This window comes from Scardinius erythrophthalmus (assembly GCF_964197995.2).
Source record: "Scardinius erythrophthalmus genome assembly, chromosome: 6".
Lineage (NCBI taxonomy): Eukaryota > Metazoa > Chordata > Actinopteri > Cypriniformes > Leuciscidae > Scardinius > Scardinius erythrophthalmus.
Window position 1 is genome coordinate 26904096 of NC_138226.1, and position 60948 is coordinate 26965043.

General features: G+C 39.1%; 3 protein-coding genes across 7 annotated transcripts; all 3 read left to right on the forward strand.

Moving 5' to 3' along the window:
* Positions 1-30294: 30294 nt before the first annotated feature.
* mitd1 (MIT, microtubule interacting and transport, domain containing 1) lies at positions 30295-34931 on the forward strand. Of its 5 annotated transcripts, none has more exons than XM_081368050.1 (8): positions 30295-30338; positions 30764-30886; positions 30961-31062; positions 32947-33083; positions 33188-33274; positions 33348-33460; positions 33559-33619; positions 33734-34251. In XM_081368050.1, exons 2-8 carry the CDS (start codon positions 30766-30768, stop codon positions 33752-33754), a joined length of 642 nt encoding a protein of 213 aa, XP_081224176.1. In that variant the 5' UTR covers positions 30295-30338; positions 30764-30765; the 3' UTR covers positions 33755-34251. The 5 variants fall into 5 exon arrangements, with proteins under 5 accessions (XP_081224176.1, XP_081224173.1, XP_081224172.1 ...); XM_081368047.1 differs by having other exon boundaries at positions 30308-30338; positions 33718-34257; XM_081368048.1 differs by lacking the exon at positions 30295-30338 and adding an exon at positions 30369-30662 and having other exon boundaries at positions 33718-34257.
* Positions 34932-40546: 5615 nt separating this feature from the next.
* cracdla (cracd like a) lies at positions 40547-51450 on the forward strand (the record flags this gene model as incomplete). Its single annotated transcript, XM_081367392.1, has 9 exons — positions 40547-40604; positions 40719-40848; positions 41636-41771; positions 41921-42082; positions 42477-42671; positions 43437-44895; positions 47270-48249; positions 51053-51158; positions 51251-51450. 9 exons carry the CDS (start codon positions 40547-40549, stop codon positions 51448-51450), a joined length of 3426 nt encoding a protein of 1141 aa, XP_081223518.1.
* A 2405-nt stretch (positions 51451-53855) lies between these two features.
* On the forward strand, positions 53856-60674 carry creg2 (cellular repressor of E1A-stimulated genes 2). The gene is made up of 4 exons (XM_081369020.1): positions 53856-54381; positions 56805-56974; positions 57132-57245; positions 59283-60674. The coding sequence occupies exons 1-4, from the start codon at positions 53974-53976 to the stop codon at positions 59422-59424; spliced, it is 834 nt and encodes a 277-aa protein (XP_081225146.1). The 5' UTR covers positions 53856-53973; the 3' UTR covers positions 59425-60674.
* Positions 60675-60948: the final 274 nt, after the last annotated feature.

A 60948-nucleotide genomic window follows, 5' to 3' on the forward strand; every position in this document is an offset into this window, starting at 1 on the left:
ATAATAATGCATTTAAAAGTTAGTTGGTGCGCTTCACCAACGGACGTCACTCAAATGCCTCTGGGCGCAATTGGATAGACCTAAAACCAATCAGAGCGATCGTCATCGTGTAGAGCCCGCCTCAACATTTCTGATTGATGCCGCGATTTCGACGGATTAGAAATGGGCTTGAATGAGCTCTTTGCCAGACTACTTGCAGAGCAAATCTAAATTTGCTGGAAGTTGTCTGGGTTTTTGTAAATTTCTGTAATTTCTTTCTCTGCAGTGTCATCATATTGAGAGCCACAAACACATACTGTAGGGTAGATTGAAGGACTGTTCATTTCAAATCACTCACCTTGAGACCTGAAAGATTTACACTTTTAGTGAATTATTGGGATGCCAGGACACACTTTATTAAAGGGTTAGTTCACCCAAAAATGAAAATTCTGTCATTAATTACTCACTCCAAAACCTGTAAGACTTTTGTTCACCTTCAGAACACAAATGAAGATCTTTTTAAAGGTGAACTAAGTAACTTTTTTTTACCTTAACTGAACAGCTTAGGAGTCATTGGAATGGTTAAATAACTTATTTCGGGTTGAATGGTGGTCGTTTCGCACCCCCCTGGTGCCCGTGAGCGGAAAATACGCACTTGCAACTTTGAGCCGGCGGGCCGCCGGCCGCCGCGTCAGGAAGTCTCGCGTGATGTAAACAATTGCTTTACGGCCAAAAGAAATCTGCTAAAATGCTGTCATTATTGCGCTCCCTCACGCTGTCCGAACCCGAATGAAGAAGACGTTTTAAAGAATGTCCCATCTGCTTTGATGTCGTTGATCTACTAGCCTCTGGTGTCTGAGAATCACCAACGAGTTTTTACAACAGTGTTGTCAAATATCTATTCCGAAGCTGTGGGGGGAGCTCTAGAGAGAAACCTGCGAGCAAAAAGCGAGAATACAGCGAAGAAATCCTGAAGCTACTGAGTGCTGCTTTATAATGAAATCTGAGAGGTAATAAAGACATCATTAAAGTAATCCATGTGACTCCTCAATGTGGTTGATCCATGTGGTTTAACCTCAATTTTATGAACCAACGGCGAGTGCTTTGTTTGTGTTTGTGTAAATGCAATTTACATCTTTATTAACAAAATATGAATCTCCAACGCCCGTTCATGAAAGCACCACGTGGCATATGCGTGTTGTGTTGACACGAGAGCAGACGCTGTTGCGTGAATTTTAATTTTTTGGTTAACTATCCCTTTAATCAATGTAACACATCGGGAATGCAAAAAGCTCAAATCAGTGTTTGTAATTTTATAAGTGTAATACTGTATGTGATTTTATGTAAATTAAGCAAAATATATAAACATCTAAAAGTCATACTTTGTCCTAATATTCAATATAAGATATTGGTCAGAAGGGACAGTGTGAGCAAGTAGGAAATAAAAAGTTGAGTAATTTGTTATCCTAAAGGATCCTGCTGGAAATATTGTGGCATACTTGGATCTGTGGGCCCCTAGAATCATTCCCACCTTTCACCCCATTAGCAATGGCCCTCAGCCTACTGCTACAGGATATAGTCAGTTTGTGGTTAAATCTACCTCAGTTTAATGATTTAGTGGACACCAGAGGATTACTGCAACATCCTTTCATCATTCTTTAAAAGACTGTCATTCCACAACTCTGTCTCAGTGGCCCTCTTTAGTAAGCCATTAGCACATGCTGTGACGATGAATCAGTTCATTATCACAGCCGCATCTCCGCCTGGACTGTTAAAAGCTGTTTATGATCAGCACAGCAACATAGTGGTCCTTTTTTTGCTAATTTTATCCTCTTCCCTGTCTGTCTTCAGGTCCCCTCACATTCCCTGTCTCAGCTATATACAGAGGGAGACCCACAGGCCTGCAGTATAGCTAATCTGACCACAGGTAAACACTGTCTTACCACAGACATGCTCACTTAGCGCTATAATGGACAAAAATACCACACTGCAATGAATGCACACTCACACATCAGTGTACACACATACACCTTAAAGCAGACTGACTGTTTGTTGCTCTCAGAGAGAGCTTATATCATTCAGGGTTTTCCAAGAAACACCACAACTTGATTCATGACACATTTTCTGTCCTCATGGTTTGTGTATATATCCTGTGCCTTACAGTAAATTTTCCCATAGGAATTTGTCTGAGGCAAAATTTGAAAGGTGAGAAAGTGACAAAGAGAGGATTTACACAAACACAAAATTAGATGAGTGATAGAGATGGGGACGGTCAGGATATTTACAGCCAGCTAATATTTGCGCACATTTTTATTGTTATTTCTTTATTATGTTGTTTAGCAATAATCAGTTAGCATGCCCTGCAATTATATTTGAAATGACTTACTTTCTTCTGTGGAACAAAAAAGAAGGATCACTACTATTCAAATACTTTTATATAAAAATAAAAATAAAAGATTACTGTCTAACTTTCTATTCAGCAAAGAATAAAAAAAAAAAAACAGTTTCCACAAAAATATTAAGCAGCACAACATTGATAATAATAAGAAATGTTTCTTGAGCATCAAATCAGCATATTAGAATGATTTCTGAAGGATCATGTGACACTGAAGAGAGTAATAATGCTGAAAATTCAACTTTGCCATCACAGGAATAAATTACATTTTAAAATATCAGAATAAAACAAGGTTATTTTGAATTGTAATATTTCATAATATTAACTTTTTTACTGTATTTGTTTTATTAAATAATTTCAGCCTTAGTAAGCATTAGAGAACACAAATTGTTTAACAGTATGAATTTTTAAGAATGTTTCTGTTTTTGTCAATAATGATGAATATCAATGGTGTCCAAAACAACATTGGGTCACATTGACTTTCGTTGTACGGACAACATTTTTAAAAGTTCTCTTATTTGTAGTCCGCAGAAGAAAGTTTTTGTAAGGACATGAGGGTGAGTAAATTATGATAACATTTTCTTTTTGGGGTGAATTATCCCTTTAAATTAATACAAGGAAAGACAAAAATCATTGTGCAAATAAAGAAGACCATGCTGTAATTAAAAGAAATAGATTGAATTAAAAACAGCCAATCTAATGAACAAGCCAAGATGTAATATTAATTGTTCTATCGGACTAAAAGGAGTGGAAAAATCCACTTATATTTTTGGATATCTATAAATGATCAAACTTTTATTTCCGCATATAGATCTGGGTGGGGGTGTTCTTTGCAGACTCACAATTGAAAGTCGAATGCACAATAGGAAGGAAAGTGGAGGGGACTCATTGAACAAACTTCATGTTCACAAAAAGATTAAAATCTGAAGGAAGTAATAATGGCAACTCCCATGCAGCCGCTGGAACTCATTGGTACTCTTGTGCTAGCGTGTGCTAACAGTCCCACCTCAGACACAATTTGTCATCGCTAGCGATTTAAAACAGGCGAGCGCAATCAGTGACCAGTGTGCAGATGCACTGAAACCAAAACATCGCTCTGTGATCTTCGTAGATTTCAAACGTCAACAGCGGGGGTTCAATCACGCTAAGGTTTAATACGTCTGTAGAATCAACAGAATTCACCGGAATAGCAATTTAATCTGAATCTATAATAATGACTAATAGTATTGTCTCCTATGTTTCAGTCAACATATCTTTTATCTTCACAGAAACACCCTTCCTGGACAAATTATACTTTAGAGAGGAGTAAAGAAGGGGAAGAAAAAAAAAAATCAAAAGCATTATAAAATAACATAAAGGGAAGATTGAACAAGCGATTGAAGGAGACGGGAAAAGGCTGAGAGAAGAGATTAACAGAAATAACCTGAAACTTAAAAGGATAAGTTCATTTTGTGGATGAACTCAGTAATATTGCAGTCTATGAATGCATGTGGAAAGTTCTGGAAATTAAAGGTATAGCCTGAGTGGGACTGATCAGTGATGTTATACGAGCGAGAGCCAGAATCACTTGCATCGCTCAGCACTCCGGCCCAAAAGCGCACATTCCCACATCCCAGCGCACCACTTTAAAGAGTGTCCCGGCTGCTCTGGTTCGCCACTCCCTGAGGAAACTGCAACTCTGAAACGGCAAATATCAATACATTCATTATGCACTTTATATTTATACATTTATACTCATGCTTTTATATAATCCTTGTATTTTGTTGCTAATAGTATTTTTAGAGAGGAGTTGCAAGGCCGCACTAGACTGGCAGAAAAACTGTATGTTTGTCAAGTGGGTATGCAAGACACAGAGAGAGAGAGAGATTTGGTCCACTGTGGTTTTTAAAGGGCAAATGTGATGGGCGCCCTGGTCAGTTCAGTGCACAGCTGTGTAGGAAAGAAACAGCCTCGATCCAACCCAGCTGTGGCTGCTGGTGTGCTGCTGGCACGGGGCATATTATTAACCCATCTGTAACAATCCAAAATGGTTTCTCACACCATTTAAAAATAACAAAACTAATGACTGGAATGGCATAGAGGAGTAGCAAGCTAAAAGCCAAGTGTGAGTAAAAAAATGGCTTTAGTGAGAAAATTATCTTGCTTATGTGCCAATTGGCTGGTAACTTTATTAAATAAACTGCACTGTAATATATGATTTGAATCAACTATAAGAAGGATTATAAATTATAATCTGAATCTTGCTCATATAAGTTACCTGACTGATTTAAATCAAAGAGCAACAATCCATTTACTAAAGTTTACCTCGCTTTAACCTCAACCTACTTATTTTAGATTTACATGAGCTACCTAAAGTTTTTCCCCACCTAAAAATCATCAAAACAAGATGTAAGCAACAAAAAAAGTTGTCTTTTTGTGATAGGTTTTAACCAAAACAATATGTCACAAAAAAAGCACTTCCATTATCATAAACTGAAAAAAGGAATTTGTGTAGGAACAATTTTCACTAAGAAATTGCTAGCAAATTTCAAAATGAATTACAAAGATTTGTTTGGACCAAACCATTACCCAGCTGTAATGCTCTGGTCGTAGTTGAAGGCACAAGACGAAGATGGCAAGAACAGTTCAGGGGGTAGTGATGAGATGGAGGCTTAGGTGGAGGGCGTGGAGCTGGCGACGGATGGTGAAGAGGATGAGTCGGTGGAGTTACCAACCATGGTGGAGCTGAAGGTGGGAGGAACCAGGGAGGAGTCCAGACAGAGGGGGCGGACGGACCCCTGGGACCGATCAGCGGAGGCGGAACCATGGTGAGTGGCGGGGGAACCGGCGTAACACAGAGGCTGACGGATCGGGGCGACATTGCAGGCCTGGAAGCTTGGGGCTGAGCTGTGGGCTTGCGGGACTGAGGCGGTGACGGGGGCTTTGGATGACCGGGGGGAAGCTGGAGCGAGTGAGGGTGAAGGGGAGGTGCGATGGAGACGGGACTAGGAGGTCAGGCAGGGATACAGGTTTTCCGGACGGGACCGGCGAGGAAGATGAAGACTCGAGGGTGGGGACTTGGAAGGGAATTGGATCCGCGGACCACAGGTCTATAAGGTCCAGGTCCGCTCATGCCTCTGAGGTGGACTGACCTGCCTGCGTCGACTCTGGGGCCTTGATGTTCTTCGGCTCTGGTTCCTCTATGATCTCCGTGGGCGCCTCGGGCTCGCTGGCTGTGAGGGTGATGCTTCCGTTCCAGAGCCCCCAGGCCAGGTACCCAAGCCACTTACGGTTTTCAGGGAGAAGAAGGAATTTTTGAAAGGTCGGTTCTTCCTCTAACGTTCTGGTCATAGTTGAAGGCACAAGACGAAGATGAGGGTAAATCTTAGTGATGGCAATTTCAAAACACTGCTTCATGAAGCTTCGAAACCTTTACTTCGAATCTTTTTTTCTGAATCAATGTTTCGGAGTGTGTATCAAACTGCCAGAGTCACGTGATTTCAGTAAACGAGGCTTTATTATTTCATAACTGTTTCAAAACACTTCGAAATTTCAATCTTTCATCGCTGGGGGCGATGATCTCTGTCAACAAAGGATTCATGAGGAGTCACTGAGAACCAGTGAACAAGTGTCTGTGGGTTTTACCTGATCTCTGATCAGTTTTATACATTTGTAGACGTTTTAATTAGACATTAGTATAATTAAAATGAATAATGGTAGTAGTCTCTTGTTGGCCTGTTTAGCTGAGCCATTCATAGAACAAACAAAACAAAGATTTTACTTTAAAAAAAATTTCAAACTGTGTTTTTATGCATGTTTGGCCCAGGTTTTTGTTGCATTTACACTGTTCTGACTACTAAGGGTCACCGTGGAGACGGGTGTCGGATTGTTTCTAAGCCTCGACACGATACGGCACATTTGCTTCAAACTGTTTCAGTGTTCCACGAAGCCTCGATCTGTCCAACACTAGTAAATATAGTCTTTACGGAAACAAACTCAGGCAAGATAGACACAACCACAACTAACATTAACGAGAACCGACAAAGGACTGAACAGACCAGGGAGTATAAATACACAGGGAACTAACTAGACACAGGTGGAGGAATATTAACTAATCAGGAACTAACGAGAACATGGTGCAGAGTAGACGGAACATAATTGTGACATTACCTAACAGGGAACGTTCTCAGAACTTTGGCTAACATTCCAGCAAGGTTCTTTTAGGCCCCGTTTACACGAAGGGAAGACGCAGATATTTCCCTGCGGTTTGGCCTCTCATTTACACGAAAACCCCACTTTTATCACAGAAAATGATTATTTTTAAAAACTCCAGCCACAGTGGAGATTTCTGATAACATTATGTGTTGCCGTGTCAACTGGGAGAAACGGGGTTTTAGGTTCTAAAACGTCACATTATGCGATTCTGATTGGCTTGCATGGCTTTATCCTTCTCCCTACACTGCCGCCCATAGGTTTGGCATAGTTATGATGGAGCTCGACGGCTTATTTATGTGGGTTGATGTTAATGACAAATTCTTTGAAAACGATGTTGTGTGCACAATGTTATTATTGAAAATGGAGGGGGGGGAATATTCGTTTCTCTAAATACCTGGCTATGTTTAAATGTGGCCTTAAAGTAATGAACAAACATTCTTCCAGTAAAGTTATTTAACAATGTTCTCAAACCGTTAGCACAAAAACATCATTTATATTAAAAAAATTCTGGAACATTTTAGTTGGATGTTCGTCTAACATTTTTTTTAAATGTTACTTGTTTCAGAACGTTCAGAGAACGTAAAAGTTACATTCCCATAATGTTTGCAAAAATGATCAAGTGAAATGTTCCCTTAAAGGGGCTAGGCCTATATGTAAGACTTTTCATGTATTAATCACTTTTTTATTGACAATGTGTAAACAGCTAGTAATTAAAATTGAGACCTTCCCTGACTTCCTAGGTTTTCTATTAAAGTCTGCACTGATTTTTATATTTAATATAAAATATAATTTCATTGTAATATAACAATATAATGTAACAATAAAGTTTACAGGGGCTTCATAAATTAATTAAAAACAAAAGAGCAAAACTGATGCACATTCTTTGTTTTTCATTTTCGAGAAGTAGAGTTTAAAAACCTTGCTGTATTTTTGTGTAGTTAAATAAGAGAAGGTACACCACCATCTTGCTCCGTCGAAAGTGACTTGAACGCACTTGATATACGCACCTGGGAATATAGCCTACGACTTCAACTCGTAAATACAAACTTCCCAAAAGGACTTGAATGCACCATCTCTTCTGATCAGCAGCGGGGACGGCGTTGGGATGTTTGTTAACAGAAGGCCCATATTGCTGCAAAGGTATTTCCAACTTCTTTTTACGAAAAATAACTTTGGGACATTGAATCACGTCTCTTGTACGTCACATGCACAAATGTGAGCACGAGAAGTAAGTTGCTGGCTGCAGTTCACTTAACGGCCACCAGAGTCGCTAACAAGGGCTTCTTAGCCATAGAAAAAAAAAAACTTTTTTAAAACGGTACATTTGGAACATTCAGAAATAACGTTTTCATAGCTTAATGGGAACGTTAGCAAGGTTGTTAGAACATATTTTTGTTAGCTGGGTAAATGTAAAATTAAGAAGAAAAGCAGTTAGTAGTATTTTCTTGAACAACTCTAATATCTTCGAAAAGCCACTCTTAATTTTTTTTTTATTGCACAAAATATAATTTCATGGCCAATAAGGGATTTTCAGGTACTGTACATTTTCTCAATTCACTCATCATTGGCAGGTGTGACGACATTTTGGAAACTGGATAAGAAACTGCTGTTGAATCTCGACACATGCAGTTTCAGTCTCATTGCAGTAGTTCTCTCAATAGACAGGTCTGCATCACCTCTACAAGTTCACATTATCAAACAGCTTGAACATTTATTGACAGGCTGTCTGTAAATGTTTAACCAGTAGAATAAAGGGAAGAGGGCAGAGAGAAATAATGAGTGAGCGAGAGCACGAGCAAGCAAGCAGTGTAATCAGCTCTGTGGCTGGACTGGCCTCTCGTAGCCCTTCCTTTCTGATAGCCGCACAGCCTCTGGTCCACTGAACTCTGAATTGCAACACTTCTTTGAAAAAAACAAAAGAAGAAGAAAAAAACATACACAAACACAATGGAAACCAGTTTTACCCTCATTTCCTAACAACTCTGAATCAGAAATAGTTATGAGGCAATGTTAGCATAGTACGGATATAATTTTAAAGGTATTTTAGTGTGTGTGACAGACAGTCTAGTGTACACGTGAGGGTAATTTGTCATGGAGAGGTACAGTGTTTGTGAACCTGGAATCAATTATTTCTAGCCAGTACCAAGACAGGTTGATCACTGCATAATTGTATTAAATTATGACTAGTTTCTATATGTGTGTAAAGCTTTATGAATATTCACTTTGATTATGGAAGAGCTGATTGTCTGATGGGGGGATAATCATCACAAACAGCATAAAAGACAATATTTAAAAGCTTCAGCAAGCGCTCACTCTAAACTATAACGAATGATATTAATATGGGAAACTCCATGTACACCTCAAAAATACAGACGGCTCCAGTATCCCATCAGGGGGTCTGTCCAGCAGAGCAACGGGCGCGAGGGGAGTGATATTTACACTCCGAGACTCCAAACATACTCATTCATTGTTCATGTGTTTATTGTGTTGAGCACATAATTACTTTAGCTGGCTCCCAGAGATTTTGCTGATTGTTCATATTGTTTCATTGAATTTAATTTAAAATGGACCTAAACAAACAGTCAGTGAGTGAATTTGCCTTCTAATGGAGAGTAATCTGCAGTGCCATTCGTCAAAAAGGCCACAGAGTTCGCCTGAAGCGACACTTCACGAGTCTGCAGAGTCAGTTATTTTCTTTTTCTGATGCTTTGATAATATAACATTATTTAAATGTGATTTTACAGGAATATTATGACTTCAATGTAATGTTAGCTCTGTTGACAGCATCTGTGGCTAGAATGCATCCCTCAGTTTTTGAAACAAAGGAAAAATACAATGACATTTTTACAGTGGGAATCTATGGGGCATATAGCCTACAGAACAATGAGAAGATGTTTAAAATATAAAACTGTCACACTGCACTGAAAGTATAACCATAAACATTACACATATTAGCATGGGACTGGTGTAATAGAATCACTTACCAAGCTTTTCTGTTCAAAGTTATAACTCATAAAATGACTCTGAAAAGCTGGCAAACTTGAATACTTTTGCAAGACATCTATGCAAGAATACAAAGCGTACACTTTTTTTGTAAGGGGTCAAGTATACAAAATATATCTCTCTCCATTGATGACCATTCAAAATCATTTGTGTATAAGGAGGATTTTTTTGCAACAATATATACAATTTAAACATATATAAATATACAGGATATACAGTAAACCAACATATATAGTAAATGTTATAGATGATGTTTTGCCAGTCACTGTTTGTTTGCTTATTTTTTTTTTTTTGGGGGGGGGGACTCTTAAAGGGATACTCCACTTTTTTGGAAATAGGCTCATTTTACAACTCCCCCAGAGTTAAACAGTTGAGTTTTACCGTTTTCGAATCCATTCAGCCGATCTCCGGGTCTGGCGGTACCACTTTTAGCATAGCTTAGCATAGATCATTGAATCGGACAGGACCATTAGCATCTCTCTCAAAAAAATTACCAAAGAGTTTCGATATTTTTCCTATTTAAAAACTTGACTCTTCTGTAGTTACATCGTGTACTAAGACCGACGGAAAATGTAAAGTTGCGATTTTCTAGGCTGATATGGCTAGGAACTATACTCTCATTCCTGCGTAATAATCAAGAAACTTTGCTGCCGTATATGGGTGCAGCAGGCGTAATGATATGACGCAGCGCCTGAAAATAGGTCTAATAGGTTAGACAAACTTAGTCCCGGTCACGTTGGAAGTTACCGAGCTGGGACTATTTTCAGGCGCTGCGTCATATCATTACGCCTGCTGGACTCATGGTACGGCAGCAAAGTTTCTTGATTATTACGCAGGAATGAGAGTATAGGTCTTAGCCATATCAGCCTAGAAAATCGCAACTTTACATTTTCTGTCAGTCTTAGTACACAATGTAACTACAGAAGAGTCAAGTTTTAAATAGGAAAAATATCGAAACTCTTTGGTCATTTTTTTGAGAGAGATGCTAATGGTCCTGTCCGATTCAATGATCTATGCTAAGCTATGCTAAAAGTGGTACAGCCAGACCCGGAGTTCGGCTGAATGGATTCGGAAAGGGTAAAACTCAACTGTTTAACTTTGGGGGAGTTGTGAAATGAGCCTATTTCCAAAAAAAAGTGGAGAATCCCTTTAAGGGGTAATTCACCTGCTGGCAAGATGGGCTTTTATGAAAACTTGGCTGTTTATGCAGTCGAAATGTGAAAAGAAAAACTAAATATTGGTGTTCCCTTTTGCCAAAAACTTTAACACCCATAATACACTTTTGATTTTTGGTGCCGCCCCGACTGTGCCATTTTTCCATTCATTCCGTTCATTTCTTCTCCTTTTAGCCTAATTAATCAGCAAGTCCCAGCAGGCTTTGTCATAGAAAGTAAGTCACTGTAGACTAGACACCTCAAGGATTCTGTGATTTTCTGACTTGGCTCACTCAGAGTTGGATGGACAGCAGCAGCTCTGTGTACGCGAAGGCAGAATAACTTCCTCGCACCCCAAATGAGGCGACAAGTCCAGAAGGAGAAGGTGATGAAAGAGGCTGATTGATTGCTCTCATACACCTGTCACAGAACCTACAAGGCCTGCCCAACACCATCTCACAGGAAAACATACGGTTTTATGATGTGGCGATTTTGTATTAATTCATATACGTATGATTTTTAGAAAAAAACATGGTCTACCCCTAACCTTATATAAACATAACTGGGGTGTTAGCAGATTGTACAAACTAGTCACAAATTTGCCAAACGTAAAATTGCCAAGAGATTGTGTTGGCCTTCCCCAGTCCTGCATCCCACCATTTGATTGTGTGCATTTTAAGCTTTGGTTATGTTAATCGTCACTGCTTTATCAAGGTATGTGCTTGTCCCAGGGCCTGAGTAAATCAATGACTGTCGAACCTGAAAATAAACGACAATGCCCTGAAATGCCCGTTGAGTCATATGTAGCGATGTATTGACTGTGGCCTTTGTGGAGAAGTAGGTTTGGAGGTGCAGAGCAGAATCAGAAGGAGAGGTGCTGAGAGGCCGGCCACAGCGAGCACACAGCCCTGTAGTACAGCTCCGAGCAGGGAACAGGAGGGGGTGTGTGTGGTTTCGGGGGGTGTTGGGGTTTAAAACTCCCAGCCTCTAATCCTGACACACTGTCTCCACCAATTAGAACTCCTTCAAAAGGCGAAAGGGGAGGAAAAAACAAAACCAGAAAGCCAGCGAGGGCATATTTAGTAACATTTTGGCAAGCTATAATTACATGTATGGCTAACAGAGAGATTTAACTGCTTTTTACCCATTGATTGACAAGGCAGAGAACTACACAGTTTCAATACAAGTCTGCGACAGCCAGACACGCAGAGGGAAGACTGGGACAAGTCAGTTCTTTGCAGTTAAATGAATCAAAAGAACTGTGCTTTATAAACACTCAGAGAAGAACACAACAAATCATTGCTTTAAAAATGGTCAGCCTTTTGCTATAAGTAGAGATAAATATTTATGGCAAAATGAACTCTCTTTTGATCATGTAATCTAAATGAAAACACCGAACACTAGCTGTTGACAGTAAGGCTGTTGGGTCGGCAGTGTTCAGAGGGTTATAATTACCGTACAGGTCAATATTGACTGTTGGAAATGTGTCACTGTAGGAGATCAGAGAAAATATATTTCTTTGAGAATCTATTCCTAACTTATAATAAACATACAGAGATACATGTTTGTGTGATGTGTATACAGAATCGATTCATGGTATTACAAACTTTACAGAGATAAACAAAGGAGGACTTTTTGTTAAAAAAAATGTAATGCTCGAGTTGATCAGGCCTTTCCATCGTAACAGCTTGTGTGACTATAAATCAAATTTTTGCTCATCTTTTATCGCTCTATATTCTGTTTTCTCAGGATAGGCTGAAAAGTGGTTGGCGGGGAGGGTAGGACGATCAGTTTCTCCTGAGGACAGGTTAACCATGTTAAACAACCTAAGGAAAAAAAGACCCCTTTTCCAACTTTTCAGATGAGGGAAAGTTATTCTCCAGAAATATCTCTCTCTCTGGACTTTGATGATGAATGTCCTTTTTCATTCATTATATACATGTAAAAACATTGACAGTGAGCTGTCCTAAATGTCTGTTTGTGTTCGGGTCTGTAGAATAAGTTTATCATTATTACACCAAACGTGATTCAGGATTCCCTGGGAGAGGCAGAGAAAATAAACTTTGCTGAAGACACCATATTATAGGAAAGTAAAAGAAAAAATGAAAACTGATTTCATGGAAAGAACGACCATTGCTTCTAAACTGGTAGAAATAGCATTGTGAATGAATTCAGAGTGATTTGTGCACTGTCAGGAAACCATATGGAGACGCATGAAACCAAATATTCAAGACTGGGGCAAAAGATGTGAAGGTTTAAGGAATAGTTCACCCAAAATTGAAAATTCCAATGAAAACAATTTGCTTACCCTGATTTCATTTCAAACCAGTATTACTTTCTTTCTTCTGTAGAACAGAAAATAAGATATTTTGAGAAATGTTACAGGATTTGTTTTTTGTCAATGGTAACCAAAACGGTTTAGTTACCAGCATTCTTCAAAAGGTTCTAAAAAGAACTTTTAGGTTGCACTTTATTTTACTGTACCTGCACTTACGTGTACTTACAGTGTACTTACCTAAGAAAGTACTGGGTAATATAAGGTGACTACATGGGTCAAGGTTAGATTTAGGGTTAGTACCAATTTATTACCCAGTTATTGTAATTACTGTTATAAGTACAGAGTATGTAGTATGTACATGAACTATATCTATAAAGAAGTGGTCTTTGTAAAGCTGAATATTGTGAATTTATAATGGTTCAATGGTTACAGCTTTGTCATAAATGTTATCTTTTTGGGAAATAGTTGACACACATACTTTGATCAACAGCATACATCACATCAAATGCTGTGTTGTAGAAAACTGTCGGACTACACAAGCACACACTCTCGGCACATTGTCCTGTCAGAAGTGAAGAATTTCCAAATCCTGATAAGGGTCAATAAGGAAGTTCGTGTATATCAAAGGGTGCTGTATACAGGGTGAGTTGTTTACTTCCTTGGCAAAAGCCTGACACCAGCCAGCCGTCAGACGACAACGTCAAAACAACAGCACACGCCTCATGCGTACATCCCGTAAACGAGCACCAACACCCATATAACAGAGAATTCCACAGCTCCCCAACCCCTCATTTCCTCTGCGAGCTGACGACCTGTAATCACACTTGGAGAAACCGCCATACTTCATTACTGCAGTGATTACACCAATTAGCAGCATGTAGGGAGTGGCCCACAATGCCCAGCGTCACCGCCAGACTGCTCGTTTTCCCCACACGCCGATATTAGTGGGAAGTTTCTACTTTGCAGTCGATCAGAACATAGTTCTGCAGTCCTTTGTACTGGTTTATGGCCACAAACATGGTGGAGTAATGAATAAAGTATGTGTGGTGTCCCATGACGCTGTCTGTGGAGCAAATGTGAAATTTCATGGTAACACTTTTGAATAATGGTCCGTCATTAATAGGTAACTATGTGTCACAGTTATGTTCATTTTGCCTTAGTTATCATGGACTTTTAGTTTGTTTTCATTCATTCTCATGTGTTCCTTTGTTTGATTTTCCAGCCACTGCTTTGTTACCATGGTCCCTGTCATTATGAGTTTGTTTGGTTCAGCTGTGTTCTATTAATCATTTTGTTTGAGTCACTATTTAAGTTGTACCGATTATGTGTGTTGCCACCTTCTGTTTACCTTTTGGATATTTGTTATTAAAACTTGTGTTGGAACTTTATTCTTCTGTCTTTATCTGTCTGCCTGCAACCACTTGTGACAGAAGACCAGACCTAAAAATGAATTACGCAGTGCGATTTGCTGTTGCGACTCAGGAGAGCCACAATTTTTTGAAGCTTTTCTGAATGTTTTTTTCGTCTTGCCATTACCAGCCCCTACGACGACGAGACCCTGAAGTCACTGTTCTGGATCTGGAAAATTACCATCATCCTGTTGACCTCCCAGACACCACTGGACTGAACTGGAGAGGAGCCATCATCCGGTGTCTGGAGAGGATAGCTGGTCCAGGACATAGCCAGACCCAGAGCAGGAATCACCACAACGACCGCAGAGAATTCGTGTGAGCCCCCCCGTAGACGGAGAGTTACCGCCCGTCGTGTCAGCCAGAGGTCGAGGAGAAGTGGACAGAGCTGAGTCAGCTGACCCTTGTCCCGGAAGTGGAGCTCCATCGTAAGTCTGACTAGAGGTGTGAGCCCGCAACATTAGTGGATGAGGGAACAGTGAGTACGGAAAGTGAGTACGGACTGGCTGATAGACTTCAATGAGGACGTAATGACTCCCACTCTCATGCTTCATCTGTCTGCCTGCAACCACTTGTGACATTATGCTTCCGTACAAATACCATTGTTTTAAAGTGAGTGAAATTTTTTTTTTTACTTTAAAATAATATATTATTTATATATATATATGAGGAAATTAAACAGTTTTTTGACCTTTGATGCATGTAAACCTGTTGTAGGAGTCTCCAAAACAACATTAGGAAACTTTAAAATAGCATAATAGGGGCACTTGAATTAACTAATTTAGCCTGTGTATATATACTCCCTGTTTTGTTCAGTTATTTGTCCGGTCGAGTCTTAGGGTAGGGACCCACCAAACCGACCCCAAAGAACTAGCGCTGATGAAAGCCGACTGTGTTGTCACCTCGCGTCGCCTGTGTAAAATAGCTGCACTTTAACACACCGAAAGAACTACATCTGACTGTCAACTAGCATGCACATTCTGCGCTTTCTAACGTCCCGAAGCCTGCCACGATGCATGAGCCCACACCTATGAATAGTGTGGGGAAAGCCATCGCCCCAGAGCCTCAGCCTTGCAAGGTGTCTGACCAGGTGTGTGAGCCGGCAGCATCGTCCATCATCATGAGAGTTCTCGAGGAGCTCGAGTAATCCAGACTCCTCCGCCTTGGTCCCTCCCTTTTTTGGCTCCACCTGGGACCATAGGCCTTACGGCTCCACCGGGCTCCCTCGACCCTCTGGCATCACCTCGGTCGGACGGTCAGACGACTTGCGAATCATCCACTGTGCTCCATATCTCCACCACTACGGGTCCATCTGGCTCCATCCCTCCCTTAGTTGCTCCAGCTCCACCTCAACTCAACAACCTCGTTTCGTCGGTGCGGTTCCGTCGTGCCCACCAGGACCAGCGGTGTCGCCCAGTTTCATCTGCTTGCTGTCTCCGCCCAGGGCTCCACCATCTTCGGCTCCGTCTCCATTGTCCATCCCCATGGTGTTGTTGAGAGCTTCTCCACCATGGCTCCTCCCTCCCTCCCATTCGTTTTGGATTGATCTATTTTTAGAGTTTACACCAAAAAGCGGTTTTATAAGAGATGTCATGGACAATTGCGCAACAGGTATGATTCCGTTTACAGCACTTCTCATTCATTTCTATTGTATCCGTAAACCGTCAAGGCTGTAATATGATTGGTTATCAAGGCACATGTGATCCAAGTTAGCCATTAGGCTTTCTCCGATGGTGGAGCCACGGACCCTCCAATCTCCTAATAATAAGACCATCTCTGCTTTGGCGTATCAGAACACTGCTTCAAATAGCAATCGGAGCTTCTAAAGGCAGCTGCAGTGACACGATGACTTTACCAATTGGCAATTGGCTCTTTTATTTAGAAGGCAGGCCATATTGCGTGCTGCACTCTCTCCTATTCGTAGTAACACGAGTGCACTGTTTTTGTATATATAAAGTCTTTGCTATTACTTACTGATTAGTTCATCTTGTTTCCATATAATTTAATATCAGAAGCGTTAAGTGTTAATGTTGTACTACTAATTGCTACTGCATTACTTCCTGCATCGTTACCTGTAATGATGGAAGTGTTGCCCATTTAATTTCTTGGAATGTTTTTTTGGATATGTAAACTAGGAAGATGGTCAGGTAACTATAAAACTTGGTATCATAATGTTTTCGTTTTTTGTTTCATAGGCCTTCTTCCATCTGTTGTCCATTATTCGTTGTGACAGATGTGCGTTTAAGGATGTGACTAAATGTGCAATCAGAAATCTGGTGCGAATCACTGTTTATGGACACATTTTCTAGCCACTCATCTTTGATGTGCACTTGTCTGTCACAAAAACATCAAATGAATCATGAAGGAATCTAAAGATCTAAAGGCCCAGTGATCTGTATTCACCAAAGCCAGAAAGGCTATTTTTGTCTTTCAACTCAACACATGACATGAATCTGAAAATTTGAGCACAAGATTAGCAGGTTTTTTTATGCCTTACCCCTCTCTCTTTCAACATCTTCCTCTAAGCAGATGTTAGGCTCAGGAGTGGCATCCCAATAAGCCACAAGTGAGCGTATTTTCTTTCCACAGGCTTGAGAGAGAAGCCACAAAAACAGTCTGCTGCAACTCAACATAAAACAAAGCACATGAAAAAGAGGGCAGAAATGAAGTGATCTCTCAAAATTTGGGGAGAGTGGAAACTAAAGATTTTCTAATGCAACCTTTATTGAGGTTCCTGGTTTCAGCGCAGCAACCTTTTTTATGTGTTAGAGGAACTCCCTGTAATTTTTCTTCACCACTAGCACTGGACAGGTTATAATAAAAAGATGTCTATTCTGGGATTCTCTGTAATAATGGTCTCTTCTGGTCTTCATGCACTTCTGTCTTGTCTGAAGAAAGACAGACATCAGGTGATGAATGTCTGGCCAGATGGATGGATGGATGGATAGCTAAATGAAGCTATCAGTGGATAAACAATAGTTGTCAATAGGAAAAATGGCTAATGTGTCATTTAACTTATGTTTTAATCCAAAGCAACTTTAAAAAAAGTCTTTTTCAGATCAAATGAAATTGCTATTAAAACAATAACAAGCGTGGCATTGTCATTAAAGTTATTTACCCAAAGATGAAAATTATATCAATTACTCACCCTCATACTTTCTTTGAAAGCTGGTTGAGACCAAATAAGACATCACAAAAGTAGACCTTAGAATTTGGTCATTATATTCCAAATCTTCTGAAGCCATATAGTATATAGCTTTGTGTGAGAAAACAGGCCAAGGTAAATCATTATTCACCAAACATCTTGCCTTCACTTCACCAAAGGACCCAAAATGGGGTTTTCACAGCGTTTTAATAACCTAAAGAACCTTTTTTCCCACTATAAAGAACAATGTTGTGCAATGGAAAGGTTAAAGGTTCTTCATGGAATCATACAGTAGATGTCAACAAAGACACCCGTGGTCACATTTACTTTAATTAAATGGAAAAGAGCAACTTGGACATCATGCTATAAATACCTCCTCTAGTGCCATACGGTTTTCAAAAGGCACAATGAAATTGACATTTTTGGGCAAATTATTCCTTTACATGACATTCATCATTCATTTGGCTTAAATAACTGATTACAAGCCTGTGAACATACACACATGTAAACAGATGTTTCTCCTATAATCAAAAAGATGTGTCATGTCTAATTAAGCCTTAATGAAAGTGTCGGACAATCTAAAGCACCATACTCTTCCCTTTAGCAATCTGGTGGCGAGGGCCATTTAAGCAGAACTCATGTGCGGTTACCCTGTCTAATGGGGAGGATGAATTTCTCCAAAACGGAGGGAAAAAAGTGAAAAACACACTCTTGTTGCATGACAGAATCCCTCCCAACCAAGACTTGTCCTTTAATACCAAGGCCTTTTCATGTGGCTTCTCCACGATTGCACATGGGGAAATGCAAACCACACTTTTACAGTGCTTATTATACACTGAGAGTATGCGTATGCGTATTCCTATGTGTGCAAGGAAAGATCGCTACAGTAATGCAGCATGCCTTAAATTGAAATGACACGTCTTAATTTGTCAACAAGTTTACCCTTGGAAAGAGCGAGAAGTGAATGAAATATAGGAAGCACTCACACCAGTGCTAGATGCAGTGTAGTACCACTGACAAAAAACTATCTTCAGCTATCAAAAATAAGACTGGAGAGACTCTACATTTACATATAAAGCAAAACACTTTCTCATACCAAAAAAAGTATGTTTTTGAGGCAATCACTCAAGTCATAAATGCTTTGTGACTCACTCTGGAGCAGCAGGAAAATTATGTCATGACAATAGCAAATGGCTAATTACAAACCCTTCACTAGTGACTATCCTGAGCTCTGACGTCAAAGGCAGCAAACGGAAAAATATAAGTTTCATACTTTCATATAATTTCATACTTTCAAGAGGATCAGACAGTGGTGAAACATCTAAAACAGTGGTTGCTGTTAACAGATGGTAGCAAGCTACACTGATTCATGTCCAGTTGTTTAGAAAAGTTCTTTGGCGTAGGCCCTGTCCCGTAGGCCCGGCCCTGTCCTGTAGTCCAAATCCTGGGGGATGCAGATTCGGCTGGTCCTGCCTGAAGGTGAAGGCGGGGGCGGAGCCTACTCTCTCATGAAAAAAGGTACAAATGCTGTCACTGGGGTGGTACCTTTTCAAAAGGTACACTTTTGTACACTTTTGAAAAGGTACCACTCCAATGACAGCATTTGTACCTTTTCTTCGGGGAGTGTCCCCCCGACGGATGGACAGGGACCAACCTGGTGGTGGTGGGGAGGATGGAGAGAAACGTCAGCGTCATCAAGTGTGAATCTAAAACAGAGAGGTCAGTACTTATATACTCCAAGTGTCAAACAGTGATTGGTCAGACCTAATAGTCATGAATGAAGGATGTGGCATTGGAGTAGAACTTGTGCTAAAGCTATGGGTCATCAGAAAACTTCCGCTAAGGGGCCACAAGATAAGCTAAAACAACTAAAAATCAAGATATTTCTTATTTTAATTTACCAATTCAACTTTTTTTAAAACTTTTTTTCAATTTTTTTTTTTTTTTTTTTTTTTTTACGATTCCCATGATCTTGGAAAACCTGTATTATATTAATATAAATTATTTCTAGACCTGGAAAAGTAATGGAAATTAATACAATTTTAAAACTTAACATGGGCAATTTGATATGGAGTATACTTTTTTTTCCATTGCCAAGATCTAAAATATGTTTATCAGGTAGAAACTGAGTAATAAAAAAAATAATAAAAACAAATCCAATGAATTGCCATGGAGTCAAAAAGGTTGAGAACCTCTTATTTAATGTACTGTAATAGAATAATGTTATAGAATAACATTTGTAATACTTTATATATATATATATATATATATATATATATATATATATATATATATATATATATATACATATATATATATATATATATATATATATATATATATATATATATACATATATATATATATATAAGAAATCATTTTATACACAGAATTCTGAATGGCTGTCAATGGAGAAAGATGCTTTTAAGGACCAGAATATGTAATTATGACCATCGGGGGCAAATGAGTGCATGATGACAGAATTTTGATATTTGGGTGAACTATACTTTATAAAACAGTATGCTGAGTCTTGGATAAAACTTACTCTATATTGCGAAAAATATCATTCACATCACTGATTCATATTGTTCCATTTTTATATTGCGATATATCTATATAACTATCAATAAATATCAATATCTAAATCTAAAGACACTACTGGCAAAGGCATTACAATTTAAAGGCATTCAATTTTGAGATTTGAGATAATGCCTCCCTCAACTCAATTTAAACATACCATTTCGGAAAACTTGTAATACAAAACAATTGTCCTGAAGTACTGTGAATCAAATGGGGAAAGTGTGGTCATATCTATTAGTTCAGATGTTTACCCTAGCTATACCTGGTTAAACTGGATTGCAAATGCTTAGGGAATAAGATTTAATGTTTGGTGAATCAACAGCCCACAAATGTTCAATAAAGTTGAATGGAGCAAGCCTTTGTGAAGCAGGGAAATGTTCATGTGATGCATTACGTAAAAAAAAATCACTAGCAAGTTCAGTTCAGTTCAGTTCAGTTCACACTCTTTATCTGTCCCTTTTGGAAACATTAGTTCAGTCATGTAAGCAAATGCAGCAACACTATGTTTTCTGTTTCAACAGATACTTGTCCGCAAGCATAACTACCATCTCCACTTCTCTCCTCTCCTGTCCTCACCTCTTCTGTGGCAGTAAATTGAAGATGGCAGCTTCGTGGGCACACTAATAGGCTCCAGAGTTGAGTGCTGGGTAAGGTGCCGCCCCCTGGCCGAACTGTTCCCATTGCCTTCTCTCCCAAAATCCGGTCTACTTGCTGCCATGCATGAATTGCGAGCCACAGGAAAGTTAAAAAAGAGGAGTCTAAATTAAGTGCCCTTTCATTCCAACATTTTCATGGTTTGGCTAAAAACAGGGTGCAAGATGATTCACATTTTATAAGCCCTCTCTTGCGGCCGCCTGCGTCACCCTGGCGCTCGGACTCTACCGCTCATTCACACATCTCTCTCCTTTTCTCTCTCTGTCCAGTTCTTATTCATTATCTTCTCTAGTGCTTATATACTCTTTAATGAATGGTTAGCAAAATACATGAACAACATGATGCATTTTTGAATTTTAAATAGTATTAATTGAAAAAAAAATTAATTTTAACTTTCTCAATACGTATATTAGACTTTTCACGGTTTGCTGGTGTCTCGATGAATAAAGCCTCAATGAAAAAACATCTCTCTGGTTTCACTGGTGTTGGTTTATCTTTCCCTGGAGAACATTCTGAATGAACAAGACAGTCCATAACACCCCGTAGCAGACGCAGCCTAACGTTCATGCTTTTAGCAGAACACAAACTTAGTGGTTGGAAGAAAAAGAAATAGGAAGGGGATAGACATTTCTCTAAAGAAGTCTGACAGCTACTACCATTCTGACCACTGTCCATTATCATTTCCGCATCATGGCTGCCGCTGGCCTGGCAACTGCTGCCAGAAAAAACATTAAGGCAGAAGAACTTGTATGGGTGAAGTACACAGATGTGCTATAGGCCTACTGGACAATGAGCTGCACCTCAAACTCAAAGCCTGTGTGTTGTGTAATGCTGCCCTCTGTTATTCATGAGTAGTTTTGCAAGGAGCATTAAAGGCACCATGAAATCAAAATAGACCATGGAATATTGCAGTATTTATTATAAATGATTTATCCATGCACATCATTAAAAAAAAATCACATACTCACATAATCTTTAATCAAAATAACACCTTGCAATGACATCTTTTCTCTCATGACATGTTTACTGGCACGAGAGTGGGATCAACATTTCACTAACATGAAATCACAGCAGTAGCAAATGACAAGCATCCAGTCAAGTCCTGCCCCTACATTCGATAAGCCGTTTTTCTCAGATATATGTCACAATTGGAAAGAAAAAACGATTGCAATTTCCGCTTCATGTCAACCTTACATAACAGTCACTAGCCTGTGTGAACTGGTGATGTGTTGTGTGACGAGTAGGCCTATATGTGAGTGTGTGTTTGTTTCTGAACATACATTTTGTATAAAAAGAGCTTTATAATTTATATATTTTTCATGAGCCCTGGTGAATTAATACTGTGCCCTAGACACTTTATCACTAAATATTAATAAGAAATCCTTGTCTGACAATGGAGATAATGTTATGTAGATCTGAGAATCATTTTTCTCTGACAATATTTTAGCAATCATGTTATGCATGTTTTCTATCAGCTGCACCGAATCAAAACTAGCGATGCCAAATCAAATATGTATAGTGTTGTTTGATAATTGTTCACATTAAATCATATAGATTTTTGGGTGAATTTCAGGTTATCTCAGCATGAGCAGAGAAGAGATGGGTGGTGAGAAGACTGTAAGGGTGAGGCGTGAACTACTTGGTGTGGTGCATCTCGGATGGCGTTGTTACTTATGCAAGAGAGTGGTTCAAATGTTAATTCTCAGGAGAGTCCTTTGTTTCCTCGAGGAGTAGTCATTTCACAGTCCAGACTTTCTGGCATCCGCTTTACAGTTTCCGATTACAGGATCTAATCGGCTAAACGGGTTTGGCAAAAGTGTTCAATTTAGTTTGATTAATCCGAACAGCACTGGATCGTTTGCTGCAGAATCTCACACCTAAATCTTAACAAGATATTTTATAACAGAAAATAAAAAGAGTGCTGAAGGAGGGTATTTACATACAATTCATTTTAGGAAACAAAACATTTTTGTTTTCTATCCTTTGTCAGCGATGAAGCATTTCTGTATTGCGCATGCAGTTTGTGACGTTAGAAGGTTACGTTAGAAACTGAAACGTTCACTTTTAATAACAGTCTCTCAACATTACGTCATAGCTGACACTATGGGGAACACAATTCAACATCGGTGTGTTATTAGCGCAGGACTGTCCCAGCCTAAAGGCAGAGAAGAGGCCCCAGGGATGGGGCACCAATCCGTAGGCCTACTATAGTGGGCGCTCTGGACAGTGGAATTATTGGCAGTGGCGCCTGGCGTAAGGGAAACTAGGCAGGGCGGCAAACCACAAAGGAAACTGCACTGAAATGAATTATGTTCAGGCCAACAGAAGCCGAAATGATATAGATAGCACAACCATCCATGGGGGCACAATGCTCTTAAACAAATTTGAAGGTGTCCAAGCACACCATAGTCTAGCCCGACAGAATGCGTGCCTGAAATTCAGGGACATGCAGGTTGTAAAATCTGGCAAACATCGAGAACGAAGACCAGCCGGCCGCTGCTCAGGTGTCGCTAATTGATATCCAATGGGACAGTCTTTACTTTGTCACCGGCAGCCCTTTGGTGCGATCTCCGAAGCACACTATACAAAGCTCAGTGTACACTTTAAGGGCCCAAACTGGGCACAGCAAGTGCAACAACTGCTCGTCCACCGATACATTTAGCGTGGACAGGGTCCACCCATCGTCCAGCCGCTCTTGGCAGAAAGGAAAGAATTGACAGCACGTCACAACTTACAGGGTCGTGATTTCGGACTTTGCACCATTCTGAAAAGACAGACCAGTTAAGGGCGTAGAGGCGCCTTGTAGATGGGGCTCTCACCTCCAAAATGGTATTTAGCACACTCCGCAATAGGCGCAAAGGCCCCAGTCGATAGGCCACACATGAAGGCTCCATAGCTCCAGCTGGGGGTGCCAGATTGAGCCCCCTGCCTGGGGGTGAAGTCTCCAATCCCCTGGAGTCACCCAGCTCCGGGACAGCATGGCCAGCAGGCCTCCTTGGTGGTTTATGCAAGCGACCCCCGTCATGTTGTCCGACCGGACCAAGCCGTAATGGCCTCTCAGGTCTGGCAGAAAAGCTTTGAGCCCCAGGTGCACCGCCATCATATCCAGACAGTTGATGTGGCAGTGGAGCTTCAGACCTGACCAGGTGCAGAACGCCAGCCTGCCATTGCACAGGGCACCCCAACCCATGTTTGAGGCATCCGTCGTGACCACTTTCTTTCTGGAGACCCGTCCCAAATCCACTCCCAACTGGTAAATCTAGGGGTCCTCCAAGGTGCCAGAGCCGTGACACAGCCATAGGACACCATGAGGTTCAAGCATCCTGTCCGCCAAGCATCGGGGTGGAAAGGGGGCATTCAGCCAGGACTCGAGTGGCCACGTTTGTGACTGAGGAAGCTTCTGCCATCAGGCCCGGAAACCTCTAAAACGCCTTGAGGGGATGGAGACCGCCGGCTTTGAATGATGCAGAGAGTCAATGAATTTTCAGCCAGACCCGTATCTAGACAGAGTCGAAAACTGCACCCAGGAAGGATATTTTCTGGCTGGGTGGAAGCGAGCTCTTTGCCAGGTTGATTCTGAACCCCAGGCGCTCTAAGTAGCTGAGGAGCAGAGACCTGTGCGCACACAGCTTGTCCCTTGATGGGGCCATAATAAGCCAATCCTCAAGGTAGTTCAGGATGCGCACCCCTTTCCGTTTCAGGGGTAGAAGGGGGCGCCAGTGACAGTCCAATTGGTAAGCCACTCCTTCAAATGTGAACCTCAAGAATGGCCTGTGATGAGGGGCTATCTAGATATGAAAGTATTCATCTTTCAGATCCACTGGTAAAAACCAATCTCCTAGGCAAATCTGCTAGAGGATTTGATTCAAGGTTAGCATTCTGAATGGCTGTCTCATAAGGGCACGGTTCAGCAGTTTTAAAAGGAGGATGGGCCTGAGACAACCATCCTTCTTCAAAATGAGGAAGTAGCAGCTGTAAAACTCCGACTTGCTGTTTGAAGCGGGGACTATCTCCACGGTGCTTTCACCAGTAAGCTCTCTACCTCGGTTCGCATAACATGCTTCTCACTGTCTCAAACTGTAGACCGGACCATACCCCCAAAAGCGGCAAGCAAACTGGAGTGAGTAGCCTCATTTAATCATGTCCAGGATCCAGTTTGACTCTCCTGGTATAGCCACCCATGCATGTCAGTGAAAGGCTGGGATACTCTGTGTGATGAGGAAAAATGCCCTTTTTGTGAAGATGTTTGTTTTTTATTTTTTGGATCTGCTGTCAAATTTGGTGAACTGCAATACTGTGCACACATTTGGTAAGACAATACCAGCACTGGCAACAAACACTACATCCACACCGCCCAGAACTGAAGAAAGGGGTGGGGGACAAACACAGCCGCTTGGAGGCTGGTCTGGCTAAAGCGGGATGGGGCTGCCTCCTCTTCACTCCTGTCGCATCAGGAGGACTGCTTGGGCTGCTGTTCAGGGTCCTGCAGTATCCACGGGCGAGGGCCCTGATGCTTAAGAGAGAGGTAGTGCTTGGCACTCCAAGAACACTGCCTGACCTCAGGCTCTGCTTTGGGATGGGGCCGGGCAGGCGATGGCGACAGCTTGGCAAGCTTCTGGGTTGAAGAAGACCAGGTGCAACCAAAAATGGCTGCTGATGGAAGAAACAAGTAGACATTAGCAGATTATGGGACTTAGTCAGCTCTTTATGTACCTCCAGAAAGAATGGAGCTGGCGAGGGGGCTAGCTGGTGGAGCCTCGGCTGCAGGAACCACTTATTGAGGCAGCTGCGGGCGGGCTCGGCCGGAGCCGGCCATTCCAACCCCAGCTCCTCGAAGGTCTTGGAGAGGACTCAGATGAGCTTGGAGTCCAGTCTGTGCTGAGAACCGACTGGCTTGTTCTGTGACAGGGTGACGGAATCCACGTTTTTGGATTACTCCTCTATATCTGAGGCAGCCAGGGACATGGCATCATCTGCTTAGCCTCACAACTCCGGTGCTTCTTCCGTGCAGAGGCGAGATCACTTCCCTTAAGAAAGTCTCAATGACTGCAGCTTCAGCGTGGCCGTTGTCCAGGCAGGCAACCCAGTCAGAGTGCTCATCCGAGATCACATTCATGGCTATTCAATCAAGCTTCAGTATTTTCGAAGAAAGAAATGTTGAATTGTGTTCCCCATATCGTCAGCTAATGACGCAATGTTGACAGACTGTTATCGAAAGGAAACTTATATTTTGGCCTACATATTTATTACATGATTATCACAAACATGTCCGAAAAAGAAAAAAAAACCTATATCAGTATAGCCTGGGAAAACCCAGACAACTTCTGGCAAATTTAGATTTGCTCTGTAAGTAAGTCTGGCAAAGAGCTCATTCAAGTCCATTTCCCCATGCCGAGAAATCAAGGCACCAATCAGAAACGTTAAGGCGGGCTTTACACATGACGATCGCTCTGATTGGTTTTAGGTCTAGCCTATCCAGAGGCATTTGAGCGACGTCCACTCCGACGTCCATTGGTGAAGCACACCAACTTTTAAATGCATTATTATATTCAAATTGCAAACACATGAGGACAGTCTCCATGAAAGACCCACTGGCAGATGAACGTGCTACTACATTTCTCTCCGAAACGGTAGGAAATTAAATTAGATTTAATTTAAAATAGAGGATTTTAACTGTGACAAGATGATTGACAGGGCAGTTTACATGACGGGATGGACGCGACAGATCCGTCCGATAAAGATGACGAAGTAGTATGTCCCAAAGTTGCCTACTTTTTTGCTACACATTCAAAAGTAAATATATTTTCTTCACAAAAAGAGTACATATGGCGTAGTGTAACCATAGACTGTAAAAAAATAGAGTGTAACATAGGCGAATTGGGACGCAGCATATAGACCAACGCTACTTTTGCGTCATCGAAGGGCAACGCCCCTTTTTGGGGGAAGACGAACGGATTCCCCTGAGAACAGAACTCGCTTGCTCTAGACCTGCAAAGTTTCTTGATAGCAAAAATCGCACAAACATACACTCTCTTTGCCGGCCGAGGACCGTGAGCGGTATTTAAAGAAGCTACTGGATAGGGAGTTACAGAGGTGTCCCTTTGAAATGGTCGAAAACTGGACTAATGACCCCACGCAGTGGCCAAATATGGACTATTATTCAGACATCTACCACTATCTCGTGGAATCACCAAGTAAGTAACGTTAGCCTATTTTTTGTCATTAACACTCACAGTATGACAAACTAGACGATGAGGCCATGTCAAGAGGAGTCGGTGGTTTACTTCGATCATATTTCACTTGATTTAAGCTATTGACAGTTTTGTTGTCGACTAGCTATACTAGTAAGAAACCCTCAAACACTGTAATCAGAACAATCATGTCAGAGGCTAAAAACATAAATAGTCCGTACCTTAAGTGGGGTAGAGACAATGAAAAACATGCCCCATACATAGGTCCCATACATATTTTTCCGTACACTGTAAACCTTTTTACAACTTTCAAAGTCCTAGCACTTTCTAGACACAAGCAGAAACCAGCCAAGTCCACTTTAGTCCTAGCCTGCCACTATTTCAACAGTAAAATCAGTTAACAGCCAAGGTAGCGTGCCTAGTGAGAGCTAACGTTAATCATGTAGCTGCTAGCAGCTTCGTCTTTCTAACTAGTAGTAAGTTATAGCTAGTCGACAACAAAACTATGTCAATAGCTTAAATCAAGTGAAATATGATCCAAGTAAACCACCGACTCCTCTTGACATGGCCTCATCGTCTAGTTTGTCATACTGTGAGTGTTAATGACAAAAAAAATAGGCTACTAACTTGGTGATTCCACGAGATAGTGGTAGATGTCTGAATAGTCCAAAGAGAGTGTATGTTTGTGCGATTTTTGCTATCAAGAAACTTTGCAGGTCTAGAGCAAGCGAGTTCTGTTCTCAGGGGAATCCGTTTGTTTTCCCTCAAAAAGGGGCGTTACCCTTCGATGACGCAAAAGTAGCGTTGGTCTATGGCTTTACACATGACGATCTCTGATTGGTTTTAGGAGTTTTAGGTCTATCCAATTGTGCCCAGAGGCATTTGAGCGACGTCCGTTGGTGACGCCCCTTTGAAAATGAGTTATTAAAGGAGCTTTGCCAGACCATATCTATCTATCTATCTATCTATCTATCTATCTATCTATCTATCTATCTATCTATCTATCTATCTATCTATCTATCTATCTATCTATCTATCTATCTATCTATCTATCTATCTATCTATCTATCTATCTATCTATCTATCACATCAGTTGAGGAAAAAAATACTTTTTTTCTTTCCCTCAGAATGTCCTCTGTTGAATAGTATTCAGATTTTCTGGGTGACTCTAAATTACCTTCTAATAATCATTTATCATAGCCTCATCCTGATCAGGCCAATCTGTTTTTAGTTTCCAGGAAAACGTGCTATTTTAGACACACAGTTTTCTTCTAATAGCGAGATCCAGTGAACTACACATATGCTACAATATCTCATGACCACGTATTTACCGAGGATGCTATTCCATGGAAAATAAAAAGATCCACCACAAAGACATGGTAATGAATTACATTCCATAGTTACAACTGTACACAGACTGACTGAACACACTCTCCCAACCTCCATTCATGCCAAAGCAGAAGGAAGCTCTGGGCAGTTGGCGAGAGGAAATGGCGTGGCTGGTTTGAGGTTTGGAGGAAGAATGGGAAGTATGCTGTTACTGTGGTGCTGGTCAGACAGCAGGCTTTAGGTTTCCTTACCACAGCTGCCCTGACCACATCTGTCCTTTGCTCTCACTCAATCTTCTCAGCCATTTAAGCTATAAAATGCGTCCTCACTAAATACGGCTCCACCCAACTCTTAAACTGTGTAGCCTACATTAAAAGAACACCCCCTACTACACCCACATAACAGTGAATAAAACTGGCTTGTTTGGCTGTTAAAATTGTTGGAGCAGCCCAGCCAGCTTTTTATTCACATGTTCTGATGTTGTTTGTGGTCATCATTGCCCCTTTATGAACAAGCAGGAGAAAGGGAGCAATGATGAGAGGGAAAATGTCCATGCAATTCATTTGCCTATTTAAACCCTTTCCTCTTACAAATAAAGGTTCTTTAATAGCATTTATGGTTCTATGGTCAACTATCATCCATGGAACTTTTCAATTGCAAAAAAAAATATTTTAAGTGCTTTTAATGTGGTTATTCCATGGCATGGATGCAAATTTCAAATTAGTTTAGAAAATAACCGCATTTCCACTTAGATATCATAGATGATCACAATGCTCTTCTGAATAATAATGTATTCTTATTTACTTTCTTATTAAAATCATAAAAAAGAATAAAATATGTATATTAAAAAAAAAAAAAAAAAAAAAGTTTCCAAAGGGTTAATTAAAAAAATGCATTTAAGGTTGCACATACTTTTTGTAACACAAGCTATTTATGAAATCATAAATCAAGCAAAGTCAGACATTATCCTGGATGTCCTTTTAATCAATCTAAATTCTTTGAGTTCAACAAGGTCACACAGGCTCTGGTGAGTTTTAGCTTTACAGTAATTGTGCTATTATTTTCTGTCACAATCATTTGTCCTCACGCACTTATTTAGATAATTTCCCTCATTTTAAGTTAAGAACTACATAAAGTAAAATGGCTATGACATGCAATACATTTAAATATAATTTATAATATTCAATATTACTGAATAATTTTCAAAAAAATATAATATTTTTGACAACATCATGAGCTGTCAACACCATTTGATTTTCTGACTGTGATGAGAATTCAGTAGATGAGCTGAAAATCTGTTTCGCTGTGTGATCAGTTCATTCTGAATCATTTTTGAATACTAGATTTGCAAAACATCCCCTTATACTAGTTTTAATCACATTAACTTTCACATTTAAACATTTCTTAATCCTTTTAGCCTCTTACTCTTATCATATTTCTATAGGCCTACATTTTATGGGGTGAATGTCATATTAGCCTACACATTAGATAACCATACAGACAGACTGAGCTACTACCATACTACCATAGTACAGCACAACAACTTCTTACCACATCCAAACCTAAATAAACAGTAGTGAGTTAAAGTTAATAATCAATTGATATACACAGCAATAGAAGAATAGATGTTTTCTGTTATTTTGCTAGCATCTCTATTATTACTCAAACTTATATTTTCTCCCCAAAATATTTGTGGATTTAGTGCATTTATTTTTGCTACATTAGTGCTACCTATGCATTCATGTAAATGCATATGATGTGCTTAAATAGGCTGGTATAATAATGATAACATGAGCATTAGACTATTTAAATTAAATTTAAATGTTTCAAGTACATTTTGTGACAAATTAACAAATATGTGCATTTACTATTATAGTTTCAGTATATTTCGGGACAATAAATTATTGAACGATAATTTACAACGTAATAGACTAAACCATGCTATTGGCTTTTAATAATAATATGGACTTTTATAAGTGATCTGCGGTCAACGGAAACGGAAGTTGGTCCCTCAGCATAATAAACACGTAAGTAGGCATTCACATTTTAGTTCCTACGGGAAACGCACAGTGTAGTCTCTGATTAAAAACTGATTAGTTCGCTAAGAAAGTTGTTTTCGCGTTCGAGGACAATCGACGCGTCATTATTTTAGTTCGTTTTAAATAAGTAAATGTGCTTCCATTGATTTAGTGTAACATTGTTTCACGAAAGCCCACAACATTCGAATGTTTTCAAGGTTTTAATTTCTTGGATAGTGTTGACACTGTTGTGCTTCTCATGATTTTTCGAAAGGCATAAAGAACTGCAGACCTATTTGCTATGACTAACGTACACAATAACATACTGCACATGTAAGAATCACTGTCAGCCGGACTGTATTCTTCAGCACTGCTGCCTCTTCTGTTGCTCCATCCATCACAGAGAGTAAACATGGCTCATGATTTCCTCCCAGGCATGGAGAGCTCTGCTATCTCTGTCCTGAAGAGAGCTGTGGAGCTCGATCACAGCTCACGCTTTCAGGAGGCTCTGGTGTGCTACCAGGAAGGGATCCAGCTCCTGTTGGATGCCCTCAAAGGTATGGAAATGGTAAATGTGCTCTTTTGCTGATGGATTTAAATGTTACTCTGAATATAATCACTGTTTTCCTAGCTGTTAAAGATGACTCAAAGAAGGTCCACTACAGAGAGAAGATCAAGGGCTACATGGACCGAGCGGAACAGATCAAAGACCATGCGAACAAACTGAAAGAGGGTAAAGAAAGTGGTTTAAACCAGGAATTTTAAACTGGGCTCCAGGGGCCACAATAGAGTGCTAGTGTCAGTGCTAGGAAAAGTTACTTTTAAAAGACATGAAAGGTGTCCGTCAATAAACTGGAAAACAAAGTCACTTGATTTAGGCCTACTTGTTTGAAAAAGTAACTCAGATATTCTGTTGAAAATGAAAAAAAAAAAGCATTACTTTACTAGTTACTTGGGGAAGAAGTAATCTGATTACGTCTCGCGTAATCAACACTAGGGTAGTCTCAAGTAGCCAGACCTTCAGACTGACAGCAGAAGGTTTGGACTTCATAGAGGTGCATGACGTCACTTTGTAGGCCGATCGGCAGTTATCGTCACGCTGGTTCCCTTGACAAAAACCCAATAGGATTTTCCCACAGGCTTTTGGATTATCGCTAAAAACAAGCTCTGTGATCAACAAAAGTTTATGATACTTGCAAGTTTTGTCCATCAAGATATTATCACAGATGAACACAACTTTTATGAATTTTGAAGTCTAAATGCAGTCGCCAGAAGTAAAAAGCTAAAGGTAGGCTATAAGCGAACTACACCACGGTCCCACGAATTAAACGTCATCATCACTAAGCTTCCGACAACTCTTTCAGTTTTTATTTAAAAACATTTTTCCAGAACGTATGAGTTAGAATAGTTTATAAGAGCACAGTTATTAGCCAAATGAGCCTGTAAAAGCAGACTGAGTTTACCTGTTCAATGTAATGACGTTTAATGTCCCCGACAGCCTCTGTAGCCCCATTTAGCCACTTGTTAGCAACTGCCTTTTTCAAGACACGTAACAGCTTCAAAAAATCTCGAGTGGGGTAATATTGATGTATTTTATGTCATAGAATAAAACGTGAAAGTGTCTTGAGCTTGTGTTCACCACAGACCTTATTTCAGCCATTTAACCGAAACCCCATTAAAAAAACCCATTGACTTCAGGATGATGGAACCGGAAGTGCTAAAATGCTAACTCGCTTCCGCGTTTTGGCCTACAAAGTGATGTCATACCTGCACCACTCTATAGCAGCCTTCATTGGCCAAGGACCCCCCAGAGGCCGTCTGACTGACATGTAAAGCAACCAATCACAGTTCGTTTTGTGCCGCATCATGTTCAGGGGCGTCAAAATGTAACATCAATGTTCCTACAATAGCAGACCATCGTAAAAGTCTTGGACGCATTTTGTGAACTTCATATACTTCACATACTTTTATTCTTCCATGAGGGGTTTTGTTTCCAGGTGGACCGTTAAAAAAATAATTTCTCTTGGAAAATCCTGTGATCAAATGATGACTTTGAAACTCCAGAAAAAAGTTTATATAAAAACTGTAAAGTTGAAATAAAATTTATATAAAAACAGTGTAAAAAGTTTTTGTCTGTGGAAAAGTAAAAAAAAAAACTGTGTAAAAATATGTATGAAAATAAAAACATTTGATTAAAAAAAAATACCATTTTAATTTAAATAATTTAATGCCAACGAATACTTAACACATATTTAAGATATTACTTTTTAACAGTATAAATTGGGTGTCGAAAATATATAGCTGCCTTTTCAATTTTAGAGTGTGGATGATCATATTTGTGGCTCTGTGGCATCTAATTGATTGAACACCATAGCAACCACCCATAACACCTTAGCAACTGCCTAGCAACACCCTAGCAACCACCCAAAACACCCAAGCAACTGCATAGCAACCACCCAAAACACCTTACCAACCACCCAGGATACCCTAGCAACCAGCAGTGTCAAAACAGCAGTGCGAGTTTTGCCACTGCAAGCACCACTCACATTTTCTTCAGGAAATGTACATTCTAGTTAACCTTACTATTCATTTTTCTCATTGTCATCTCATCTGTCAGAGGGCAAATACCATGAGCAGATAAAGATAGCTGACAGTTCCACTGGTTTCAGCTATGAGTCCCTCTTTAAACCATACATCAGAGACGGACTGACTGAAGTCTGGGTGGAGGACCCCTATGTACGGCATGTCCATCAGGTAGAGACTACAGTGATGCTCTAGATTCAGGAGTCAGTAAAATGCTGAGATACTAAATAACTGTATTATAGAGTGAAACGCATTACAAATGTTTTGCTTTGCAGTTGTATAATTTTCTTCGTTTCTGTGAAATGCTGCTGAAATCTCCATGTCAAGTAAAGACGATTCACCTTCTGACCTCACTGGATGAGGTAAAGTTTTATCATTTTGTTCATCAGTGGTATAAGTTGACATACATTGGCTTAATCATGAGGGTTTTTTAAGGACCGCTCCGCTCCACAAACCAGTGCCCTGGCAGAAATAAAGCAGTCGCTGCAGTGTCAAAATATCTGTCTGGACATTCAGTACTCATCTACTATTCATGACAGGGAGATCAGGTACATCATTCTCATTGACTGTATATCACAGTAAACACACTGGGACATAATGTCTTAACATTGTCTGTATAATGTATATATTCATTTTGTTTCCTCAGGTTTAATAATGGTTGGATAATTAAGATCGGCAGGGGACTCGACTACTTCAAGAAACCAAAGGTACCATTCATTAAGCATTTATACCTCTGAAATGTTCTCTATTTGTGAGTGCTTGCATAATAGATACATGAACATATAAAAATGCTCTTTTTTTTAAGGGTCGCTTCTCTTTAGGATACTGTGATTATGATTTGAGAGAGTGTCATGAGACCACTGTGGACGTTTTTCATACTAAACACACTAAGAAGACTTCATCTTAAAATGCTTGCCTGTAAAGCTTCTCCACTGCCTGCCATATTTATGGGACTTCATTTCAAATGCAGTCCTCACACACCTACCTGCACGTCTGGAAATGTGCCTTTTGCTTTTTAATTATGCGGAAGAACACGTTTTTATTGCCTTTTTTATAATGTGCTGATATGTATTGCAGGGGAATATACATAGGCTCCTGAGACCTACTTGCTTCGTTACTTTATTCTGGTGTTTTTAATCATTCTACACACTGATATTGGTGTTTATTATCTAGTGCCTCTTGTAATTATGGTAAAAACCAAAGTTCAGTTGTAAATAAGTTAGTGTACTGTGTAAAATATGTTCGTCACCAGTATGTGTCCTAAATTAAAATGTTTTGTAAAGGGCTGTTGTTTTTACTGACTATGCTGATTTCGATTAAATATGTATGTATTCTGTACAACAGCAGCGCCATCCTGTGTTTAATGGGTGAACTTTCAGTCATCTTGTAAAAGCGAATGATTCGCCTTATATTTCACCTTGTGCTCAACGTCATGTGTCGCTTGATATGACGGTGTTTTTCCTCCACCGGCTCAGTTAAAGAGCAAGTGAATGCCAGAGATCACCTCGACTTCACTTTCTCCATGATTTACGTCAGCATGTGAGTTTACGCTATTATATTTAGATTTATATTAAGTTTTAGGACAGTAATGTTAGTTGTCGTGTTCATTTTGATTTTAGATATAGTTATAGTGGTTACTGTAAATTTTTGTTTAGTTTTGTTTGATTGAAACTTACTTAATATATGCTATTGTGACGTGCACAGTAATTTTACAAACGATATCCTATACTGTATTTTATGGCTTTTTGAGTTTAAAGTAATATTAAATGGGCCACTGTATATGGGACATTCAAACTATAACGCATTGCTGTTTGTGAAGGATAAGGACTGTTGTTGACTGATTATGTTGATTTTAATAACTGTAAATCTAAAGAAGAAGGTGTTGTGTTGGAGGCTATTTGTTTGCTTGGACTTGTTTGCCTGAGATGCTTCTTTTTGCCTGTCATATTCGAATCCATTAGTTACAATGAAAAACGCATGAATTCCCTGCAGGAGGAGATTAAATCTATAATCGCCCTTAATCTCGACTCGATATGTGCTCCTCATCTCAGTTCATGAAAAATATAGAGCGTTGTCTCTAAATAACACTATTCACCTCTCATTGGGACATACTGGAGTGGTGATGATCATGATGGGTGAATCTCATGAAACATCCAGGACATATTAAGATTTTATTTTTTATTTTTTTAATTAAGACATTATTTTCATGAGAATTAAGCACTATTGTACTGTAATACAATGTTAACCTATATATATATATATATATATATAGCCTACATACTGTATATATACGTTTTTGTTGTGTTTTAGTAATGAATTTAAAAAATGATATTGTATATGTAAACACTTCTATCTTATTTTTCTTGGGAAAGTCATGTGCTTAATTGTCATAAAATTGTCACACTGCTACTAATCTTAATAGTGGTAAAAAATATGATTTTGAAGTGAAATTTATGACCATGGACATGTTCTTCAGAGGTTTTGTGAGATTAACCCTGATGATGAAGATGATGATGATGATGATGATTTGACTACATGCCGCATGTGTAAATAATATTATACATATATAAAAAACAACAACTTTAAATTATTTGGGAGAGTTTTTTGTCACAATGAAAATGTAAATGCAACATTTAAACAAGACAACAATATAATATTCAAAATGTTTACAAAATATAAAACCAATATTTTGACCAACAAAACAATAACATCATTTATAATGAATAAATTGCATAAAATTAAAAACACATGACAACTTGCCCTGACATTCATGAAAAATACCCTAAATTCTTCATGATTCTTCCTCCTGACTGTGTTGTCTGAATGCTAGCGTGGTTTAATTCAGTTCACTTACCCAGCTGCTATTACAAAAACATGAATATTTTGTTATTTTAGTTGGAAGACTAAATTCACTAAAAATATTAGAATTTTAGAGATAGGAGTTTGAAACCAACATTCAAAACCTCTGCTGGAGGAAAAAAGCGTTTGTGTGACTGACTCAAAACCTTAGTTATTTACTGTATATAAATATACAGACACACACATAAAATGTAGGCTAGCACGTACACTAACCAGTGTGCAATGTGCTTTAAATATGTCCAAAGTATGTTATGTAGAATATTTGCGGCATAGACCACCCTGCTGATTAAGATGAAATGAAAAGTAAAATATAAATTCAAACTGGCTATAAATGTCTGAAACAATTTAGCATACAACGGTAATATATTTCCTTGTCCTGCAATAATTGGAGCAAATGAAGTGTCGCTTCAGCAGCAGTAAAATGTTTAAATGAGACACGTGCAGATTACGTTTGCATCCTCCTCAATATGCATATCTGAATATAAAAATGTAAATTGACAGATGGATTATATTAAAGGCCAGACGCATAATGTAGGCTGGCTGAAAGTCACCCAGATGCTGCGCTGACTTTTGTCCAGTAGGAGAAAAGGAGAGGGATTTGTGGCCAACTCTGGATCCTGACACAGATTTATGCCTGTATCTGGGGCAAAGCTGCTCTGTGTTTTGCAGAGTGCCGGATACAAAACGTTCAATCCTGAGATAATGGGTAGTTAAATGAGAGTGTCACAATTTTTAGGGTTAGAAAGTCAATGATGAAGACGTACATGCAGATGAGAATAATGGGCCGAGTACTTTTTTTTTTTTTTTGACAGCCAATTGTCTGTCATTTCTTTATCTCACCTTTTAAACGTTTCAAATAGGTTGTAGCCTACTTTCACAGTTACTTATAGTAACACGCAGGAGGGAGTTGAGAGCTCCTGTCGTTGTCAGTCTTCACAAGAAAATGAAGCACATCATCTGCTTAACTCCACTCTATTACCTAACTGTACAATTTTAAACATGCTTATGATCTCAGCACTGTAAACCCTAACGCTCAAAATAATTAATTGGTTTGAGTTGGACAAACTTAAATTAAACTAATTAGTTCAGTCAAATTAACTTTTATGAGTATTTAGCACTTTCTTTTTCTTTCAAGTTCACAGAACTGATATATTTTAAGTTAACTATTATTTCCACAATATTTTTTACTGTGATACATTTTTGCACGATTCTGTTTAAAAGAACTCTATTTATTTAAAATGGGAATCTTTTGTAACATTATGCATGTTTTTACTGTCACTTTTTGATCAATCGAATGCGTAAAGGGATTCATTTCTTAAAATAATTAACAAATGATATGGTAGTGTGTATATATATATATAAACTACCATATCAATTTTTTGCTTAGCAACCTTTAAATGGAATGTGACATTGTTTAAATGATTTGCATACAAAAACTGAACTACTCTGACGTGTTGATGCAAATGTATCACACAGCTAGATGACAGTTGTTCGTTGTCTTAGTGATATTTTCAACATTCTCTTATCATTTACAAACACAAGAGGTATATCAGACGTGATGCTCTGGCTACCTGCAGTAGGCCTGACTGACTCTGTTCATTTTTGACCAAATAGCTTTCTTATGCTTATTCTAACAGCACACACACTCTCTCTCTTGCTGGTCTAGTGCTGGTGGTGTGTTATGTTGTCTTCATCAGCTCTGCATTCGGCCAGCGCTGCTCCAAATCTGTTTAGTGTTTTGTAAAGGGCTTAAGCGTGCAGGAAAAGCATGTATTGGAAATGTAACAGTTTGACAGTCAGTGTGTTTCCAACTCCTGATTAACAAACATCGATGCTGCTCTTTGTCAGAGCCTGCTTGTCCTTTACCTCTTCCTTGCTTTCTCTTCTGCCAGTTCCTATCTGGATTTTGCTCTTGCTCCAAGTTCCTCCATCTCTCTTGCATGTTTGTGACTGGGGAAGAACTGTCATGGTTCATTGGATGTAAGGACATGTGTTTCCGTTAAAAACAAGAACAAAAGCTAAATAACACAGAAAAGAGGAAAAAGAAGGATTCTCACTGACAAAGTAAGTATTTTTTTCTTGCTTAATATTATTTGAAGTATTATGCTTTGTTGTCTAGGGCAATCACAGTATATCATCGTTCATAGCTATTATTCTGAATATAAAATATGAAATACTTAAACAGTAAAGTCAATCATTAGTATTAATGTACACTAATTTCAAAAGTTTGGTGTCAGTAAGATTTATTTTTAAAGAAGTTAAAAATGGGGGGGGGGGGATGTATTGCAGTTTCCACAGAAATATGAACTGTTTTCAACATTGATAATTAGAAATGTTTCTAATGCACCAGATGAGCATATTAGAATGATTTTTGTGACATGTGACACTGAATACTGGAGTAATGATGCTGAAAATTCAGCTGTGCCATAACAGAAATACAATACATTTTAATAGAATTACATAAAAGAAAACAGTTATTTTAAATTGTATTAATATTTCAATTTTTATCAAATTAATTTAGACTTGAGCATAAGAGACTTTTTTCAAAAACATTAAAGCTACACTGTGTAGGATTTTCTCCCATCTAGCGGTGAAATTGTTTATGACTACCAACTGAATATTACTTTCTAGCCCCTCCCATTCCGAGGGCGTTTTAACTCCTACGGTGGCCGTATTATTTCAAATCTGCCGGCAGTCGTGAGTAATCTCCCCCTCGCATTCGTCACGGTGCCACTGAGTGTCAAAACGCGAAAGGCGAAGCTTGAATTTCCAGGTATTTCCCTCTTTGGCTAATGTATTTTCAAGATGGAGGCGCAACATGGGTGCCGCCATTCGAGCGACTCGCTCGTATGTATTCTAAATGGCAGATTCTACGCTTACGAGAATACTTGATTAGTTGGTATAAGTAATTACACATTAATGAGCACATCATTTTGAAAGAACAAAGTGTTTTTTGCTAAGAATCAACTTAAAAAATTACACAGTGTGGCTTTAAAATCTTAAATCTTACCCCAAACATTTGAACCAATGTAACAAGGTTAGTTTTTGGTCCCCTTTCTGCCACTGCGAACAGTTTAAGATTATTCTGTAGTTGTAGGATTAGTGCTCAGGGAATTCTAACAGTGATCTCAATGAAATGTCTTCCAGCAAAGCTTATCTTCATATTCCATGTGATCTGGATGCTACTTTTTGATAAGGCAGTGACTGCTTCCACTAAGGAAAAATGGCACATGTTGACTAGGGATGCACAATATATCGACCGCCATATCGGTATCACCTGATATATGTTCATATTTAACGTTATCATTATCGGCCTGATAAGAAAATTTGGCCGATATATTAAAGTCGATAAATAATAGATTATTTCTTTCAGCTAAGACACTTCAGGTGTACACTGTTCACCATGATGGTTTGGATGAATAGCTTGAAATATGATTGTGATCACTTTAAAAAAAAGAGGAAAATACAGTTCAGTGCAACATGTCTGCAAATAGGCTACATAAAATTATAATGAAAACTTGTGTTCTTGGGAAATGGCTTTTAATAGTGAGACTTTTGTTTTTGTAATCAGCCTCGCAAAATGTATATAATATCAGTTATCGGCTTTCAGTTATAAAGAATTACCGGTTATCGTATCGGCCAAAATGTTCATATCGGTGAATCCCTAATTTTAACAATTGATCACATACTGTACATACCGAGTTTTTTTTTTTTTTTTTACAATAGACAGCAGATGTCAGATTAAGGGAAGGACTCGGTGAACTTTGCATGTTTTTTTTCTGTTAGTGCATATCTGCATTATCAAGGCATGGTCAGTGATAAGAAAGGTTTGTTGTCATAATAAAGGATACAGACGCACATAAGAGTGAAATAAGTGTGACGCACATTGTCCAAAATAAGGACACAGTCTCACACATTTCAGTTCATTTCCATGTGATCAAGACAACTGGTTCCTGGAGGAACTCAGAGGGGTTGGAAACATTTTTGACATGAAGTGACTGTTTTAATTTTTCTTGTCCGTGCTGCACGGTTCAGTACAGTAGCACGGTTTCTAAATAAAAATGACTGTTTGACAATGAGGAAAGATTACCACTAACTAAATAAATAATATGAATCTTGCCTGAGTGCTAATGGTAGGGCACTTGCCTAAGGTTACTGACCACTGACTTAAAGCAGTATGCTTTTCATAATATGCTTCATGTGATTCATACATTTACTGTTCAATAGTATATACTGTCACATGATCCTTCAGAAATTATTCTAATATATTGATTTGCTGCTGAAGAAACATTATTATTTATTTTAAAAGCAGTTGTGCTGCTTAATATTTTTATATTTTAACAGTGTTCTAAAGTAACACATAATTGTCGGTATAGTGCAGATGAAAGCACTAGTCATGGAATATATGACTGCAAAATAAACCTTTGGTCTCTGGGTTGAGAAAAGCATTCTCTTATCAGATACATATCGCAGGCAGAGAGAATTTAGCCTCGTTGCCACATCAGAGATATAACGTTTCTCAAGTATTTCGCATTTCATACTCTTCTGCTGTTCTCCTTTGAAGAACAAGTCTCTTAGTTTGTTGTGAATGTAAGAAAAACAGTTAATAGTTAATAATTATCAAACTGTAATTTTCTATTCTTTTACCATTCTTGACTAGAACATTTCCTTTGACAATTCCAACTGACGATTTCCCAATTTCTTTTTCACTCCTCCTCATTCTATCTTATCTGATTTCTGTGTAACTGTCCTCATTAACAGCTGTACCGGTAAAGATGAATGTTCCGGAGGCTTCAGGAGACCCAGAGGGAGAAGCCAGTGATGACTTAACAGGTCAGAAGACTGTTCTAAAAATGAATAAATCAGCATATGTTTGTCTCTTTTATTTCACCGAGCTTACTGCAATAAAGAAAAATAAGATAAAGGGATGATATGTTTGATGTTTAGGAAGGAAAAAGTCTAGGTTAAAGTCTTTTAAGTCACGCCTGTTTGGGAAGATAAGGAGGAAAGAGGAAGACGGTGCTATGAAGCAGAGCCAGTCTGAAAGTGATATCACATGGGGTGTGGAAGATTCAGAGTAAGTGTTCAGCATGACTTAAGAACACTCACATATGCATGGTGTCACTTTGAAACCACTTAAAGCTCTGCATGATTTGATGATCCCTTGTGTGCTTATTTTATCGAATGTGCATTTGTAGTTTACTTCAAATCTTTAAAGTATGTTTTTTCTAAAAACTGTTTTTGCAGATAACAGAATATTAATGAAATAAAAGGCCTCTTAAGTGTACTTAAAGATGGTTGACTGCACTTTTAAAAGTTTAACTTTAAAATACATTTTAAATCATGGTTTAATACTCTTTTGTTGTGCTTTAAAGAAGTACACTTATTTTGATGTTTACTAACATACTAGCACACTTTATGTACTTTATTTATTTTAACTGTTGTTTTTTTATTTGATATTACAATCAAAGTTAATATATTTTAAATCTACTTAATTGCATCATTCATCATTACAAATGTGTAATTACAAATGTATTTAAATACATGACTTAAAAGTTTCAATAGAATGAAATTTAAGTACATTTTAGTTTACCAAATGCTTGTCAGTACATTCTGCAGGACACTTTAACCATATTTCAAAGACAACGGTAATTATGTAAAAAAGTGCCTACTTTAGTGGGTCAAAGAAAAAGCTAATTGAATTTAATATAAATTTAAACTACAATATATTTCCTTTATTTGCAATTAACATGAAATTAAGTGCCAAAAAACATTACATTCAGTTCCTACTTAAGTATATTATTTTAAAATTATATTATTTCCCCAATAAGTTCCTCTTTGCTTCTTGCATCTTTTCTTCAAAGCTGCTCCAAAGGCATGCTGGGATCTCGGGCATTTTCACATGACAGCATTTTTCAGGCAGAGCACAGTCATTCAGACACTGAACCGATAAGAATTCTGTCTCAAGAGAACATTCATGGCAAAATTCAAGTTCTTCGGGTGAGTACATGCACAACTCGGGAACGTTTTTTCAAGCTTAATTATCGCACACTTTTTAAACACACATCAATGTGATAGAAGTGTTTCAAATAGTTTTTATTCATTTATGAATACAATGAAGTTGAAAGGTCATTTTTTCGGTTGAACAGATGACACTCCAGCAGCAGAAGATGCATTTAGGCCCTCCCTCCCTTCTGTTGCCCATTAAACGTCGTGAAGACTTAGGTGGAAGTTCGGAAGATGACGGCTTTCCTCGTAGCCCCCCTGAAGTGTCCCGTGGTGAAGGACTGTACATCAGCATATCGAACAAGGTGCTTGTACTGTAATATAGCAGCAGTATCCAGATCTTTATTTTGATGTAGTGTATTGTAATATATGTATGTATCTGTGTAAATGGTTATAAATCTGCACAGCTTTGGCCTTTCTGACTAAACAATCATTGATCAGACATCTGCATAAGTTTGTGATTAAACCTATTATCCATTTTGTGTGGATACAAGTGTGGATACTTATCCTCATTCCAGTCTAAATATGATGTAAACTTCCATGTCTTTGTGTTTGCATTTTTATGTCCCTCGCCATTTCCCCTCTGTGTTGACATTATGCCTGTCATTCATTCATCTATTTCATGGCCTAAATGTGAATGATTTATTTGGTCTAAAATATTGTCTAATGTTTAATTGTGTGCTTCTCTTCCCCTTCCAGGCCTCTTCACAGCCTCTCTCTCCTCGTCCTATCAGCCCTGCACCCCTTTCCCCACTTGCCCCTGGCTCAGGGGTTGACTTCAGCACCCCTCCACAGTTCACTTCCCTCCTGGACAACTCTGCTGCCCGTCACCGTATGTCCCTGAAACCTAAGAACCAAAGGGCCAGTGCCAAGAACAAGAGGGTAATCACTACAGTGAGTATTTTTCATGGCTCTTTCTAAACCAATTATCTATTTCAGTAAAGCGCTGTTGCAGTGATGATGTATTTTTGTAGGCATTACCCTGGTTCCCTTGACAAACCCAACAGGATTTTTCCATTGGCTTTTTAATTATTGTAGAAAATAAGCTCTGTGACCATCAAAGGTTTATGATTCTCACACATTTTGTTCATAACGATAATCTTTAAATGAACAGCACTTTTACATTGAATTTTGAAGCCTAAATGTAATCGGCAGTAGTAAAAAGCTAAAGTTAGGAAATACACCACAGCATCAGACTTCAAGTCTTTCGAGCATTATTTGAAAAGTTGTAACGTTTGAATTAAAATAGTTCGCAAGAGCTTGATTATAAACACAGCTAGGTTGTAAAAGCCATAACGACGTTTAATGTATAACCTGATACCCCGATAACCTGTTTAACATCCCATTAGCCACTTTTTTTTTCAAGACATTTTTTTGAAAACTTAAAAAAATCACGACTAGTATTACTGATGTATTTTTTGTCAGAGAACAAAACTTGAACATACCACAAGCTTGTATTAAACACAGACCTTATCCAAAAACCCATTGTCTTCAGGATGATGGAACCAGAAGTGCAAAAATACTGTCTCATTTCTGAGTTTTACAACTTATCCTTACAGCACTAATGGGTTTTTCTTTTCCATATAACAGGTCATATTTAATAGATTTTCCTAAAGATATTTACCAATTGTTTCCTCTCACCCCGTATTTCCTATGCAGACTGGAAGCAGAGCACGATCTGAGAGTTTGAACAATCTGGACTGTTCATTGACTACGAGGGAGGAAGAGGAAGGGCTGGCTCTCGTAAAAGAGATACCTCGAGCTCACTCTTATTCCTCTCAGGTCTTGCGCCCAGGGGGGAAGTTTATGGCTTCACAAATCAAGAGTTTTCCAGTTTCACCTTTAATATCTCTGCAGACTGCTGGAGATAGTAGACAAGTTTCTGCTGAGCCTGAGCTTGAGAGAAAAATCCTGTCCACATCACCTCCGAGCCCTAGCCTAAGAGATATGACTCCAGTTGAGTCACCAGTAGCCAAACTGCCAATCCCAGTGGTGCCAATTGATAGAAAGGGAAAAGGAGAAATAAGTGAGATGCTCAATAGCTCCAAACTTCTCAAGAACAGCCAAAGTAACCTTGTGTCAACTGTAAGCCCAACTGTAAGACCAAATGTGACTACCACACCAGAACCGAGTCTTGTGAAAGATGAGAAGTCTAAAGCTATGCTAATACAAAACAAGATGGACACATTGAGCAAATATAATGTTCAGAATGTAGTAAATATAGAAAATCGTCTGGCCTCTACTTATGCTCCAGGCAACGTGTTTTGTGGAGTAAATCTAAGACCATCATCTTTGCGGCGAACTGTACCATCTACAGATGAAAAACAAGAGTCCAAGACTCCTCAGCCAGTCAGCACAGTGTTGGCTGTTAGTCAGGAAGATCACTCTCAAACTGAATCCATAAAGCACCAGAGAACTGTGTCTGGATCATTCCAGTTCAATGTCTCCTCAGACAAGAATCAAGAGCGGCCGAGAACTGCAAGCTTCACTGGAGTAGTTGGGCAAGCTGGACTGAGCAAAGAAGCTACTGAACCTACTAAACCTTCTTTAAATTTCAAGATAGAGCGGCAGGTAAGTTCACAAGTTGAGAAAAAAATAAAAGACCCATATGCTAACTTACCACCAGCATCAAAGAAGGAAGACAAAACAGACTTTGATCCAGTGATACCAATAAAAGAGGGGAGTCAGGACAACAAGATACAGGAGATTGGTGTAGAAGCTACTGAGGAAGAAGTAGAGGAGTTGGCAAAAGAGGCATTTGAGGATGTGATGGAAGACATGACGGCGGGAATAGAGAGGGAGACTACAAATGCATTTGGAGTGAAGCTTCGCTCTACCTCTCTTTCGCTAAAATTTCGTTTAGACAAATCTCAATCAGAAGACAAGGCAAAATGCCACAGTGTTGAAGTCAATTTGCTGACTCCACCTCTGGCCTCACAGTCTGATTCAACCAGCTACATAAAAGCTGAAGATCAACACACCAGCCTAAGACTCCATGCTAAACTCAAAGACCCTTTTCTCCAAACCGATGAGTCCTCAACCTCAGTTCAGTCCTCCAGTTCACCACCCAGGGGTTTCTGTAGAGACAAAGAGAGAGCTGGCTTTCTCAGACATGCTGGTGAGTTTCTTTTTGTGGTTTTCCATGGTGCTTTAAGATTAATCCTCTGAACTACTTAGTTTGCAATTACAACAAATGTGAACAGCTACATATCTTATGAGGATGATGTTCCAGGTCATACCAGGAATCAGTCGGTGTGCTTGTCTGAGTCAAAGCATTTAGAAAGCTGCTTTGTTCAAATGTTTAACTGTGCCCATCTGACTCTGTCTGTAATTACACTGATAGTGGTTACTCAACTGAGTAAACAAATGGCAGATTGTGCTCATACATCTATGTTCAAGTTATACCTCTTCTGATCAAACTGACAAATGACTTTACTAAATCATTAAACCAATAAAGTCTGTATTATCTTTATTCCTTATTAATGATATGTCAATTTTAATATTATTCAAAAAGAGTAGCGATAAGCAAAACAGCACAGTGAGTAGTGATACATGATTATTACAAAAATAGCTAGGGAGTCGTAAATAATTTAAGGATTCTGGTTTCTTAATGCTTCATTACAATCCAATAATTGTCCTAAACTATAAAGATTGAGGTAACATATTTAATTTTGTAAATATTTTGGAAAAGAACTATACAAGATGTATAGGATGATGTGCTATTATAGGAAATAAATAAAAACATTAGCTAATTTAGTTGTTATAGCACAAAATGTCAAATATTAAAAGAGGTGTAAGTTGGCCCCTACCTGGAGTAAAAAGCACAGGAAATTAGTCAATTACAGGCTGATCTTGAATCTACCCTTTCTGTCAAAAATTCTAGAAAAGGCAGGATCCTCACAACTTTGTTCCTTTTTAGAAATAAATGGTAGGCTATCTGTGATGATTTCCAGTCAAGATTTAGACTGTATCACACTAAGACTGCTCTCATTAGAGTTACAAATGACTTGCTCTTATCATCCGATTGTGGCTGTATCTTTCTATTAGTGTTACTGGATCTAAGTGCTGCATTTGATACTGTCGACCACAACATTCTTTTGAATAGACTATGAAACTATGTTGGCATAAGTGGAATTGCATTGGGATGGTTTAAATCATATTTATCTGACCATTATCAGCACTAAATGAAGAAATGTCAAATATATCTCAAGTTCTGTAAGGAATACCGCAAGGCTCAGTACTAGGACCGTTGCTTTTCACCCTGTACATGCTACCCTAAGGAGATATCATTAGGAGGCATGGCATTACGACAAAACTTACCAATTCACAAAATTAACAGAATGCACAATTTGAATCATTAACTACTCTTAGTACAATGAGTAACTGCACTGATTTAATTGGAAGCTGTGTTTTTGATACACTGAAACATATCAGCTCATAAGAGTCCTTATTTTTGCAGTCAGGATACACTAATGGTCACATCAATGGAAGCGGGTGTGTGTGAAAACCATTTATGGAACCTATCCTTGTTGGATATAGTATTTTTTTTTTTAAGTCGGCATGAAACGGGAATTATAATAGAGTAGTGCAGGTATGACGTTACTTTGTAGGCCAACCGGCAGTTAGCATCACACTGGTTCCCTGGACGAAAACCCAATAGGATTTCCCATAGGCTTTTGGATCATCGTTAAAAAAAGCTCTGTGATCAACAAAAGTTTATGATACTTGCACTTTTTGTCCATCAAGATAATTTACACAGATGAACATACATTTTTTTTTTAAGCCTAAATGCAGTCAAAAACTACCCCACGTCGCACGAATTAAACGTCACCATCACTAAACTTCCGACAATTATTTCAGTCTTTATTTAAAAACATTTTTTCCAGAACGTATGAGTTAGAATAGTTTATAAGAGCACAGTTATTAGCTAAATGAGCCTGTAAAAGCGGACTGAGTTTACCTGTTCAGTGTAATGACGTTTAATGTCCCCGACAGCCTCTGTAGCCCCATTTAGCCACTTGTTAGCAACTGCCTTTTTCAAGACACGTAACAGCTTAAAAAAATCTCGAGTGGGGTAATATTGATGTATTTTATGTTGTAGAATAAAACGTGAAAGTGCCTTGAGCTTGTGTTCACCACAGACCTTATTTCAGCCATTTAACCAAAACCCCATTAAAAAAAACCCATTGACTTCAGGATGATGGAACCGGAAGTGCTAAAATGCTAACTCGCTTCCGCGTTTTGGCCTACAAAGTGATGTCATACCTGCACCACTCTATAGTCTCTCCTTGTGTATATTCAAATTAAACAATTAAAAAAAAAATTGGGATGCACCTATAGAATCTTTAGCTTTGTTTGAGAGTCTTACCTAATTTAACATTCACCCATGTTACCCATTTTGGTTAGATCACCTCTTTCCATGCAAATGGGTGGTTTCGACTGAAATAAGCTGCATGGCATTCTGATAAATAGATATTCTTATGTATTTTCAGAACCTCCTCAGCCCTTACCATCAGCCAGCAAAGACACTAAGATTGTACCTTCACCCCCAAAAGAAGGTACAGTCCTGCCTCGAGAAGAGACTACAGCAGTGTCCTCTCAGGAGAACACACCAACATCTACGGCTTCAGAGGTGTCCTGGATGGAGATGGCCAGAGAGAAGACCAGAAGTCTGCAACAGCTTTTTACCAGTAGACTGCCTGAGTTTCCTAGCTTGCAATCACGACCAGCAACCTTGACCACAACACAACCACAAATGCAAACATCCACTTCACCAATTCAAGCCAATCCAAGAATCGCTCAGAACATTACAAGCCAGCCGACAGCTACACAACCTCCTTTGAGACCTACAGAAACAAAACAACTGCCATCTGCACAGCCATCTGGAAGATCCACACAATCTACCACACAGTTCACTCCAAAGCAACCTCACACTACAGCATCAACAAGCCAAACTTCAACTAATTCAACTCAGACAACCACTAGTCAATCTCAAATAGAAAGTACCAGAGAAGTCCAGTTTCAGTCCAAAGCTCAAATTTGTAATTCAACAACAAAACCAACTCAGTCTACAGTTACATGTACATCAAACGTACAATCCACCACTCAAGCCGTACTCACGGCATGTGCACAAGCATGTGCACCACAGTCATCACCACTGCGAGCAGCATCACAGACCCCCACACAGGCAATACTGCGTCCCACACCTCCCCCAGGTTACCCACATTTGTCATCAAGCCCTAAGTTAACATCCCACCTAGTCTCCCAACAGTCTGCCAATACTGTGTCAAAGGATCAGCCTCAGAATGAGGGGGGAGAGCCCACCGTAATCTCAGGGAAAGCTGAGAGGGCCTCTGTGCCTCAAGGCAAGGGGACCGGGCATGAGGATGGCAGACCAGTGTGGGCAGCAGGATTAGGAAACAAGACCTCACTGGTGCAGCGCTGGGAGACTCAAACAACTGTTGCAACCAAGGTATCATATACAGTATTATATCTCCAAACACACTCGATTTTTTCAGTCATATATAAGCCAGAGAGTAAACTGATTCAATCACGTACATTGGTTTCACATGATGGAAACATGTTATCTCTACTCTGTTAACACAGATGGCTTCACTGCACATTTGATGTGAGTGTATGTTTTGACTTGAGACTGGCGGGCGTGGACACGAGCTTGCACTGTTGCATCAGTAGAGGATTCAGTAGAGCATCAGTTCACTGGGAGCAACACCTGTGGTGGCATTAGGTTTTCAGAAGTTTCAGAAGTCACAGAAGTTTTCCAGGGCTTACCCTCCAAGCTTGCCGTTTAAACACAATATTTCAGGACAAGGTTCATGCACTCCACAGCCTTATTAGCTTGAGGGAAGTAGAGGGAGGCACGGACATGTTTTATATTCCTGTTTGCAAGAAAATAATCAGTAAAGGCAAGGGATGTAAATTGTACACAATTGTCAGTCACAATATCCATAGGGTTGCCAAAATGGCTAAATGTTATAGCAAGAAAGTCAGTGACAGTATCAGTAGTTACATTGCAGGTAAAAGCTATTTCTGGCCACTTGCTGTGATAGTCAACTAAAGTGAGTGTATACCTCCTGCAATCCCAGGTCCCTAACTCGAATAGGCCGACAATGTCTAGTCCAAACTTTTCCCATGGATACAGGGATATGGGCACCACCAAGCAGTATGGACCTCTAAAACCAGGTTGTCTGGTACTGCAAGTTCATCCCTGACATGAAAGTATGATGCCAGCTCAGGTGGAAGGTTTTTCTTGTTTTTAGGCCAGCCTGTAAGTAGTTGCTACCATAGTGCTGTTAGTTCAGGGCAAGCAGCACAACAGAGCAAAGGGTTCAGCAGAAAGTAGTGCCACCATATCAGGTTTGATGGCAGACTCAGAACCCTCACAGGCGAGGCGGGCAAGGGTAAGCGTGAGAGGCAGTGTGCTGTGACTTTCAGATCCTGGTGTGTACAACACTTCATAGTTGAAGCAGAGCAGGCGTGCAGACCATGGCCCTGTCTCAAATGGCACACTTTAATGTGCATTTTCGGTCTTGTGTACTTACAATGGCTGCCGCGTGCGCGTGTCCGTGAAGTATACGAGTCCATAGGATGTCCCATTTGTCATTTTAGATTTCAGAACTTCTTCCCCACAGTCTAAGCGGCATAACGTCACGAAAGTGCGGACTCATAAGAAGACGCAAGTGTTTATGGTGCCATTTGGGACAGGGCCCATCTCGTAATGCGCATTCCAGCACGGCCCATACCTTTAGATACCAACAGAGTAGTTACTGCTTGATGATCCGTAAGAAGGTTGAACCTACGGCATCACCAAAAGGTTTGCCACCGCTCCACAGCCCAGATGTAGGCTGGAGTTTCTTTCTCTACTATGGCATACTTCCGCTCTGCTGCTGTGAGAGAGCAGGGCGGAAATGCTATGGTACCTCAGAACCCTTAGCATCAATCTGCGTTACCACAGCCCCTATTCCATAGTCCGAAGCATCACAGGTTACAAAAGTATGAAGTGCCAGATCAAAGATTGCCAGAGCTGGGTTGTTCACAATGAGCTACTTCAATTTCTCAAAGCTTTTCTATGCGTCCATGACTTGACTTTCTTTAACCATGCCCTCAGTGCCTTCACCTCTAAAGAGTAGTTTGGCACCAACTGCAAATATCAGGATGCCAGTCCTAAGAATTAGCGTATTTTGGCTGGATCTGTAGGGGCTGGTGCTATCCTAGCCTGAATGTGACAGTGGTTGGGTAGCAGGCCTTGAGCAGTAAGAGTGTGTACCAAGTAAGGAAGGCTTGAGCAACTGAACCTGCATTTCGCTTGATTCAATGTGAGTCCTGCATGCCATTGTGTTGTTAAAACAGCCTGCAGGTTGCGATCATGCTGGGATGCAGTGCGTCCATGCACATTCACATCATCCAGGTAGTTCTGGACTCAGTATTGTATGATTTTTTGAAAAGCTGCCAGTGCCAAGGCCAAGGCGACGCCCGCATGCTCGATGATGCCTGTAAATGGTGTAGTTCTCTGGAAACTGAATTTCTACCTGATAAGGGAAGGCTATACAGGCTGTGCTGACTCTCTTATTTTTACCTGATGGACAAAGCACTTGCTACAGGGCAATTTTGAGCTTTGGCAAAGGGAGAGCTAGGCCCACAACGGAAGCAACTACGATTGGACTGTGCAGTAGACAGTGATTGCGTTTTACTCGCTGATTTTCCGTGGTATTTCCGATTACATCATGGCGCACCATGCGGAGCGGGTTTAATCTTGTACACATCCTGCCGCATCTCTGTTTGACCGGCTAACAGCATTGCGTTCTTCACTGTTAACTGTAACTGTAGCAAGAGTTGCTTGCAAATGCGTGCTGAGGATGCTTTCTCCTCTTATTGATCCCGTATCATCTCGTCCATTCGATCGCTGAATGAGCACGTTGTCTGAATTGTGTTGTCTGAATATTGCGTTTGACTTTGACTACAACATTCCTAGCAGGCTGAAAATGTTACTCTAATGCTTTGAAAGCATCGGCAACATTCAACCCCTAGTAGTACTATGGCACTGTAGAAGAAGATAATGTTTCCTCTCCCTCTGGCCTGTGATCTCCAGTGGCATCGATGGCGACAAGATCATTTTCAAACCTCTTCCGCCAAGTATGAATCTGTTATGAGGACGGACCCAGGCATGGCAACAACAAAAAAAATCACAATATCTAGTACAGTTGTGTATATTCTGTTTTGTGAATAGTTTCAGATCTCCTTTTTACTTATTTCAATAGACGGGTGAGCAGCAAGCCACATCAGAGTCCCGAAGCCCATCTCAATCAACAATTCCTCTCAGACCGATCTCAAAAGTCTCAGGTACAAGCACAGGATTCGACCCAAGTATGCCAATGCGTAAGTGTGAGATACAATATGAGTTTTACATGATCGCTACAATTCAGTTATATGCTCATACTTGGTGTTGATATTTCTAGAAGCATCAGTCTCTTCTGTTCCCTTGAGGCAAACAGACAGAGAGGATAAATGGCAGCAGAAACCAGTGCCACAATCATCATCACCTTCATCGTCTCCATCATCATCTCCTCTGCAGTCTGTTCGGGACAGTGCCCAACCATCCTGGATGGAGCTGGCCAAGAGGAAATCCATGGCATGGAGTGATAAGACTATGGACTAAACAAAAAAAACATTATAAAAACATGGAGGAAGAGTTAACAAGTGCAAGGTTGAGTCTGTGTATACAGTTGAAAAGGAGGATCTGAGGACATTTTCATACTGAAATTGAATCCAAAGAATTGTACTCAAGTTATTGGTTTGTTGATGTTAAGCAGTGTGGTCTTGATGAACCACTATTGGTTTTGTAAATTCTGAAGGAAAACTTGAACATTCAGCAGTCATTCATCTCAATACTGTTTGCCTTCTAAAACCTTCTCTTGTGAGCTGCTTGCATTCCCTCCATGTGAAGTATGAATGTATGCACAGAAAATAGGTACCAACACTTTGGTAATGAAACAAAATAAAAGGGAGAAGTATACTGTGAGCAATGAGGCCACATTCTCTTGCAACACTGGTTAACATCTTCTGGTTAACAGCACAACAGAACACAGTGAATGTAGAAATGAGAAAAACAAATTCAGGTTCAGACTCAAGCAAAAGCACCCTGGGTGCTCATGAATAGAAAAGGATGGTATGTTTTAATCACTCACACGTGTGCAGACACATACATGTACAACTATAGAATTGTCTCCCATGTGATATGTTGCTCATTGTTTCTCAGGTTTAACCATTGTTTTCTTGTGAAAATGTTGTTTGAGTATTCATTTATTGATTGTTTCCTTTCCAATTACACATTTTATTTATTTCCATGAATTCCATCCAATAGTTTGTATATGTATTGAGACATCATATCACCTGTTAATTTTCGGACACCAATTAGATGTCTGTTCTTTTATGTTAAATGTTAAATGATGTAGCTGTAAAGAATAAATCAAATTACTTCAGGCTTGCTTTTGAAAATACCAACTTAGGCCAATAAATTCAACGTACTAAAGTGACTTGTGATTTGTAGTGTATCATAAAATCTATATAAACACAACAAAATAAATATTGTTTAAAAATAAAAATGAATATGATCTACTTTAAGAGACACTTTCAGGATTTTTCATTTCTGTTTTTTACAATTACCACATTTGAAATGGCAAATTACCAAACTATGGATACCATGGTCATTTTTTTGTATTAACTGAATACATTCAATACAAAAATAATATATATTTTAAATTCTATATATTTAGTGATGTCAGTATTGACTTTTATACCAAATATAAAATGTATATATAACAAATATGCCAAATTACCACCATAATACCACAGTTGGAATGATGTATACCGGTACTTTTTGTATTGAACGAATACAATCGAAAATAAATCATTTGTTTCCTTTTTTTGTTATATATTTGTTTTGTTTTTTTTGTGCAATCAACATTGACTTGTATGCCGATTTTAAAAAAAAATTATGGAATATAACACATTTTTGGATAGACCGCATACATTTGGAAATGATAAGTGCTGGTCAGAATTATTTGCCCCCTTGGTAAATATGATCAAAGATGGCTGTAAAAAATAAATCTGCATTGTTAATCCTTTTGATATTTTATTCAAAAAATTAGCAAAAATCTAACCTTCCATTGAAGTAAAACAATTGAAAGTGGGGGGAAAATCACATTATGAAATAAACGTTTTTCTCCAAAACACGTTGGGAACAATTATTTGCCCCCTTTTATTAAATCCTTTTTGCAACCTCCTTTTTCCAAGATAACAGCTCTGAGTCTTCTCCTATAATGCCTGATGAGTTTGGAGAACACCTGACAAGAGATCAGAGACCGTTCCTCCATACAGAATCTCTCCAGATCCTTCAGATTCCCAGATCCATGTTGGCACTTCTTCTCTTCAGTTCAGCCCACTCATTTTCTATAGGGTTCAGGTCTGGGGACTGGGATGGCCATTGCAGATGCTTGGTTTTGTGCTCAGTGATCCATTTTTGTTTTGATTTTGATGTTTGTTTTTGGATCACTGTCCTGTTGGAAGATCCAAACATGGCCCGTTATAAGATTTCTAGTTGTCAGGGTTTGCTTTTTTTTATCTGTTGGTATTTGATCGAATCCATGATGCCATGTATCTGAACAAGATGTCCTGGCAGAAAATTAGGCTCACGGCATTAAAGATACAGCAGAGTATTTCATTTTACACATGGGGTACTTTTTTTTATCCCTAACCAAACCCATATCAAGTGTTTTCTGCCAAAAAGCTCTTTTTGTTTCATCTGTCCATAGAACATTTGAAAAGTAACTGACACGACTAGAACTTCAAACGGCACGGAAAGTGATTTCCCCCCCACTTTCAATTATTTTACTTCAATAAAAGGTAAGATTTTTGCATTTAAAAAAAATTAAATATCAGAAAGATGAACAATGCAGATTTATTTTTTAACAGCCATCTTTGATCATATTTACCAAAGGGCAAATAATTCTGACCCAGCACTGTACATGTGATATACAGGTGCAGTTCTCAGGCGGTCCAGGTGATGCCGCTGTTTCAAACGCAACAAAGTTTCTGGCCACATCATGTAACGCCATATCTATAGTTGCGAAACAAACATGCAGTTTGAAACGGCGCAGCGCTAGTGCATCTGAACAACACTATGCAACTACTTCATCTGGTCATTGCGGTAAAGACACTATTATGTGTCAGTGACAGTTACACCATCAGAAGCTCGGTTTCATGGGCTGTCACCAATGATGTGGTGGACGAAGAGCTGGACACGCACTCGGACGAGGCGCCCGCTGTGCTCGTCGATAACATCGGGATCTGGAAACAAGCCTATCCGTCCTCTGTGTACAGGGACGGTTCAGAGAAGAAACCTGACCAGAAATCGAAAAGCGAGGATGTGTCATCCGCGTCCCGTGTGTTCTCATACCGTATGGAGGAGGTGAAGGCGCCGTCCAGCGTCCCGACGCCTCCGCCGCACGAGGACACGGCGAGGGTAGCGCGATATATGGCGCATTACAGCGACTGGGGTCACCTGGCAACCATCTCCACGCAGGAACAGGTGACACACACTGCCCTTCAGACTTTAGTTGAAGGCTTGCAGCTCTGTTCTAATCATTACAGGTATCAACAAAAAAAGTCAGTGGTTCTCCACCAGGGAAATGTTTCCCAAACCTGTTCCTGGAGCCACACAAACACTAACTTACACATTTTGGATAGCTGAATTCGGAACCGTATACTACTGTACTCGTACTACTTTTACTATATCCTTCTATGGCAGAAATAGTAAGAGTAGTATGCGGTTCTGAATTCAGCAGATCTGTTATCTCACCCATCCATTTCAGGCCTTGGAGTGTCTAGTGAGCGGATGAGTGGAATCAGGGGTGTTTGATTAGAAAGAGTTTGAAAATGTGTACTTTTGGTGTTTCAAACAGGGAACCTCATTTTATAAGTTTGGTTTCTAGACCTGGACAATAATGTAAATCAATAAAATATTAAGTTTCCATTGGCGTTTTTATAATTAAAATTATAAATATATATATATATATATTAGTTATGCCAAGCTCAAATATTTTATCGGGTAGAAATTGTGAATAAAATGCTTTTAAAAATCCTTAATGTCACAAGAAACGGAAGTCGCAAGCTTGTTTCCGCCACAGAATAAATCGCTTTAAAAGCGAGAAATAAAATATTTGTTTCCCTTTTTGGTAACACCAGAGAATGTCTAATAGGAAGAGAATTGGCACTCTCTGCTTACTTCCGGGTTCTGGATTGGTTGCAGTAACACGTCTCTGTCCATGCGGGGGCGCTCGCGAGCGAGTGCAGAATGAATGGAGGTCTATGGCGAAATACCCCTCAAAACCCACTTTTCTCAGGATATAATTTTTTGTCTAGTAATTTGAATGTTGTATTCGAAAGGAGATGCAAATAAATTACACATTGCTGGGTGTTCGATTTTTTTAGAGTCACTTATTTGGTTTAAAAAGTCTTTTAAAATGTCAATGACGTCAGAATGCTGACGTCATTAGCAGAATGCTAGCGTGTTATGGGCAACAACAACTCAACCTGTAAGAAATAGAAAAGAAATAAGTACTCGTTCATTCAACTTTCGACCTATAACCCATGTTGAACTTGCAAAACCTACAATAAAATCTGAGATTTCTCAACGGCATTTGGGTGAAAGAGACACATTTAGCCGTATAGCCCCATTGACTCCCATTCAGTCTGCACTCGCTCGCGATCACCCCCAGTGGAATTCTAATGGAACTGCAACCAAAATCAATACAATGGGGCTGAATAGGGAGTGCCAAGGCTCTCCGTAGACGGGCTCTGGTAACACTTTACTTGAAGGGGTGTGCATAAGACTGACATGAAACCTTCTTAAGCATGACATGACACATGTTATGAATATGAAGGATGTTTTATGCATGTTTATGACAACTGTCATTAAGTGTCATTCCCTTAATTGTGACATTTTTTATTCAAATATGACATTGTTTGAGATGTCTTTGTTATGACAACTTGACATAAACCAATATATCATAACCTGTCATAAATGTGTCATAAACATGTCATAGCAGATTAATTATCAAACTTAACTACTTAGCTTTATGGGTTAACATTACATTAAATTGGCATGTGGTTGGTTTTGACATTGGCTGTCATGATGAGGCCGTTATAACTGTCATGAATATATTTCTGACCACTTTTTTCCCCCTATTATTCCAGTATTAGTTATAAAATATTTGACAGTATTAACACTTAATGACATTTTAATGACACATTAAATTCGTATCACTGTAGTTGAGGTCAAGGAAAAAATTCATGACACTGTTATAAAATTATTTGACAGAGTATTAACACTTAATGACATTTTAATGACAAATTCAATTTGTACCTCTGGAAGAAAAAGTGGTCAGAAATATAATGTAATGTTGACCCATAAAGCTAAGTAGTTTCTTAAGTTTGATGATTAATGTTTATGACATATTTATGACAGGTTATGTTGTCTTGGTAATGTCAAGTTGTCATGACAAAGACACTGACAGATTATGATGTATTGGTTTATGTCAAGTTGTCATAACAAAGACGTCTCAAACAATGTCATCTTTGCATTAAAAATGACATAATTGAGGGAATGACACTATTGTCATTAACATGCATAAAACCTCCTTCATATTCATGACATGTGTCATGTCATGATTATGAAGGTGTCATGTCAGTCTAATGCACACCCCTTCAAGTAAAGTGTTACCGGTAAACACGGATAAATCAGTTATAATAAATGCTGCAATATTCCATAAAAAATAAGAATTGTCAGTTTTGATTTCATGGTGACTTTAATCCCTATATCCAGTAAATCACGTATGACTAGAAAAGTCATGCCTTCAAATACTGTTGTGGACAAAAGGTTTAGAAGCACTGTATTCAATCAGTACAATCACATTTACATGTACAAAATGTATTTAATATCTCCATTTTTAGATTAAAGGACTTCCTTTTGGCAACATCTTCTCTGTCAGTGACGGTCCAGCTGACAACAGCACTGGCGTTCCTTATTTCTATGTCACACCGATGGACAACACTGTAACGGATCTTCGCAGCTTCCCTTACGCCTCCTTAACGTTTTCTGAGGCAGAGGGGGATTTTTGCAGGTGTGTTTACTTGCATATATGATTGGAATTAAAAAAACTTTACATTTAATACATATCAAAACAAATGGCATCTTTGACATGGACCGCCTTAGTCACTGAATGCGCTTTAATGATTAATTGATGTGTTTTGTTCTATGCTCACATATTCTTGCAAAAGGAAGCAGGTTTATGACCCTGAGGACCCCAGATGTGCAAGACTCACTTTGACTGGTAAAATGGTGGAAGTGGGACCAGATGAGCTTGACTTTGCCAAGGAGGCCATGTTCTCCAGGTAATATGCAAACTGTAAATCATACACACAGCTGTGAACTGTAACATGTGTATTCTGTTATGGTTTGTTTTCCTTATGTTTCCTGTGTTTTGCCTGTTATCATTGGTTTCCTAGGTTTTTAATCAGTTCCTGCACCTGTTCTGTTTTTCATTGTTAAATCTCCCCGTGTATTTAAGCCTTCAGTTCTTTCGGGTTCATTGTTCGGTCTCATCAGTTTTTAAAGGATTAGTTCACTTCAGAATGAAAATTCTGTCATCATTTACCAGCCCGTTCTCATCCTAGGGCGTCATATATTGACGCTTTTGACATTTCGTCTACATCGAACGCACATGGCACCCTTTAGCGTCAATATGAGACGCAGATAGAAATGGGCCAGAAGGCGCCTCCTAGCGGTCTAATCCTAACCCTACACTAGACCTAAACCTACCCATAACCGAACAAAGCTCTGTGCGTGTCATATTGACGCTAAAGGGTGCCATGTGCGTTCGATGTCGACGAAATGTCAAAAGCGTCAGTATATGACGCCCAAGGATGAGCATGCGTTGCATTTACTCATCCTCAAGTTGTTTTACTCACCCTCATCCTCAAGAATTTTCATTTTGAAGTAAACTATTCTTTTAATGCCCGGTACACATTGTATGATATTGAGCTGTCCCAGATGAAAGATGACCAATTGTGGAGATTTCTAAATTTTCTATGGTCTTGGCTCTTAAAAGGTGGTATTATTGATCAACACGACATGGTGATAAAACTTAAAGCTGCAGTCGGCAAGATTTATTTGATCATATTCACTGAATGCTCCAACAGAACAACATAAATCAGCCGTTTTTAGCAAAAAATCAGCGCAGGGCTGTGTGAGATCTGACTGTCAATCACAGTTCGTGCACACGCCACAGATCATCCCTCCCCCGCGCACGTTACAATATCACATGCACACGCCTGAAGTTCGCAGGTGTGTTGGATTGTACAAAGCGTGATGGCGGAGAGAAAATCTACTAACAAGCTTCCAATTCCTCGGTTATTGCTATCTATGGGTAGATTAGCCAGGGCAGCCTACCTCCGAGTCCATGGTGTTGATTGATGCTGAAGAGACGCGCGCGTTCATAGAAAATCTGGTGCACACGCACTGACGAGCACGACCTCGATGGGAGGGTGCTCGCTGGTAGTGGGGGAGGGGCATGAGAGTTGTAAACATTGAAAATTTTGGCTAAGTCGACCCAATATGCCAGACTTGCCGACTGCAGCTTTAAAACGGCCTACCTCAAGCACCATTTGAAAAATTGGCTTAAAAATTTGACCTCTTTTCCCTAGCCATGACCATTTCCATATTCTCCTCTTTCGACGGTGACTTTTTACACACAAAAAACACAATTGGCAAAGTGCGATTGATGTTGCTCTATTGGTTTACTACTAGCGCATGCTGATGACGTTTTATTCTTCTACACTAACTTGCGTCATAGCCTATACGATTCAATAGGTGTCATCATTGTACAGTCTACATACGTCGTACCCAAGTTTATTAGATTCAGGTCGTACAGTGTGATTTGTAATGATCTTATAGGATTGCCGAAATCTGTAGTAGCAGTCTGTAGGAGGCATAAGTGTAGTAGCTTTGTTTTTTTTCCTCCTGTATGTTCTTCTGAGTTATTAAAGATTGTTCGCTTGAATCTCCTGTGCCATGCATGTTATAAATATTTTTACATTTTTGAGTTTTATGTCTCTGGTATATAACAGTTATCCTAATAACTGTTATGAATTATGAATATAATTATAATTATGAATATTTTTGCAATCCATGTTATTCTAATATCTTCGTTATTTCTTGGACTGTTCTCATTGATTTACTACATCATTTAGCGATTTGTTTTGTATCTGTGCACCTACTTATTTTATATCTGAAATGTTTTGCTAAATGCAACTGCATTTGTAAAGATATGTTACTAACCAATAGATTTTTTATTTATTTATTTTTTAGTTGGGTAAGCAATGTGTCTGCAAATATGTATTTGTATAAATTTTTGCATGTGCTTTGTTTAGGCATCCTGTTATGAAGAAGTGGCCCCCTGGACATAAGTGGTTTTTCATGAAATTGGTTTTGCAGCAAGTTTGGCTTCAGGACTGGGTTGGAGGAGTCTCTGTCATTACGCTTGAAGAATATTTCAAAGCGACACCTTTCTGAGAATAAACGGCAGCATCCTATAATGAACAAGGTTCAAGCAGAACTGAACTGATTATGGACAGAAGGTGGTTATGTTTTTGTTACAAACTACTTCCAACTAGTGGTTTTTGTAGTGGCCATGATACCGGTTCAGTGCCTCTGGATTTTGGTCCTAACGTGTTCCTGAGGATTTGCTGAATGTATGAATTATTTTCAAGGAAGCCTAACATTATCAATGGAATCCACAGTTACTTAACGTGCCCCTGTTATGCTATCTTAAAGATTCCTAATTTTGTTTTGGAGGCATGCATGCATCCCATGTCAAAAAACACTTTAATTTCATTTTTCAAATGTGTTACAAACCTACATAGGTTTGTACAGGAAGTAAGACTGGAATAACTGGCGAAATTGTTACAGGGAGTTATTTCTTTTGGGAGAAAAAAACTTCTTTTGTCATTCGCTTTAATCTTTTGACACTTTGCAGACATTTTACATTGACTATATTACACTGTACATGAAAGGTAATATCTGAAAAAGCATAATAGGGGCACTTTAAGGTTGGAAACATTTATTACATACAGTATGCTATGTAGACACTGCATTGAAAAGAAAGCTATTAATTCATTAAACAAACGTTAAAATCACTTCAGGCCTTCACAATGAAATGCGATTTCTATACTAAATACTTCAGTACACAAGAAAATATATATATATATATAAATAGCTGTAGAGATTTTTGTCTGTTTTCTCTGAAACTCACTTTACTGTGAATTCTGAAGGTCTGACATTTTATTTACAGTTGAAGTGTGGAATACAAATTGTGTGTGTGTGTGTGTGTGCGTGTGTCACATCTAATGTCATTCAAGTTCAGTTTTAGTTCTGCATTAACTTCTCACGAACAGTGGCTTACTGTACAGTACATGACCTCATATGTAACTACCTAACACAATTACAATGTAATTGACATCTTAATAAAATATCGATTACACTTTATTTTAAGGTGTCTGTGTTACAGTGTTATTATACATTTAGGTACTGAGTAATAATAATTAACAACATGTACTTACTATAAGGTTAGGATGTGGGTTTGGTTAAGACCTGTAATTATGCATAATTTATAGTTATTACTACAGTAACTACATGTAAAAGGTGTAACAAGGACACTAAAAATAAAGTGTTACCGGTGAAATAAATGTCTGTGCCTTGCATTACCTCTTCACAATGATATACATGTGCTGCACAAATAAAATAAAAACAAAAATTAAATATTGTGTGGAAAGAGCAGTTTCTCATTTTGCGGTTTGTGTTTTAGACTTGATGTAAATGAATAACTAATAATGTAGTAGATTACAAAAAGGATTGATTGGAGTAATATGATTATATAATACAGAATTAAGCTTAAAATAGAATTGCCGAGGGACCAGCAAAACTCTCTTATGTAACAGTATCTGGCTTGAGTAAAATAAAAAAAAGTGCAGTTTATAATTAATCATCTCCACTACCTTCTAAAAGATTTCAGCTTTATCATCAGCCTACAAGTTCTCA

Excerpts from the sequence above, each read along its gene's own strand:
- mitd1 (XM_081368046.1), top strand. The coding sequence starts at position 30,742 with ATGGCTCATGATTTCCTCCCAGGCATGGAGAGCTCTGCTATCTCTGTC. Across the intron at positions 30,887-30,960 it reads CCTGTTGGATGCCCTCAAAG|CTGTTAAAGATGACTCAAAG; the intron begins GTATGGAAATGG and ends CTGTTTTCCTAG. Across the intron at positions 33,620-33,717 it reads ACTACTTCAAGAAACCAAAG|GGTCGCTTCTCTTTAGGATA; the intron begins GTACCATTCATT and ends CTTTTTTTTAAG.
- creg2 (XM_081369020.1), top strand. The coding sequence starts at position 53,974 with ATGCAACTACTTCATCTGGTCATTGCGGTAAAGACACTATTATGTGTC. Across the intron at positions 56,975-57,131 it reads GCAGAGGGGGATTTTTGCAG|GAAGCAGGTTTATGACCCTG; the intron begins GTGTGTTTACTT and ends TTCTTGCAAAAG. Across the intron at positions 57,246-59,282 it reads AAGGAGGCCATGTTCTCCAG|GCATCCTGTTATGAAGAAGT; the intron begins GTAATATGCAAA and ends TGCTTTGTTTAG.